The 71,721-nt window shown below is 41.1% G+C and overlaps 3 protein-coding genes across 5 annotated transcripts in view; all 3 read right to left on the bottom strand.

The window, feature by feature from the left end:
* LOC110086551 (cytochrome P450 4A4) overlaps positions 1-9,579 on the bottom strand; it is a 23,075-nt gene extending 13,496 nt beyond the window's left edge. For both annotated transcript variants that reach the window (XR_012086385.2, XM_020807522.3), the window contains exons 1-5: positions 8,811-9,579; positions 7,502-7,643; positions 6,174-6,218; positions 4,966-5,093; positions 1,556-1,686 (exon numbers count right to left, since the gene is read on the bottom strand). Coding sequence is in view for 1 of the 2 variants with exons in the window: in XM_020807522.3 (XP_020663181.3) it covers positions 1,556-1,686; positions 4,966-5,093; positions 6,174-6,218; positions 7,502-7,643; positions 8,811-9,014 (650 nt within the window). In the remaining variant the exon portion in view is untranslated. The remainder of the gene's footprint in view (positions 1-1,555; positions 1,687-4,965; positions 5,094-6,173; positions 6,219-7,501; positions 7,644-8,810) is intronic.
* A 3,038-nt stretch (positions 9,580-12,617) lies between these two features.
* On the bottom strand, positions 12,618-28,199 carry LOC110086552 (cytochrome P450 4B1). The gene is made up of 12 exons (XM_020807523.3): positions 26,896-28,199; positions 26,477-26,618; positions 25,919-25,963; positions 24,978-25,105; positions 22,478-22,602; positions 21,577-21,728; positions 19,085-19,191; positions 18,327-18,517; positions 17,655-17,788; positions 16,531-16,595; positions 13,938-14,017; positions 12,618-13,040 (listed from the first exon to the last, which is right to left on the bottom strand). The coding sequence occupies exons 1-12, from the start codon at positions 27,082-27,084 to the stop codon at positions 12,869-12,871; spliced, it is 1,530 nt and encodes a 509-aa protein (XP_020663182.2). The 5' UTR covers positions 27,085-28,199; the 3' UTR covers positions 12,618-12,868.
* Positions 28,200-37,336: 9,137 nt separating this feature from the next.
* LOC110086555 (cytochrome P450 4B1) lies at positions 37,337-70,399 on the bottom strand. 2 transcript variants are annotated; one of them, XR_013544902.1, is made up of 12 exons: positions 70,100-70,399; positions 58,630-58,774; positions 56,354-56,398; positions 54,658-54,785; positions 52,268-52,392; positions 48,239-48,390; positions 46,761-46,867; positions 43,752-43,942; positions 43,158-43,291; positions 42,447-42,511; positions 39,301-39,578; positions 37,337-37,601 (listed from the first exon to the last, which is right to left on the bottom strand). XR_013544902.1 is itself a non-coding variant. In XM_020807528.3 (12 exons), the coding sequence occupies exons 1-12, from the start codon at positions 70,256-70,258 to the stop codon at positions 37,430-37,432; spliced, it is 1,506 nt and encodes a 501-aa protein (XP_020663187.3). In that variant the 5' UTR covers positions 70,259-70,398; the 3' UTR covers positions 37,337-37,429. The 2 variants fall into 2 exon arrangements, 1 of the variants encoding a protein (XP_020663187.3); XM_020807528.3 differs by having other exon boundaries at positions 39,496-39,578; positions 70,100-70,398.
* Between the last annotated feature and the right edge of the window lie 1,322 nt (positions 70,400-71,721).

Raw genomic sequence — 71,721 nt, 5'->3', positions numbered from 1 at the left:
TCCCATAGGAATGCATTGAAAACCATTTGATCCGTATCTGCTCTTTTCCGTCCATAGAAACTAATGGGAAGCTGCTATTCTGCCTTCGACCACTAGAGGGGTATATTTTGTTTCTTTTTTTCTTAGGTCAAGAAAGGTTCAGGGAAGGCAGGGAAAATACAGTCCAGGCAGTACCAGGCAGTCTGAAGACTCCCAATCCACTCTCTAAACACTGGGAGGAGTGAGGAAGCAGACAGGCACCCCTTTCACTGGCCAACAGTTAACTGAAAGTTCAAATTTTGCACTTTCCCTGCCTCCCACGTGGGTTTTTTTCAGTTCTTAACTCAAATCTAAGTACTTAAGTCAAGTCAATATTTTCCTATGAGAGCGGTTCTTAAGTCAAAATGTTCTTAACTCAAGCCGTTCTTAAGTCAAGACCCCACTGTAACTCTTAAAGCATTGCACAGGTAGAAAGACAGCTTCTAAAAATTCCTCCCATGTAGTCCTTCCCCACAATGGAGTGCAAGAAGATGCAAACATAAATCACAGAAGTTGCTGGGATCTTGTGCTTACATCTCATTCTAGTGTCAATCCTTGGTGTGAGGAAGAAGAGCTAAATCTACCTGTGGGTTTGCAGTGGCACATGTAGAACACCATGTTCAACTCAAGGAGTTAGGTTTGGTATGCCACATTTTTCTCACTCTTGTGCCTGACTGCCTTTGCAGGTCAGGTCTGAATGTTTCTTTTTTTTGTTCATGTATCCATAAGGATACTTCCAGTTCTGCAGTTCTAAGTTTATTTTAAGATTAGTACCATTTCTCTGCTATTTCTTTGATGAGACATATATCATGCATCTGCTGTGGCAGGTTTATTGTGTTTTCAAACCTTTAGTTTAGGTCTAATCTATGCACCTAGCAGAGGGAGGATAGCAAGTCTTCAATGGACTGCCTTGTCACATGCTGTTTGTCAGTTGGCCTTGAATATATAGTTCTTAGGTTGAAAGGCAGGAAATGAGTCACATGTCCTATAAAAGTCCTAAAAGATGTCCTTCCAACTGAACCTCAGCTCATGCTGAACTGTAGAGCAGAACTGTGCAACTGGCCAGATCCAAGGGGCCTGCCTACTATTATTCTTGGAGTTCTCAAGAGGAAAATAAAAGGGGGGGGGGTATGCTGGTTATATACTGCTCCATAGCACTGAAAACTCTTTCTGGGTGGTTTAAAATTTAATTATGCAGGCTACACGTTGTTTCCACCCCCAAGAGAGCTGGATAATTTACTAACCTCAGAAGGACGGAAAGCTGAATGAACCTTGAGCTGGCTACCTGGGATTGAAGCCAGGTCATGAGCACAGTTTTAGCTGCAGTACTGCAGTTTAACCATTATGCCATGAGACTGCAGTATAGGACTGTAAGCATTCTTTTTCTGTATTATTCCCTTCCTGTCTCGTTGGAGGGATTTAATAAGTTTGCTTTCCTTCTACACATGTGTCCTCATAGCCTCCGAATCTAAAAAGCCCTTGCCTCTATAACAAGGCAGACTCCCACTTCATGTGAAGAAAGAATGTTCATACTGACCTGTCTACTTGACAATTGCTTTGGTAGCTGAAGGAACATTTCATGATGGTATCGAGGGACATCAAACTGACATACTGAAACATCTCTACTGATGCTGTGGTGTCTTTGGAGACGACATTTTCCAATATATCCTAATATTTCAGGAAAGGAACAGGAACGAGAATAAGGAAAGGAAAGTCTCCAGCCAGACTGGGTTGTTTATACGAGGTTGCATTTTGCTGGGGTAGTTGAAAGAACACTTACACCAAATTACTAATAAGTTTTGGTTAAAACTCATATGTGTCAGCAAAAATAAAAGATGAAATGAAAGTTCAGATTCAGTTTTCATGATTTTTAGATCATCATATGTGTCAGCATAGTGTTTACACAAGAGTGGGTGATACCTTTATGCAGTATTTTAAGCAGAACACTATATTAGACCACTAAAAAGAAATCAAACACATTGCAAGCTTTCATGGAGGAATTCCACTTCTTCAGGCTTAGCAGCACTACTTTATAGATAGTGCAGAAAAACTGTAGATAAAGGTCCAAAACTAATGTTAAATATCTGTGCCATTTCTGCCTGGAGAGTTGATCTCAGACTCAGGTTTTAGTTTTAAAAGTCGTCTGAGGTGTGTGTGTGCAATCTCATGCACCATTCCTGCAACATGGCTGGAATTTTTACGCCCTATTGTTAAGGCCAGCAGGATTGTCAATTACTCTCTGATTGACACTGCTTCCAGGCACTCGCATTCCCTGCTTCAAAATAGAAAAGTTTCTTGCTGGCTGTGGGTCTGGGTCTGGGGACAAAGCAAGATAGGCAATTATGTTAAGAGCAGGGTGTAAAAATTCCAACCACACTGAACCAAGCAATAACAGAGTACAGTGGTGCCTCGCATAGCGAGGTTAATCCATTCCGGATTAACCTTCGCTATGCTGAAGCATCGTTGAACGGGGCAGGGATTTCAATTGGAACGCATTAAACATGGTTTAATGCGTTCCAAATGAGCCAAATACTCACCGTTCAACGAAGCTTTCTAATGGCCGGCAGCCATTTTCGTGCTCTCGCCTCGCTTAACGAGGGCGCGAAAACGCTGTGCGCGGCCATTTTAGGCCATTTCCCGGCTTCCGGTGGCCATTTTGGCCGCCGAACAGCTGATCGGCGGGGGTCGTTTTGCGAAGATCGGTAAGCGAAACGCTTACCGGTCTTCGCAAAGCGAATTTTTCCCTATAGGAAAAACGTTGTGCGATCGCATTAGCGATCCGAAAAAACGGATCGCTATGCGATTTAATCGTTATACGGTGCGCTCGTTAAGCGAGGCACCACTGTAATTATTTTTAGTGATGCAATAAAAAGTATCACCCACTCTCGCATTTGTGTAATCTTAGATACCACACAGCCTTTTCCCTGTTCCTTCTGAAGCATAGTGTTTTTATTATTCAGTTATGTTTCTATTCACAAGTATTGGATACTCACAGCATACAGTTCCAGCTAATATGGTAATGTCAATCCCTACAAAGCAATGCAATGATAACCAAGGTATACATAATAGAATGAAACACATATGATTGATTGAACTTGTGAAAATGGCCATTTCATTAAGGTAAGAATAATTTCCAATGAGGTTTGAGAAGAAATAGTTTCATATAATATATATCTTTCATGCCAGATATACTTACTGGCTATAATCTGAAGGACAGTGCAACCATTTTTTCACTCTCAAGGACAAATTTATTTTATTTATTCATTCATTTATTAAATTTATACCCCACCCATCTAGACCGAAGTCTACTCTGGGCGGCTAACAATAGAAATAGAATAAAAACAATATAATATAATAAAAACAATAGTAATATAGTTCAAGATGGGAAAAAATATTCAAGTGATGACAGGAGGGAAAACCTGCCTAAAGAGGCAGGTCTTAAGTTGGCTCTTAAAAACACCCAGAGAAGGAGCCAGACAGATCTCTGAGGGGAGATTGCTCCAAAGGCGAGGGGCCACTGCCGAGAAGGCCCAGTTTCTTGTTCTTTCTTTCCGGGCCTCCCTCGGCGTTAGGCCCCCTCAGCCACCCTTCCTGGCTAGAACGAGTGATTCAGGTAGATCTAGGTATGAGGAGGCGTTCCACTACATATCGAGGTCATAAACCATTTAGGGCTTTATATGTCATCATTAACATTTTGAAATCAATGCGGAAATGAATGGGCAGCCAATGCAAGGCAGCCAGAGTAGGGGAAATATGCTGTTATTTTCTTATCCCCTTGAGAAATCTGGCCGCCGCATTCTGCACCATTTGAAGCTTCCACATCAATCTCAAAGGTAGCCCCATGTAAAGCGCATTACAGTGGTCTAATCTTGAGACTACAAGTGCATGGACCAGAGTGGTGAGTGCCACAACATCAAGATAGGGATGCAGCTGGGCAATCCGCCACAGATGGAAATAGGCAGACTGACTCCGCCTGGATTTCCACCTGGATTTCCATGGTGAGAGCCAGATGGACCCCCAAGCTGCAAACCTCACTCTTCGCGGTGAGAGTCACTCCCAAAAAGAGAGGGAGTTTCCCAAAGCATCGATGGAGGGCCATCCACCCTCAGGACCCCTGTCTTGTCCAGGTTCAGCCTCAGTCCATTCTCCTGCATCCATTGCAGTACAGCCTTCAGGCAGTGCTGAAGGGATGGAGCAGTATACACTGTGGTTGGAGAAAAGGAAATGTAGACCTGGGAGTCATCAGCATTCTGGTGGTACGAAGCCCCACACCCCCTGATGACCCCACCCAGCAGCCTCATGTAGATATTAAACAGCATTGGGGAGATAATCGAGCCCTGTGGAACCCCACAATTGAGACTCCATGGGACGAAACACACACCCCAAGCTGTACTCTCTGAGGATGGTCCTCCAGGAAGGATCGGAGCCAGGCAAGCGCCTGACCACCAATTCCCAGCTCAGAGAGCCTCCCCAGGAGGATACCGTGACTGATGGTATCAAAGGCAGCTGAGATATTGAGGAGGACCAAAAAAGACATTTTGCCCCTGTTAGGCTCCCTCCGCAGGTCATCAAACAGAGTGTGCTTTCAACCTGGCTTCACCACCGTAGAGTGCCTAATAACCTCCAAGAGGGTTTCTATAAACAATGGCTACTCTGGTCTACACTGGTGCTGGACTGCATAACTGGGAGGACAGGCAAGAGTCAAGGGAACACCCCCTTCCCCGCACATCCAAGTTTCGGTTATGTGTGCCAGTTCTGCATCCTCCTCCAGAAGAAAGTCTTGGATAATCTGGGATTTGTTGGATACAGACCTGGCATTCAACAGCACCAGATTCAGAGTGGAGGGACAGCTGAAAAGACACGGTATTTAGAGAAATTCACTTCTAAAAGGAGGAAAACTGACTTCATATGAGAAGCAATGGGGTGTTTTGATTTGACTTGTTTTACCAGCATCTGCTTGACTGACTCTACCATAGCCGTCACATAAGGCTTCAGAACATCATAATGGAACCCTGGGGTGAGGAGCTTCCGGTGCTGCTGCCACTTTGGCCCACCCAGAATTAGCAACCCTAGTCCTAATGGGGGGGGGGGGAAGGGGAGAAGAGACAAACAAGACAAAAGTGTTCCATTATTCATTTGCTTGTAAACATAATAAACATTTTTATACCATCTTTAAAAGAGCACAACACCATCTCAGGTCAGCTTATCCTTATGCATTAAAAAACCAAGGTATATATATTCTATTTTGTATAATAAAAGAGTTACATTTGTGAATACCACTAAATGAAAAATATCCAGGGCAGAACATGCCAAATTAATACCACCTCAGAAACTATTAAGTGAAAACTTATCTGAAGAGAAGGTTTATTTTATATATAAACCTAAAATATACATACATTTTATATATAGGTTTAAAAAAGGTTTATATATATAAACCGTCTCTTCAGATATGTTTTCACTTAATAGTTTCTGAGGTGATATTAATTTGGCATTTTCTGCCCTGGGTGTTTGTCATCTCCATATATATATCATTTCTATCAAAGGGAGAAACTGGTTTTATTTAGGCCTTAAGAAAACATCTGAGGTCCTGGATATATATATCCAGGACCTCAGATGTTTTCTTAAGGCCTAAAATAATCAGTTTCTCCCTTTGATAGAAATGGTATAAGCACACTTTCTACTAAGGCCAGGAGCTCATCTTGAGAATAGAAATTTTATTGGTTCAGAGATTAGTAATACACAACCCAAGAGAATCCATCTCTGTGATTTACCTAAATATTTGCTTAAAATATGAGTCTGAAGAATACATATTTCCCATTATTTCTAAAAGGGTGTTTTTAAATATATTTCTCTGATGTAAATATTGTTCTCATAACATATTGTAACAATAAAACACATTCTCAAAATATTCAGAATATTCACCGTGTTCAGATTCAGTACAATACATATACTTATCTGATTCCCTTGTAGCATTGTCCAAAGATGCTAGACAAACAAATAAAGGTAGCATGTAAACCCTCCAGCAGACACTATTTTAGTAAATAGACAAGCAACTTCCTGTAGATTACAGCAGCTTTCGGGTTTTGAAAAACTGTCATACATGGAAATAACTGACACAAATACAATTTGTATCATTAAAGAAACATAACACATACCGATCCATGGAACGAGGAATTTGTATACTGCAAGAGATTTGGGATCTGAATAAATGAGAAAGACATGCTATGAAAAGCTTGTAAAAACAGAAGCTTATTTCCTCAATTGCACTTTCCTAAAATGATCTGTGAAATCATTTCTGTAGGAGATAAGAGTGAAATAAGCAGTTTAACAGCAGATTGATTGTAAATGCCGGGGGGGCATATCAGAGGAAGAGGGGCTTCGAGCACGAATCAAACCAGGCCCAGATAGAGGGGCAGTGTGGACACAGACACCACAACAACCCAGGGTCTTTGTGTGGTCACTTAAACAGAATATAGTCACAAAAGAGACTGTGAATCAAGCCAAGGCCCAGTTGAATAGCTTTGATTCAGCTTGCCAATGTGGTCATACTCTTAGGGAGGTAAAATGAGAATTAGTCTGTGAAAAGTGAATAACAAAAGAAAAGAGCGGAAAGAATTGCTCTCTCCCTTGCTTCTAATCCTTAAGTATTCATCTGCAACTCTTGCAAATAGTTCTTTGCATAATAGCCACAAACCCCTATTTAATTTTGCTCTGAACAGTATTTTTAAATTTTTAAAAATGTTATTACCCAATTTCCCATACAATTACATACTCAGCATTTTATTTATCGGTATATACAGTAGTACCTCAGTTTATGAAATTAATGCATTCTATGGGACATTACGTAAAGTGAAAAATTTGTAAACCAAAACACGGATTGTCGTAGGAACAGGGGCAGCGCTACAAACCTCCAGGCACAATGCATCCTGGGGAAATTTTTTCGCAAACCGAAAAAAACCAAAACAAACCTCCATAAACTGAGGCATTATTTTCAACGGATTTCTGTTTGTAAACTGAAAATTACATTAAACCGAGGCATTCGTAAACTGAGGTGCTATTGTATAGTACAATCCATTCCTATAATCCCTTAAAACAATGATTCTATCAAGCTCAAAAGACAACAGACCAATATCTGTCAACTTCTCAAAATGTCATCCATTATATTTAATTGGAACTTTAAAAATAACAAATATTGCCGTGTTTTAATGAAACTATCTTCTTTTATATTTCTTCTAAGCAATCTAAGACGAGTATCCAGATATATTTTCCATATTCGGACAATTTTAATTCTTGCAGCCCCTAGAAGACTCTTTATCTACTATAGAATAATAGTAAAGTTTCACTAGGAACTATCTCTTGCTAAGTTCACACACACACATGCACACACACACACACACACACACACACACACACACACACACACACACACACACACATTACTGTTACCATTTGATGGGAAGGACATAAGAAACCAATGTCTTACCACCTCTACTGTACACCATCTTCGCATATTCAGGATGATTGATGACTAACACACCCAAGAATGGCCCATACCATAATGAATGACAATGTGGGTATATCTTTGTCCACTCTACTAGATTCTGGAATTCTTCTTCTGGTTTCACCTGTGTTATTTGTTGAAATATTTAATCTGCATTATTTGTATCTGTGTAGTCAGTCAATAATGAAATTAATTTTGGATTATGAGAGAGATGAAGCAGTGGTTAATGAGGCTATGTAAAAAAAAAAAGTTTAACTACCGAATGAGACACTCCTCTGCACAGGTCAACACTATCTTTCATAATCTGTTTGATTTCTCTGTAGTCTGCATGGGCTTCGTTTTACAAGTTTTTGTGCCTCTTGCATGGAGAAGAAAATCTGCAGGTTACACATGAACAAGCCCTAGATTTCTGAATTCAAAAGGAGGGGAGGCAAAACCCATAAAATGTTAACATGAGAAGTAGGAAACAGGAATAAGAATAAAATAAAAAAAATATTTTGCATGCTATCAATACTGTTTCATTACATTTTCAGTGCTGATTGAAAAATCTCCTTCCACCTTTGCATTCCAGTGTAGACTTCTTGAAGTTGCTCACCAGTGGAAGACAACTTCAGTGAGCCTAGGGACAGTCCAAATAATGTGTTACATTGTGCCAAAAATGCACCCTGAACCCTACTAAAAACAAAACCAAACCAGAAGTGTCTTCTCTTTAGTATCATTGCTGGACTGTCCTTTTAATGCAAAAGGAGGAGTAAAAATATTTTGAATAAATAAATAAATAAATAAATTCATTTGAGTCCTTTTAAGGTGAAAGGAGAGATAAAAAAAATTTAAATACATAAATACATTCATTTGAACTATACATTAGTCTGGTTCAATAATACAGAGAGCTAATTATGACTTTTTTTTCCTCACAAATTCATTCTTCTTGCAATTCTAATTACACGTGGCCAACATGCAACAGACTAGACACTCATGGAAATGTTTTAAAAATCTTTTAAGTTCTTATGCTAACTGAAACGGTAGTTGATTTTCATCAAATGACCAAACAATCTGCTTTGTACTTGCAGTTATAGACTTTTTTTTTTCAACCAAAGCAGGCTTAGCTCTTAGATGGCATGACACACTTATTATGACCCTGACAGTAAAAAACCACATACAGAACAGCAATACTTTGCTTTCTTTACAAAATGATGACAGACAGATGCACCCACCCATGGCTCTGTGCATTACATCTATTGTGTACACATTCAAGCACCAGACACAGAGTAAAACTTTAAAGTCATCTTACCATTTCGAGATGGCCATACAGCCAGTGGGCAGGAGGTCCTGGAAAAGAGCTGTAAGCTTTGACTAGCTGCTGGTTCTTCCGATACAGCTGTATGACTTTCAGCACCACATAGGTAAGGCTGGCAAAAACTACCACATGGAGAATCAGAGAGAAATCCTGAGGCAACCAAGAAGTTTGCTTGATGAATTTTGATACAGATTCCATACTTTCACTTTGTATTTCCAGCTAGTTGTCTTCTCTTTGTGGCTGGACTAATAACAGCTAGGCACTGACTCTTAGAAGTTTGTCTTTTGTGTTTTGCCAAGAGAATCGGAGTGATTTCTGTTTCAAAACAAAGTATCTCTTTTTCCCAAGAAATGCACAACAGGAAACTTCACTTCAGGGAGTGTAACATTACCAAAGGGGAATGAACACACTCTCAGCCAATAAAATCTTCCCTTACAACTGCTGTGTTTCTTTGGCTACAGTCAGTGCAGCTGCTGTTATGTCCTGCAGCAAGCTTGAACGGAAACACCCATTTCCCTTTCATCCAGTAAAACACAACCGTCTGTTATGTTGGAAAATGACAACAGTTCAGGAACATGTGAGAGTATATAATTCCCTAAACTGAGATTTGAAATGCAGTCAGAGAGAGGCTGTGATTTTGATTGGAGCTATGAATGGTCATTTTTGCACTCAAAAATCACTCCTGCACTGGGTTGTTGTGTTTCTTTTTTCGGGAAAAGAAAAAGCATAGGAACTCAGCAGTGGTATCTGTTGAGCATTGATTACCAAGTGCGGGTGCCACATTTATGCGGTTGATTGAACATGATTTATTAATGGAGTTGTATAACTTGCTTGGAAGATTCTTAGCATGTCATGATTCAGAGGGACAACCCCCCCTTTTTTTTTGCTACCTGATTAAAACAAAAAGGGTCCTATCCTGTTTTGTGCACAGAAACCAAGCCAGCCATATTTCAACACAGGCGAGGGGACAGCATGCTCCACTGCAAATGAATACAACTTAAAGCACAGGGCATTCTGTATGGTATCGTCATCTAGTTGTTTAGTCGTGTCCGACTCTTTGTGACCCCAGGGACCAGAGCACGCCAGGCCTTCCTGTCCATCACTGCCTCCTGGAATTGGGTCAAATTCATGTTGTTTGCTTCGATGACACTGTCCAACCATCTTGTCCTCTGTCATCCCCTTCTCCTCTTGCCCTCACACTTTCCCAACATCAAGGTCTTTTCCAAGGAGTCTTCTCTTCTCATGAGATGGCCAAAGTATTGGTGTACTCTACCGCCAACTATCCCTAGGCAGCCATTTCATCTTCACTAATGCTAGGACTGGCTTTGTGCAGATTTTCTGTTGACTAAAGAAAATGGGGAAGAAGGAAATCTGATATCTGGTTTGTACTTAAGGGATCGTGCACAGTTTTGCTGCACTCTGCTGTAAAGCATAGTTTCTTCTCCATGTGGCAGAAATGTGGGAGTACACGTACATTTGATTAGAAAAATGGTATATGAAGAACTGTTGAGGTAACTTTTCTTCTGCCACTGATGCAATAAAACAGGCTTCAACCCCTCTACTTCTGCATTTCAGAATACATGGGGTTGCAGCCTAAACAGTGAAAGCAAAGAGACAGAAAGAATAGACTGATGAGCAGTTATTTCTTTTTGAGTTTTATTTTCTGTGAACGTCACTTAAAATTGATGTTATACCACATAAATGCCAAGTCATCATGCTACAGAATTATTAAATGCCATGTTGTAAACTCCCGTGCAAAGGTCATATTTCATTTGCCTTGTGTTTACAGATAGTGGCTTTGTGTTGAAGCTGACTATTGAATCAATATCAAAGAACTGTCTTTTAAATGAAGAGAAGGCTTTCTTAAAGAAGATGCATAACTGATGTTTTCCAAAGAGGTTTCTGTGTTAGTCTCAACAAAAACAAACAAAACACAGTATTTAAAGGCATTTAAGATCAAAAGATTCACTTCTATAAGATAGTTTTTTAAATTATAATCCACTTGTACAAATGCTTGACCAGGATAAAGTTTGCAAAGCAGGAGGGCTGAACAGAAGGGAAATCAAATCTGGTAACATCAATCTATAGTGAAGAAACCAACTGATCAGAAAGGGCAGGACCTAATATACAGAAGATAGTGCTTTTCAATTCTGCTTTGGCCTCCTGTAAGCCCACCCTTGCTTTTACAGATGTGGCCAAACATTTCTTCACTTCCAGCAGAGAGAGCAGTGATGGTTTAAGGCAGTGGTCCCCAGCCTTGGGCCTCCAGATGTTCTTGGGATACAACTCCCAGAAGCCTTCACCACCACCTCTGCTGGCCAGGATTTCTGGGAGCTGAAGTCCAAGAACATCTGGAGGCCCAAGGTTAGGGACCACTGGTTTAAGAAGTAAAGAGAAAATAATGAACATGTATATGGATTACTGTGGTATGGCTTGGTCCAAACCAAATGATTGCGTCCACACATGTTTCTACTTTGAGCAATCCATCCTGCCATTTTAAGACCTGTCACACACCTTTCTTACACAGTGATAGGGCATGTTTTCCTTTTGATACAATTTAGTATGATCTTAATTGGCTTGTTCTTCAGCCTGTGCTGACAACTAGCTCACACCCAAATGGAACCGTGGGTGGTGTTATTTGAGATAACAGTCCTATAATGTAACAGGTGGGTTGTGGCGTTAAAAGGGAAGGTGGAGAAACCCCTTCCTCTATTTTTCATTTATTTTAAAAAATATTCCCCTAATTTACACAGCACAGTTCTAATACCATGCTAGGCTGATGCATTGGTTTTTTGATATGCCATTTATTTTATTCAACACACGCAAGGGAAAGCCACTGCAGCCAGCTGAATGACAGTAGTGAGAAAAGGCAGGGAAGGGGGCAATTTCAATTCCATTGGCTCCACACCCCACAGGCAACACAGTCCCAGCTGAGGAGAAAGGCAGGAAAAGAGAGGAATTACTTCCCTCCTCTTTTCCCAACATTCACCTGAGCGGTTTCCCCCTCAGTGCCTCCTTAGTTGCAAGTAAACCATGTAGACTTGTTCCTAAGTAGACTTGTTTGGCAAGTCTTTGGACCAACAATCCAAAGACTTGTGTGAATACTTTCACAGGATTTCTCAAGTGACAGATTTCACTGAAGATAAACACCTTTTAAGGGCAGGTCAGACAGCTTCAAATTCCCCTGTCTGGATAGGCCCTCAATGAAGTTTGCTCATATTTGTAGTGGAATTCGTAGTGGAAGGTATTTGTAAATTGACCTGTGATCATACTCTGTAATTCGTTCACATTCCCTTCTTTCTACACAATAAGTAATATGGCAAATATTTACATTACCTTTTAATGTAATGAGTTACTTTCAACATTACTTTAAGAGGCATGTCGACTTCCCCCCCACACACATTTTATGCCTTTCTTTATCAAAGGAGCACACTGTATGAAAGGAGCACACAGTTCCATTTCTTGGTTTTATCTTCAGTGTTGTACAAATATTTGCAAGTTTCAGAGAGTATGCAGAGAGCCAGACAGTATTTCCGTGTATATTTCCAGCTTGCTAGTAAGGGCAATGCATCTCATTAATTAATATGCAACACAATATGTTTCTTATGTGACTGGAGGAATAATAACAATAACATCAACCTGGTTGCTGAAATATAACACAAAATGTCTCTTTAAAAATGTTCCAAGCTCAGGATAGAATCCCTCCATATACCAGATAATGGGAGAGATGATGGGGAAGGTCCTACCATATTCCAATCTTAATGCCATTGAACTCAGAATGATGGAACTGCCAGAAACCAAAAAATAAAATAAAATAAAGTTTATTCTGATAGGGTGTTGGTGTGTAATGATTAATTTTATTGCTGCTAGTTTTGCCTGGCTTGTGTTTTCCTTCCTTTTGAACTATTCATTATAGTTAATTATTACTTTTTAGAACGTTTTTTCATAGTTGTGTTCTCATTGATTATACATGGTATGCAGCTGTTAACACTTCTCATAGAGGAACAGAATATAAAAGAATATCAAAGTCACACACTGCAGAAAGATACAAATTATTGCTTATGTTTCTTTAAATACAAATGAAACCCATTCCAGGAGCGCATGATAAGCTGAGGCTTTTCAAGGGGAAGATTAGCAGGATCTGGAGAGATGTGGAAACGCAACAGAGTCAGGGCAACAACCAGCTTCAGCTCCATCATGGCAAACTGTTGCCCAATGCAATTTCTGAGGAAGATAAAAATCTGCACTGAAACCTGAAATGATGCTCACAAGGTACATTTTGAGTTGATTTTTTAATCTGCAGTGACATTTCATTAACGTAGCTGAATGAAGATCTCTGTAGTTAAACTACTGCCTTTAATCCATGGATTCTCTGGATCTGTAAGCCATTGGGCAATGCTTTGCTAAAGCAGTATTTGCTTCACCAAATATATAGCTGGTTTCTAATGGATGAGGGGAGTTCTCATTGTGTCAGCATGAATACGTCTTGTAGCCTTCATCAATAGTACACCCACACAGAACACACCCTCTTCCAAACCTTAACTCTGAAATGAAAGGACTTTGGTTGTTACTCTAAAAGAATACTCTAAACATTCCTTCCCTTGGCAGAAGGCTGCTCAAATCTCTTTCTCATAAATGCTCAATATCAAAGTACACAGAACAGAGGCAGTTGATAACACGGAGGTTAGATTTCACTCACGTATAGTGAGGCCAGAATTTGAGAGACTATGGCTTGAGAAATTCCCATTCAAGTCCCTCACAGCCATGGAAATTCACTGGGTGGTCTTGGGCCAGTCACTCTCTCCCTCAGTCTGACCTGCCTCACAGGGTTTTTGTGAAATTAAAATGGCTTCCCTAGAGCAGTGGTTTCCAACCCAGATGTTCTTGGACTGCAACTCACAGAAACAATGGCCAGCACAGCTGGGGATGAGGCTTCTGGGAATTGCAGTCCAAGAACACCTGGGTTGCCCAAAGTTGGGAACTACTGACATAGAGGAGAGGCAGGGTATCAGTGTAATCAATAATAGAGAAATCAATCAAATTTTACTTTGTGTTCAATCTCTTTCGTATTTGTCTATTGTTTCCCTATTGTGGACTTACTTATGTAATCAGCTCTCTTACCTGGGTCCAGCAGCAAAAGGTAAATATGCATAGGGATGCCGAGAGGAATTCTCTGGTGAAAACCTGAAAGGATCAAACACCTGAAAGAGATGAAGTTTACTTTGCCACACACAGCACTGAAAGCTGATGAATCTCAGAAGCTTCCTTTAAAACTTGATGAAAACAACAAGATACTCATTCTTGGAACCAGTTCATTCATGCGGGGTCATCAAGTGATTATTGCAATATCAAGTGATAGCTTGCATGCCCAAACAAGCCTTTGCAATAGCATACCAAAAAGGACTTCAGACATCTTGCATGATCTTACGTACAGTGCTGTTCATGGAAATTAACCCCTGTATTCAACTGCAAGACATTATATGCAGAGAATCCTGTGTGGACAGGCTTTGCTCTTGGCAAAATGGATGTGTGTTCCCATGCCAGTATTCTGTAGTAACAAAAGTATACATATGTCTCTCTATATAGAGAGTCCCATCCTCCACTGGTCTCTCTAATCTCTTTGAGCTTAACTACAATCCTTCGAGTAGCTGGAGGAGAAACTGTTTTTTCCCAGGTACAGTATATTGTTTGATGTTATCTCTGTTGTAGTGCAAAGTATTTGAGGGTAGTTTCGACTCAACTACATGATTAGTTTTACAAAAGACCTACACCCTACTTATTGGATTACACCAGTGGTTCTTAACCTTGGGTTACTCAGGTATTTTTGAACTGGAACTCCCAGAAACCCCAGCCAGCACAGCTGGTGGTGAAAGCTTCTGGGAGTTGCAGTCCAAAAACACCTGAGTAACCCAAGGTTAAGAACCACTGGATTAGACCAATCTACCCTGGCTGCCCCCTTCATGGTTTGCTGCCTTGTCGTGGCAAAGGGGCTTGACTAATTCAGAGAAGCTATAGGCTATGTCATGCAGGGAAACCCAAGACGGGCAGATCATAGCGGAGAGTTCTGACTAAACATGATCCACCTGGAGGAGGAGGAACTGGCAAGCCACTCCGGTATCTTTGCCAAGAAAACTCAATGAACAGAAACAAAAGGCTAAAAGATACAAAACTGGAAGATGAGCCCCTCAAGTCAGAAGGCATCCAACATGCTACTGAGGAAGAGCGGAGGACAAGTACAAGTAGCTCCAGAGCTAATGAAGTGGTTGGGCCAAAGCCGAAAGGACGCTCAGCTGCGGACGTGTGTGAAAGTGAAAGGAAAGTCCGATGCTGCAAGGAAAAATGCTGCATAGGACTCTGGAATGTAAGATCTATCAACCTTGGTAAGCTCAATGTGGTCAAACAGGAGATGGTAAGAATCAACATTGACATCCTGGGTGCCCGTGAATTAAAATGGACAAGAATGGGAGAATTCAGTTCAGACTATTACCATATCTACTATTGTGGGCAAGAATTCCCTAGAAGAAATAGAGTAGCCCTCATAGACAACAAAAGAATGGGAAAAGCTGTACTTGGATACAATCTCAAAAATGATAGAATGATTTCAATACAAATCCAAGGCAGACCTTTCAACATCACAGTAATCCAAGTTTATGCACCAACCACCAATGCTGATGAGGCTGAAACTGACCAATTCTGTGAAGACTTACAACACCTTCGAGAACTGACACCAAAGAAATATGTTCTTCTCATTATAGGGGACTGGAAACTCCCCCCCCCCCGCAGCACTTCCTTTTGATTTGTCAAAATGGAATACCTGCTCACTATCTTCCCGCTGCCCCGTGGCCTCCCTGACTGGTCCTGCTGTTGCCGCCATCCTCAGAGGCAGTGGGCCCAGCTTCCCTGCCAGGAGCCAGGCCCACTGCCTCTGAGCATGAGCTTGCCAGTCAGCTTTCTTTCCTTCACGAAGCTACACAATATTATTTTCTCTGGGCATGCATCTATGCTACATCTAGCCAGTACTGTACTGTATTATCTATGTATTGCTCCAAGGGGCCCCATGGGTATGGGGTGCATGGTAGTTTAGATTGAACAGTAAGTATTTTGAATTTTTGTATTTGGTTTTGTTCTGAAAAAATGAAAAAAAATTAAAATCTGGTTTTAAAGGAATACGATACCAGAGGCCACAGTTTGAAGCATTTGAATTCCTCTCATAGTCTCCACAACACGGGTAAATAATCCCCCTATAGCAGGGATGGTGAACCTATGGCACGTGTGCCACGGCTGGCACGCAGAGCCCTTTCTGCCGGCACGTGAGCCATAAGTCACCAGATCGCTACTCCGCCCCCCCCCCCCACAGCCAATCCTGAGAAGGCAGCTGCAGCCACGGTGCTGGCGCTTCAGTAGGCCGATCCAGAGCAGCTGGTGCTGGCAGTGGATCCGAAGTGGTGTCTCGAGGCACCTCCGTGTCCGGGATTCCCCCTTCCATCGCCACTTCTGGATCCACCACTGCCACTTCTGGTTCCACTGCCACGGCACACAGCCCACTGTCCCCCCCCCCCCGCCCGTTTGGGCACACGAGCCCAAAAAGGCTCGCCACCACTGCCCTATAGCGAACTTATCTCATTTTGCATAAAACAATGTTCCACAGAGTAAGCTCATATGCAACATGACTATGATAAACCCAGAGATCTCACAACATCAGAGAAGAAAATACCTCAGGATCTTTCCACACGTTAGAATTTTTATGAAGTGCATAAATATTCAGGGATATTAAACCACCTGTCAAGAAGCAGAAGGGAGAGATTTCATTACTAAGTAAAAACATCCAAAAAGGTACGTTTCCAGTGCTATATTAAAAATCATATGAAACTGCTGTTGTTGGAGTGCCACAATGCACTTTGTGACTTTTTTTAAAAGTACATTGTCATACATTATTGTGGGACACATTAGCTAATTACATTAGATTTGTATTTGATTTCATGAAGATGGTGGTGAACCTTGGGTGATAAATACTGAATCAGTCTGTTCATCCATCTAGTTTGAGATTGGCCCAAATCCTGTGGCGTAAATACACCTGCAAAAGGCTAATGATAAATGTTCCAGCAGGGGGAGATTTGGCAGTTAAAGTATTCCTCTTTCTGTCCTGAGGCTCCCACAACTCCCATACAAAAGTTGAAATCCAACTGCAACTAAAGTAAGCCCATTGAATTGGTGGGGATTTGGTGAATCAGGTCCATAAATTCCACTGATGGGCCTCCCCTAACTGCTACTTACTAATATATTTCAGTCACTGAGGCTGATTGCACATGAGTCAGATAAGCTGCAGGACATAGATAGGATATATTTAATTAATAAAAATATCTGCTTACTAGTGACAGAATCTCCCTTCCGTAGGTGTAACATGTCATGTTTACTCTATCTGATAGCACCTTGACAGAGTCTTTCCCTGCTGTATCTGAGATCAAATTGGGTTGATTTATATGGAAAGTAGAAGCTCATGCACTGTCATGCACTCCCAACATATTGAGTTATATACAGTGACAAAGTAGAAAGAACTATTTCTATTTCAAATAGGGACAGTATTCCATGAGCTAAAACCGAACATGGGCAGCATATTACTTTTCCAATATCTTTCTAAACTATACAAGTTTCTCACACCAAAGATCAATAGACTATTATGCACTATAAGTGTACCAAGTATGTCAACTTATCATTCCACTGTGCCAAATTATTGTTAAAAAAATTGTGTTCAGAATAACACTGCCATTCTTTGAGTTTTCATCTGTTAGCCATGAATCTAAAAGACATTGAAATATAGTCAACTGCAATAAATCAGACCTTTAGGAAATGTTTTTCCATCAGGAAATGTCACAGGCTTGCTCAGCTCTCGATACACCTGAGGGACCGGAGGATAAACACGGAGACATTCCTTAATGCACATTGTGGTGTAAGTCATCTTTCCAAGGTCATTCCTGAGAATAGAAGGAGAGTCAAAAACCAAGGCATGTAAGTTGAGCAAGTGACATTAAGACAGGAAATACTCTGAACAAAATCAGATTCATAAAGTCCAAGAATGGCAATAAAAGTAATTTCACATTCTCTATATGTATTCTGACTAACATAACTGAAGAGGAGTCACACATTGGGAGGGACATAGAAGTTCCATAGGTGTAGGGATTGGGGATTTTTAGTTTCTGAAAAACCATAGTGGCTGATGACATCATCAGCTTTATAAGGCATAAATTAAAGCAACAGGATTTTGGCCACTGTGAGTTTTAAAATGCAGAAACACAAGACACTCATGCAAAACTAGTTAGCATTGCTTGTACCACCTGGAGCAGATGTAAGCCTACATCCCATCTTACCTCTCTAATGGCTGAACAAAGGTTAGCACCCCAAATTTTTCTACACAGTCTTTAGATTGAAGATCTGAAAGTGCAGACAGTAATTTATTTGGAATCTACTAGTGCTAGGAAGGAAGAAGAAATACTGAAGAAAGGACATTCTCACCAGTTTATGGTGTCTCGTTCCCCGACAATTTCTTTTATCTCCTCCCTACACCTTTCCTGGTGCTCAGGGTTTTGGGCCATTGCATGTAAGATCCAGGAAATCCCACTAGCTGTGGTGTCATGGCCCTCAAAGAGAAAAGTGTCCACTTCACAACGTATGTCTTCATCAGCTAATCCAACACCATTTTCATCCTGACAAACAGAAAATGATTATGATCAAAAGTGACTGAAGACTTCATTTGTCTCTGTCCATTTAGGATTTCTCTCACAGGAAACAGACCCTCTGGTTAGACTGATTTCTTTATAGACATATAATAAGACAATTCAGTTTTTGTTCCATGGTTTTGTTTTGGCATCTCCAGAATTATTGGACTTCGTGCCCTACTATACCCTACCAGCACAAGCTCGATTATTTTGTTAATGAGAGGAGGAATCCAACATATCTGGAACACACCATGTTGGGAATGGCTCGAACAGAATTAAGCTAAAACAGGAAGAAAAAAAGAAGAAGAGGAAGAAGAGGAAGAGGAAGAGGAAGAAGAAGAAGAGGAAGAAGAAGAGGAACAGGAACAGGAAGAGGAAGAAGAAGAAGAGGAGGAGGAGGAGGAAGAGGAGGAAGAAGAAGAAGAAGAAGAAGAAGAAGAAGAAGAAGAAGAAGAAGAAGAAGAAGAAGAAGAAGAAGAAGAAGAAGAAGATTATTTGTACTGGTTGCATGAACACATCATTTTCTTAGAATTAAGTCAGATGGATTCTACTTACCTTGGCACAGAGAAGAATATCCAGAAAATCGATATACCTTCTTTTTTTAATATTTTCAAGTTCTCTTTCATCTTTGAGGAGTGCCTTCCTCTGCTGAATCACTTTTTCTATGTGAAAAGGGGGATATGCACGATGATCTTCCCAAACAAGTCTCACAGCATTGCTGCTTCATATGAAAAGCTAGCTAATATTTCAATGATATTTTTCAAAGTGCAAAATTTTTAAGGAAGCCTTTCTTCCCAGGCTAGGTTCTCCAGGCTTCATTTGGTCCTTATATGCTATTCAACAAGCATCCCCACACGTCTGTGGTTTGCTAAGTTTTCAAACAAGGCAATTCAATTTTGCATGTGAAATTTTGAATTTGAAATGTAAAATCGTGGAAATTCATATGCTTTTAGCATGTTTTTATTTTCGCTTATTTTGATTTTGGCAGAAATTAGGTAGGATGTTTCATCTACTGTTAATTATTTTTTTAAAAAAATCTCAATATTAACATTTTAAAAACCAATTCATTCTATGTATCAATTTAAAGATCTCTTGGGTGATGTTGAATTGCTTAGGAATGTTTTCTAAGGATGGTCCCAAATTCCTGTGAGGCCTCTCAAGAGCTGGACAAAATAATTCAGTTGTCAGAGTCCACCAAAGAAAGCAAAGAAGAGGAGGAAAGATGGGGGAGGAAATACCTTTAAATGGTATGGTAAATGTATTTTTATAAAATATTGAACAAAAAGTCCTAACATAATGTCATGCCCAACAAGACAACACTTTCCCAAAACTTTCTATATAACTTGCACTTTACTGCAAACACGTTCATAGTTGGAGGACAGTTTTGAAGTACTTTCTCTTTTCTTTTCCATTGTGTTGGGAGGTGTCCCCTCTTTTGCTTTGTTTACATCTGGGTACATATTAAAACAAGCTGGGTACTTGCCCTTCATTCTTTATAGCGTTCCAGGACAATTATAATGCCAAGTTGTAGTGTTTATAAAATGGGCAAGAGCCTCCTGCATTGACACTACTGCTCTTCTGCAGCATTTGCTGATCTCAGAAATCTTCTCTCTCAGTAGTTCAGAAGCTCTGTACTATGCTAGGACAAATATTTGCTGAGAGAGAGAGAGAGCAGGGAGCAGAGAAGGGGCAAAGGATACAGCTAAATGGTTACATTGAATCTTGCTGGATGGGGCTAGATGGGATCCCTTGAGGACAACTAGAGGTCATAAAATCATATGATTCTATGCAGCATGCCATTTGGGACAATTTTTGTTTCCACATGTAAGGATCGGGTGGTTTCAGGGCAGGAAACCACACTACACCTCAAACAACCTTATTTAGCCCATTCTTCCCTTTAATAAAGGGAAAGAAAAGAAGAAGAAAAATAACAGCATGAAGAAAACATTTGCTTTGCTTTTTGCCTACTGCCTCCCCCTCTATGAGGCAGGTGCAGTAAGCTTTCAATAAAAAAATTTTTCAAGTGATGTGGTGCTGAATTGGCTTGCTGAATAACCAGTTTGGTGTTGGATTCAAAGGGCTTTTTTTAAAAAAAATTGCATCCCCTTCTGTTTCCCCCATGAGGGATAGAGAAAGAAACTTTCAATTTATTGATAAGTACAGTAGTTTGAACCTGCAATGTGGGTTTAAGGAGTTGTTGGTTCTCACTCTTCCCAATGAAGTAGGTAATCAATCCACTTCAGTTCAGTCACAGCGATCACATACGCCAGAGCTGAACCAAAGTGGAGTGATCATACACATACGCATAGATACACGGTCCCTGACAGGGACCCCCAAAAAATGCAGGCAGGCAAAAATAAGAGACAGGCTGGTTGACAATTGCCCATGTCATGTGTTTGCCAGGAAAAGGAGCGAACCAGCTTATCCCCAAACTGGACCAAACCATAGGGCAAATGCACTTTTGATCACACCCAAAGTGAAGGTGAAGCCAGGTTACACTCAATCCAAACCTCCTTTCTGCCCAGGGGTACAACTACTATGCCAGCACAATGTTAGGGGGAACTGAAAACATTCACCAGAACAAATCATTAGAAAGAGCATGTTTTAAAATGTAGCCTAGCAGTTTCCACAATCCCTAGGCTTTGGGGTGGGGTGGCAGCTTTGGATTCAACCAAGAATAACTAATAGCCTGTCTCAAGGGGAGGGGGGAACTTTGAGCTGAGGTCACCCCTGGCCCCATTCTGGTACACACCACTTCTGAATTTAGCACAAGTTTGACTGGCCAAGTGTCAGCTCAGTTGGGCCTCAGCCATCTTGGTTTGCTTGAATTCTGCCCTCTTTCTTCCTCAGGGTACTAGCTCTATGAGGAAAGGGTAACAACAACAATGTCGATTCAAGTCAATTCAAGTCAATTCTGACTTATGGTAATCCTTTTTGAGGGCTGATGCACAGTGGGGAATTAACCTCTCAAGCTCTGGCTGCACAGTCAGATACCTAAACCACTGAACTATCAAGTCAAAATGATAGATAATAGGGAAATGGAATACCTGTGTGGCGCTTAGCTAGTTTACAAGCACGAAAGAAATTGTATCCATGAGGAGAGAGGTGATAGATAAGGTCATTGTGATAGAGAAATTTCTGTATTCTTTCTTGCATCAAGCAACTGAGGACAGTAACCATTTGAACATATGGATTCTTACTGGAAAGGAATGAAATAGAAAATTTAAATGATTATTTTTTTTCAAAAGTACAATATAAGGCAATGTAATTATTTACATTGTGCTTTCTTGCCTGTCCTGTCAAGAAGTTCAGGGTGGAGTACACATGGCTTCCTCCTTCATTTTATGGCCATGTGAAAGATTGTGTTATGTAAAAATGCTATAAAATTGTTGTGAAAATTAGAGGCAATGTCACCCAGCTGTTGGGGCATGTGAATATCTGAACATGGCTAGGAAATATCACACAGGACTTTCATCTGTTTGGTTCCTGAAGGCCAAGATATATATTATACATAAGTTGTCATTATAACTGAAATCATGTTATTGTACACTCTACAGGAAAGATGACTGAGACCATCTTTCCTACCTGAGAAATCAGGTTCACTAGAGAAACATTATGATCCTGTGACAATCATATACACTAAAAGAATTGCATCTTTGAGTGATAGGGTATCTGTAACATGCAGTTGGGTGTCGATGGTCCTCATTGCTGTGGGTCCTGATGATGGCTATTTTAATTGTATTTTAATCATTTTATTTTTATTGTATTGAATTTTAATTATTGTAAGCCGCCCAGAGACCTATGGGTAGAGTGGGAGGCATATAAATTCAATAAATAAATAAATAAATTGCATCCCAGCTGGTACTAGAACTGTTCCCTGCCACCCTTTCTTGAGCAGTTTTGCTTCATTCTCTCAAGGTTCATAAGACTTTTCTTAAAAGTGATGACCTGTCATTCTGGCAGTTGCTCTCATAACTGAAGATACACTTCAACAAACTATCCAGTGTCATGGGGCCAACATGCTGGAAAATATCCAGGGATTTATCTTCTGAAATCTGCTTTTCCCATTTATCCTGAGGAAAGTGAGGAAACACATTTTACATATTAAAATAGCATTTACCCATTGCTTAAATTCATGGCTTGCATATTTTAGCCAGTTAGTCATATTGCTGCAGTTTCCATTTTGCTGTATGTACTCAATAGTAGTAGCAGAGGTAGTAGAAATAGTAGCTGTCATTATTCTTCCAATGTCTGGGGTCATTGAAAAATGGCTGGAGTGATTACTCTTACCACCCTTACTACTGCAAGATCCCAGATTGTTTTACAATGCAGGCAGAGAGCCATTTCCTTCTTGGTCTAGGACACTTTGTTGATGCTTCCTCAATGAGAGCTAATGGTCAGGATTTTTATAACCTCTGAACATACAGTACTTGAATGAAATACCTTTCAGAAAACATGAAAGGTGAGGCTTGCCTGCTAGCTAAAGGAAGGGGAGGGGAGGAAAAGTGAGGAGTGGCTGTGGTTGTAAAGTCAAGGCTAAGAAAAGTAAGACATGGAAAGCAAGTGGGCTGTAATAAAGCCTGTCAACTTGAATGGCCTTAATGGAGGACTAGACAAAATCATGATTAGGACCATTAGTGCCCATTATTGAGGATGAGCATATATCACCTCCAGTATGAGAGGCAATGTGCTTCTTTATGTCTGTTGCTAGGAAACATGGCATGGGATAATGGGGCAACTGCACTCACTCATGTCTTGTTTAGCAAGCAAAGCAATATGAAGTCTGTGGTGGAGACCCTTTATTTCCTCACCAGGAAAGTATAGGGTAAATTCCAGAAAGGCTAAGAAAGCTGCAGGATATGCCAGTGTTCATGCGATTAGTAAGTTTGCTAGGCTTCTTTTTCTGGCAGTGTCACGAAAGAGAATCAATAAATCTTGATGTAAATAGCAGGTACATTTGTTTTTCAGACAGACAGACAGAAAAAATAGAAAGAAAGGAAAAAAAGGACAGAAACATTTTCTGGAAAATGGAGTCATTTTGGGCAGGCGTAGTTAAAATGCTGAGGTGAAAAAAGGGGGCTGTTTGTCACTGGACTCTTCAGGAAGGCCTGTGTGGAAGATTTTGAAAAGAAATTGCACCATGCCTTTAACAACCTTCAGACAGGCAGAAATCCAGTGAGTGAAATTTTCCTGTTCTGATAGGAATGCATAAACATTTGTATTGATTAATTCTTCAGCTATCAAAGCTGCAAAGGCCTTAACAGGAAATGGGAAAAGGCCAAAGAGCTTTCACCACAGTGCAGGGTGAATCTACAGTGGTGCCTCGCTAGACGATGATAATCCATTCCATTGAAATCGCTGTTTAGCGAAATCATTGTCTAGAGAAAAGCATTTCCCCATTTGAATGCATTGAAACCTGTTTAATGCATTCCAATGGGGAAGAATTGTCGTTGTCTAGCGAGAATCGGCCATAGGAAAGCCGCTTTACAAACCACCAATCAGCTGTCTTTCGAAGCTTAGGTCCCAAAAACACCTGTTTTGCGAGCGCAGAGGGAGCTGTCAAAAGTCATCTAGCAAAAATCGGTTTGTGAAGCAGGGACCAAACATTGTCCAGCGAAATTCCCCCGTAGGAATCACTGTTTTGCGAATTGCTATAGCGATCACAAAAAGTCAATGTCCAGTGAAAAAACTGTCATGCGGGGTAAGTGTCTAGCGTGGCACCACTGTACTTGCTTCAGACAATACTCGGACAGGGTGGATAGAGGGCAGCGGGAGCTGGTGCTGGAGTGATGCAGCCGGACGTTTTGAAGTTCAGGGCCCTCAGTGTGATGTTAAACATCATTTGGCAGTGTGCATTCCCACAGTATAACATGCTGGGTCAGCTGTAGGAGTATGTTATAACAGTATAGAATTTTTTTCAGAAAGAAATAGTCATCAGAACATGAGAAAAGCTCTGCTAATTGTTCAAATGAACCTTTCAATTTGGTATTATGTTTCCTTTCAAAACCAAATAAAATAGAGGTGGTGAGTTTAATTTCCTATTTAGAAAACTGAACAAAACTAAAAAAAAGCTGACATGGCTGAACACACGCCTGTACTGATGGATGCTTCCTGGCATCACACATTTTCCCTGTCCAGTTGCTTCCAGTACAGAACTTTGGAGGATATATTTATCCGTTTGTTACATTTCTAGGTTGCCCTTTTTTCAGGCAAGGGGACTCAAGGCAGCACACAATGAGTAAAACACATTAGGCTGAAACCAAAATAAATTAGAGTTTAAAACAATTAAACATATAGTAATTGAAAAGACTGTCTGAACATTTAAAAACATTTGAAACACATTTAAGAAGAACAATTTATTTGTCATATTTAGAAGCTAAGCGTGAGTGTTAGCTGATGTTCAATCAGAAACAAAGGAACTCAAAATTAGTTTAATTAGTTTATTTACCAGCATCACATTGGTGGAATCAGCAATCAGTGGCACATATGACTTCAAAATATCACTGTGGAATGCTGGTGTCAAAAGTCGTCGGTGCTGAAACCATTTGGGCCCATCTAAAACCAGTAGCCCTTTTCCTAGTAATTCAAGAAAAATTAGTCAGTCCCTTTTCTGTTATTAACGTCTGTAGAGCACTTATGTACACTCACATTTAAAGCCACTTGAACCGAAGTTTTAAAATTCCATGGACCCCACCATACTGTGGAATCACTGTTTCCTCATTTTATAATAAATGACAAGTTCCATTAATGCCATTCATTCCTGTCACCACTTGTATTACAAAATTATTTTAATAGTGGCCATTTCTGGGCTATATCAGGAAGGATGCGTGTCAGTACTGTTAGGGGCATAATACTGCATTTTAAAAATGACTCGAAACAATAAATTTAAAAAGAACTAATTGCCTTACTCATCACTTCTTATCACCCTTTATTGTTATTCTTCTTCTGATCCTGCCTATAACTCATCACCTTGTGCTTTAGCACTATGCATTACTAGCCAGGCACAGAAATACAGGGATGCTGTATGCATTGAAAGGTTCCAAAGATTATCAGCTGATGTTTTTGTTATGTACAGTTGAGTTACAACAGTGTGATCAAAGGTCAGTTCCTAGCTGGGTAAATGTATTTGATTAATTTAACTGTGAGTAGCAGTGTAGCATTTTGTTATTGTTATAACTTACTATATTCTTTAGACTTTTGTGTTCCATTTTTAAGATACAGTCTCATACAATGCCATGAGCAGAGTTACTGTTCCCTTCTTTCTCAGAATTAAAACAAACACAGCACATGAGAAAATGTCCATGTCCATGTCTGTTCAGGTACGGCTTTCCCATACATGGGACCAAGATCATTTATATAAAAACAGTAACAAAACACAATAGAACTCACCAATCCATGGAAGAAAAAATCGGTAGAAATCAAGAGCCTTTGGATCTGCAACATCCAAAATAAATGAAAATAGGTTTTTAATACTGCACATTTTGCATGTGTTTGTGTGTGTGTGTGTGTGTGTGTGTGTGCGCGCACACGCATGCATGCACGCTCAAATGCACACACAATTTCACAGGCTAAATCCAACTGTTAGCTCAACTGTAATAGACGGCTAAATATATAAGACTTGTTAAGTCAACATTTCTCCAAGAGCTGTTGAATTCATGCTTCTACTCTTTTGAGTAAGTTGGGACTAACAAATTGGAACTAAAATGTGGAATTAGTCTTGTGTCTATTGTGTGAGGCTTGTTTCCCTCTTCAAAGGTAGTATAAATTGAAAAATACAACAATAGTACCACTCGGAAATAAGCCTGTTGTGCTTAACAGCACTTATTCCTGGAAAAGGAAGTTTAAAATTGCAACCCTGAGCACACAGGACATATAGACAAAGAGTAGAAAGCTGTTGCTAACATTTCATTAAAGCAGACCTTTTTATTTTATTTTTATTTTATTTACCTCCTCTGCTGTAAACAGCCTTGGCATACTCTGGATCATAAATATTCAGAAATCCCAAGAAAGCTCCATACCACAAGGAGTGAGCATGGGGATATTTCTCCGCCCAGGACACCATTGTGCCTAGTTCTCCAATTCGACCCAGCTGTAATAAAACAAATCTTATTACATTCCTTCTAGATGTGGACTTTCAGTGCCAAGCCCATCTGACAACCTCAGGTCATGCTGATAATAGACACTACAAAGGAAAAAATGGTATCAGAAGCTATAATAAACTAGACCTGTGATCAAGAAAAATATCACAACATAGCAAACAAGCTTCTGAGTTCTCTGGAACCATTTACCAGGCACGGAGGCCTTCTAAGCTGCTTCTAGGCTAAGGGCTTCTATGGCTCACAATTAAATATAATCTGTTTTCCTACCTCATTGGTGTGGCCATAAAACCAGTGCTTTGGAGGACATGGGAAGCTCTCTAGAGCTCTACGTAGCTTCTGTCTCCTTTGAAAAAGCTGGACAATTTTCAGGAGTCCGATGGCCACACAGAAGGAAATGGCAGCAAAAAAAATCAGGTGAAAGTTGGTACTCCCCAATCCAGGCAAGACAAGGTACATTTTGCTGAGCACTGGTATGGCTTCTCCAGCAACAGCGTTTGTTTTTCTGCTTAAATATGGTTCTAGGTGAGATGCAATCCTGTTAAAGTATGTTAAATAAAACCGATTGGTGGTGATACCACGGGTATCATATTTCAGCAGCCTGGAATTCTTGCCACACTCATTTCAGGGTAAACAAACAAAAGGGAAAAAAAATTAAAAGCTCGCTGTTCCTTTAGTGCATTTCAGGCAGAAGCTTGAGTTAACTGGCAAGTTTTTGCCTGCCCAGCCCAGAATAATGAGATGAGACACAAAAAAAGAGGATTAAACTAGGGCCAAAAGTTTATTAATTTATTAATGCTTTAGTTTCCCCTATTTTAAGGGGGCCTGCCATAGTGCAAAACAGGTCGGAGACCATTGTCCGTCTTATTTGACCGGTCTAGACCTTTCCCCAGCAGAATCCTGCACAGAAAGGAGGCACTGTTCTCCACCCCAGCACCCTCTTGGCCATACGCACCAGAGGCCAGCCTAAAGCCTAGCCTCAGGACCCCAGGTGAACTGCACCCCCTGGGGTACTCTGTTTTCCCCTTCCCTCAGCAGAACCTCTCTTGCCGCAATTCTGAGAGGAGGGGTCTCTCGCCCCCGGTGGGGGTATTCCCTGTAAATTCCCTGCTCCTATCCTGCTTTACACTACCCACCATTGCAACCTATTTAACAGTGGCATTCTATTATTAAATGACCCAAAATGCCCAGTGTAACTAAGAATGGGATGGGTGAAAAAAACACCTGCACCCAAAGGCCAATGTAGGTGCAGATCAAAAATTCCCATCCAGCCGCAAAGCGACCAGTTAGTCTCATTCTTACTACATGGGTGGGCAGGTGGGAAGCAGCTGAAGGCAGGGAAGGAGGACTGCGCAGGCAAAGGCAGCCTTCTTAAAGGCTTGCCCTTAGCCCTGCCTGCTCTCCTCCCAGGATTCTCTGCTGCATCTCTCTGGACGGATGGGCAAGGAAGCCCCATCCTGGAGGCTGTGCGACGTCCGGAGGGACCTTTTGTGTGCATAGGGTGGCTGAGGCAGTCTTTTGGGGTAATGGAATTGCAAAGTTATAGGTAAAGGCAAAATAGAAATAAAAAATTTAAAAAATGTTGTGGCACTTTAAAGACTAATTTTATACATTTTTTTAATGTGAGCTTTCATGGGTAAGTCCACTTCATCAGACATAAGATATTGCAGATGTAATGGGCAGTGCTTGTGACACCACATAAGCAGAGCTGTGCCACTTTGTTACAAGAATGTTGTGGTTTTTGTCATTTGAGTTAGAAGCAAGAGGGGTTGTGTAGGATGAGCCTTGGATGGATGGATGGATGGATGGATGGATGGATGGATGGATGGATGGATGGATGGATGGATGGATGGATGGATGGATGGATGGATGGATGGATGGATGGATGGACCTGACAAAAAGTTTCACAATCTGAGAATGGGAATACATGATAACATCCATGTCATGCTTGATCCCCTCCCCTACCAAAGAGCATCATACAACCAATTCTTGCAAATCATTTGGAAAGCCAAGATGCCTCTGTTCTGTGCTGTCTCTAACATTATAACCCAAGTACAATTGGGGTTGTGACTGGTGGCCTATTACCCAACAGTAAACACTGTGAAAACAGTAGCAGTTGTTTTCCTGTTATGGCTAGGCAGTCAAGGGTGAGCAGAGGCAGGGGAGACAGACATAGTTGGGTGAAAGTGAATATCCATACAGAGAGAAAGAGAGATCCATTCTGACTCATACAGACCCATTGGTCAGAACTAGACACTCTGGGAAAACTGGATGGCATCTGCAGCAACTCCTGGAGCTGCACAGAATGCCACGTCCACAGTTTAAACATGATGCCCAAACCACACTTCTCTGCTCCAGCTTTTACATATACCTTTCAACATGTTTGAAGAAAGGACTCCAAAGTAGGGTGGTATGGGGTGGAAGGTGTGAAACAGAGAGGTGATGGCAGTAAAGGGAGCAGGCTGGTTCCAGCAGGCACAAAAACTGGCACAGAATGGAATGGCTTATATTAAAAACAGGGTGTGTGTTGCATGCAGGTTTGTGCCTGCTTGCATGTAACCCACAGTATGTACCTTTGCTTTGGATTATTACCAAGGCATAGTTCCGCCTATTGACACACAGAGAAGTGGGCAGACAAAGACTCAGGTACTCCCTCATTCCATACCATGCATTTGTTCAACAACCATGGCACAAAATTGGAAATATATATGCTTGTTGTTGCTCCCCTCTGTGCCTGGTTTCAGAGCCACATGGTTGGCTTAGTGATGCGCAGTCACTCTCACAACCCTACACCCTTACACACATTCATGCACAAAGAATATGAGGCTTCCTTAATAAACCAGGTTTCAGTGCTCCTTGCTGCACCTAATTGGATCATTAAGAGAAGTGTTCACTCCTCTGTCAAGAAAGAAAAAAGGGAGAGGGGGAAAAACTCTGGAAAAGGAATAGAGCCTTATAGACTTATATAAACATTTGCACAACATTTTAAGTTCACTTCAGAAAGAGTCCAGAGGAAGATTATGAGCCAAAAGTTTGAAATACTTCTGATAAAACCACTTCTTACATTTCTAACATACCTTGAAAATCCTTTGAAGGACAAATAAAGTGGATGTGACTTAACAACACATCACACACATAAACCATCCTACATATGTTTTCCTCCCGTTGAACATCAAGAAGTGGGACTTACTTCTAATAGGCATAAGATAGTTTTAAAAAGAGAGAGATTTTCTTAAAAATATACCTATGATTCAAAAAGCCAGGAAACGGCCCAATATTGCTACAAAATACTGCACCTGCACTGCCAGTAGGACAAAGGAAGCCAAGCTTTATATAGCAAAGGGCAGCCTGAATGTTGACACCACCAATGGCAGCTGTCAAGATGGTCTACAGGACACCCTCTTTTGCTCACTATCATTCACATGTGTTGAAAAACAGGCCTGACAATTGATTTGTGTTTGGGTAAGAAGTGGTTAACTAATGAAAAAAGGAGTCAGCTTCTGACATTTTATCTTGTGTAGTATCACCTATTATACTTTCTATTTCATATTGATTTTTATTTCTCTCCCTCTATTTGTGGGAGGTGTATGTTTTGTTTGTTTGTTTGTTTGTCTTCTCTTCTCAGGAGATGGCCAAAGTATTGGAACCTCAGCTTCAGGATCTGTTCTTCCAGTGAGCACTCAGGGTTGATTTCCTTCAAAATTGATAGGTTTGATCTCCTTGCTGTCCAGGGGACTCTCAAGAGTCTCCTCCAGCACAATTCAAAAGCATCAATTCTTCGGCGGTCAGCCTTATTTATGGTCCAGCTCTCACTTCCATACATCGCTACTGGAAAAACCATAGCTTTGACTCTGCAGACCTTTGTCAGCAAGGTAATGTCTCTGATTTTTAAGATGCTGTCTAGCTTTGTCATTGCTTTCTGCTCAAGATGGAGGCATCTTTTAATTTCGAGGCTGCTGTCACCATCTGCAATGATCATGGAGCCCAAGAAAGTAAAATCTGTCACTGCCTCCATATCTTCCACTTCTATTTGCCTAGAGGTGACCAGTGGCCATGGTCTTTGTTTTTTTGCTGTTGAGCTTCAGACAATTTTTTGCACTCTCCTCTTTCACCCTTTAATTCCTCCTCACTTTCTGCCATCAGAGTAGTATCATCTGCATATCGGAGGTTGTTGATATTTCTTCTGGCAACCTTAATTCTGGCTTGGGATTCCTCCAGTCCTGCCTTTCGCATGATGTATTCTGCATATAAGTTAAATAAGCAGGGAGACAATATACAGCCTTGTCGTACTCCTTTCCCAATTTTGAACCAATCAGTTGTTCCATATCCAGTTCTAATGGTTGTTTCCTGTCCCACATATAATTTCTCAGGAGATAGATAAGGTGGTCAGGCACTCCTATTTTTTTAAGAACATGCCATAGTTTGTTGTGGTCCACATAGTCAGAGGCTTTTGTGTAGTCAATGAAGCAGAAGTAGATGTTTTCTGAAACTCTCTGGCTTTCTCCATAATCCAGCAAATGTTAGCAATTTGATCTCTACTTCCTCTGCTCCTTCGAAATCCAGCTTGTACTTCTGGGAGTTCTTGGTCCACCTACTGCTAAATCCTACCTTGTAGGATTTTGAGCATAACCTTGCTAGTGTGTGAAATGAGAGCAATTGTATGGTAGTTGGAGCATTCTTTGGCACTGCTCTTCTTTGGGATTGGGATATAGACTGATCTTTTCCAATCTTCTGGCCACTGCTGAGTTTTGCAAACTTGCTGGCCTATTGAGTATAGCACCTTAACAGTGTCATCTTTTAAGATTTTAAGTAGTTCCACTGGAGTGCTGTCATCTCCACTGGCCTTGTTGTTAGCCATGCTTTCTAAGGCTCACTTGACTTTACTCTCCTGAATGTCTGACTCAAGGTCAGCACCCACACTATCTGGGTTGCCCGGGACATCCAGATCTTTCTGGTATAATTCCTCTGCATATTCTTGCCACCTCTTCTTCATGTCTTCTGCTTCTGTGAGGTCCCTACCAGTTTTGTCCTTTATCATGTCCATCTTTGCACAAAAGTGTCCTTTAATATCTCCAATTTTCTTGAACAAATCTCTGGTTTTTCCCTTTCTATTCTTTTCCTCTATTTCTTTAAGAAGGCCCTCTTGTCTCTCCTTGCTATTCTTTGGAAGTCTGCATTCCATTTTCTGTAACTTTCCCTATCTCCCTTGCATTTTATTTCCCTTCTCTTCTCTGCTATTTGTAAGGCCTCGCTGGACAGCCACTTTGCTTTCTTGCATTTCCTGTTCTTTGGGATGTTTTTTGTTGCTGCCTCCTGTACAATGTTATGAGCTTCTATTCATAGTTCTTCAGGCACTCTGTCCACCAAATCGAGTTCCTTAAATCTGTTCTTCACTTCCACTGTGTATTCAGAAGGGATTTGGTTTAGATTATATCTAACTAGCCCAGTGGTTTTTCCTACTTTCTTGAGTTTAAGCTTGAGTTTTGCTATAAGAAGCTGATGATCAGAGCCACAATCAGCTCCAGGTCTTGTTTTTGCTGACTGTATAGAGATTCTCCATCTTTGGCTGCAGAGAACATAATCAATCTGATTTCAGCATTGCCCATCTGGTGATCTCCATGTTTAGACTCACCTCTTGTGTTGTTGGAAAAGAGTGTTTGTGATGACCAGCTTGTTTTCTTGTTTTCTATTAGCCTTTGCCCTGCTTTGTTTTGAACTCCAAGGCCAAACATCCCTGTTATTCCTTTTATCTCTTGACTCCCTACTTTAGCATTCCAGTCCTCTATTATGAGAAGAACATCCTTGACTTAAGAACAAAAAATAGCAGATACACATTAAATGGTTTTCAATGCATTCCTATGGGAAATGGTGCTTCGATTTAAGAACGTTTCAACTTAAGAACCCATTCTCAATACGGATTAAGTTCTTAAATCGAGGTACCACTGTACTGGATTAATAGGAATTTGGTATATTAACAGAAGTGTAAGAGTTGATTCAATGGATCAGCGTTAATTAAGTTGTAAGCCAGCACAGTTTATTGAAAATGCCTTCTCTATTTGCATATTAGATAGCAAAAGAGTGTTTCACTATTCTAATTTAATGAAACTGTTATCTCATGGTCTGAGAGGGATTCAAAGACATTCCATTCCAGACTTTTGTTTGGAACATTGTGAAAGAAGGAATATAGAAGACAAAGTGACTCATACTCTCTTTCACCTGTGGCCAAGGATAGTTTCAGAAGATGAAAACAGACAAGAAGTTGCAAAAAAGGAGGATTAACAGCTTAAAAAAAATCTTCCCCCAGATATTCTTCAAAGCTGCTGTGTCTGCAGAATCAGCATGCAAATTGAATCTCACTGTGTGCTTCCAATGAGAAACCACTAAACAAAAGCAAGTTAATTTGCAACTTGTGAAAGTCTGAAAGAATGCTGGAAGGTCACCACACATCTTTTACTTTACAGATGAGTTCTGCTTCAAATTGCAAAGCTGCCATTTACATGTGTCTTAGGGTGCAATTAGACATGCATTTGTCCTGCTGTTTGGTTTACGCTGGGGATGGGCTGGTTTGCTCCTATACATTGTGACAACACATTGTAAGTGGTGGTGTTCAACCTTGGCCCTCCAGATGTTCTTAGACTACAGCTCCCAGAAGCCTTCACCACCACCTCTGCTGGCCAGGATTTCTGGGAGTTGAAGTCCAAGAACATCTGGAGGTCCAAGGTTGGACACCACTGTATTCCTAGCAGCACCTTTTGTCTCCCTTTCAGAGACTTTTCTCTTTTAGGTGCAGGTAGGGTTGCTCCATTTTGTGCAGTCGTGAGGATCAGATCACATAGGAGCTTGTTGCTTTCAATTTCCCATCCACTTTCAATTTCTCAATATTAAGTGTCTTAAGCAGGCAGCTTAGCTATTTAATGATATTGGGAGGTTTAAAAATTTCTCTGATCATCTGTGGAGGGGGACAGGGAGGAATTGAAGGTTGTTTTTTGTTTGTTTGTTTGTTTGAAAGCCTATTAGGACTGTGCTGATGTATTGTACCTTTAAGAAAGGGAGAAAAAAATGAAAGATTTTTCCCAAAGAAGGAAGAAACAGGAGGAGGCAAGGAGGGTTTTTTCCCTTTCTTTACCTTTCAAGAGCGGGCCAAACAAGGTTGCTTGAGGTGCATATGCCATGTGGAGTAAGGATCACACCAAATGTCATGTCACACCTTTATGTGGTCTTAAGTGATCCTAGCTAACCCGATCCAGCCTGCTAGCTATCTACCCAAGTCCATAAAATATGTAGAATTGTAGAAGAGTCCACCACCTACCAAGATAGTCCATTCCACAGTCAAACAGTTCTTTCAAGAAGTTGTTACAGTTCAGGTGAAATCTCCTTTCTCATAATTTAAATCAATGATGTTGAGTCAGACTATCTGGAACTACAGAAAATTAGCTTGTTGCATCTCCCAGATGACAGTCCTTTGGGAAGTTCAAGATGGCTATCATATTGTCTCTCAGTCTTCTGTTCTCTATGTTGAACATATCTTGCTCTCTCAACCATTCCTTGCAGGGCCTGGTTTTCATCCTTTTTACCATCTTGGTTGCCCTCCTCTGGACACATTCCAACTTGTCAATATACAGTACAATATACATCTTAAACTGTAATGTCCAGAACTGGATGCAATATTTCAGGTGAGATTTGATCAAACCAAGATAGAATGATATGACTTCCCTTGACCTGAACACTATGTTTCTGTTGATGCAGCCTAGGATTGCATATGCTTTTTTTGCTCCACATCGTACTGTTGACTCATGCTTCATTTGCAGTCTCTTAAGATTTAGTTTGACTCATAGTCAAACGGCTTGAGCCCTGGATACCTGAAGGACCACCTCCTTCCATATGAACCTACTCGACAGTTAAGATCTAGCCAGGGGGCCCTTTTGAAAGAGCCATCCCTCAAGGAGGTAAAAGGGATGGCTTATAGACAAAGGACCTTTTCGGCAGCTGCCCCCCAGACTATGGAATGCCATCCTGACTGAGATTCGTCTGGTGCCGATACTGATGGCATTTCGGTGCCACGTCAAAACCTTCCTGTTCCAGAAGGCTTTTAATTGAAATAATATCAACTGTGGATCCTGACAGCAATTTTTAGAGTATATATTTTAATTGTCCTATCTTTATTGCATTTTAATTGTTGTAAGCCACCCAGAAACCTTTGGGTAATGTGGGCGGCATATTAGTTAGTTAGTTGGTTGGTTGGTTAGTTAGTTAGTTAGTTAGTTAGTTAGTTAGTTAGTTAGTTAGTTAGTTAGTTAGTTAGTTAGTTAGTTAGTTAGTTAGTTAGTTAGTTAGTTAGTTAGTTAGTTAGTTAGTTAAATAAGTAGTAGTAGTAGTAGTAGTGCTAAATCAGCTGCTTTCCATCTTATGTCTGTGCATCTATTTCTTCCTGACTGATTGTAGAACTTAATGTTTCCCCTCTTGAAACTCACTGTGGTTTGCTTGCTTTTGCATTTGCTTTTCCTTTGGTTGTGTTTGTGTGTCCATGTTATTTTATTTTTTTGGCTGAGTTTTCTAATCTATGTATGTCATCTTGAATTCTGATTCTTATTTTTGAAGTACTAGTTACCTCTCCCAGTTTAATCTGCATATTTGATGAGTTCCCCAGTCTCATCCAAGTCATTTTAATAGATGTTGAACAACACTGGGCCAGGACAAAACTCTATGGCGCCCCACTAATCCTTTCTCTTCAGGATGACAAGGAACCATCGGCTTGCACTCCTTGGGTGCAGCCCGTCAACCATTCCTCAAACCAGTTGTGAATAAGCAACCAAAACAAAGAGGAGGGGTACACAGAAAGGCAAACAGAGCTACAATTCACCGGTGATATAATATGATGTAGTGGGTACCCACCGCACTAAATACACTAAGAAGTATTTATAGGATCAGCATCTGACTCCCTCTCAACCAATGTTCAATTGAGGCAAATATAGATTAATAGTAAACTATGTGCCAAAGATTAAAACATTATCCATAGTGTATGCTTCCATTCTATTGTGGTTTTTGATCCACATTTACAAGTATTTGCATGCACTACAAGCACAAGATCACACACTATGGATAACGTGGTATCTTACCTTCTAGTTTTGCCTGTCAGCAGCTATAGTACCCAACTATTAACCGAACCCTTTTGTTGCATCCACATCTCCTTCTTGAAGTGTTTTAGGCACACAAGCAGTGTGGTATTATCATTCAGAAGGAGAGAAAAGGAACAGACTGAGTTTCAAGGTACACTACACACACCGCTCCATTGCAGAAGTCGATATCCAGCAAAGGAAGGATGGTCTTCATTCTTTTGTACCTGGTGATTTCTACACTAAAATTACCACTTTAATTTCTTTTTTCCACAGAGGGGGAAATACTCTTGCATTGTTGGTTGCAAATACAGCCTTTGTAATTGTATCTTAAGCATTAGAAAAGAGCATGTTTGAGCATCATCTGGCAGCTTTACTGATACTAGGATGCCATGTTCCCCAGTGTTTCTGCCCAAGCCAACACAGAGGCCACGTGCTTCAAATAAAGGCAACAAGCTGTTTTCTCTGTGTTTGCAAGTCCTTTCTCACAGAGATGGAGAAAGACAACTGATTCTTCAAACTTGCAGCCTCTGGAATTCAGTCTAATTTCATATTCTACACTTACCATGTTGTTGTTGTTTGTTTGTTTATTTACTACTTTCTTCCACTCTACTCCACTTCATCCCACATTTTCTAATGCTGAAGCTGTATAAGAATCCTGGAGGACTTGAAAGCTGGTCACCCAATTCAACCTCTTTAAGGAGCACGCAAAGATGGAATGACTGCAGAGTCCCCCTGAGTAAACAATGCTTGAAGAGGTGCCAGAGTTTTCACACTCAGGAAAGGTCCCCATCTGCCCCCCCAAAAAAACCCACATGCATAAAGGGCTTTTCAGGTATAGCCATTTTCTTCACAAAGAGGACTTCTGCCAGAATACTTCCGTGAGCTGCAACTGACTCTTCATTGGGGTGATGCCATGTTGCTTAATTTTGAGGCTGGAAGAGCTGCTGGAACAACATCTCTAGTTAGCTTTTGACTCAACATATCTTGCCTATCTAGCTTTCCTTTGGATCAAGCTTCTCTAAGAAACCTCCTAGGAGTATCTTTGACCACTCCTTTTTCTGAAACCTAGTATTGCATGCTGAAAACTTTGGTGGTCTTGGTCCTTAACTGCCTGGACCTTTGGACTTCTTTGCTTCTCTATTGCATTGGACTCTAAAGCTTCTCTTGGCCTTGCCTTCAGGCTACTACTTAGTACCCCAGCAGGTCTATCAACCTGTTCAGTGGACAGATCTCTGCTTCAATGCTCTGCATCTGCTACCTTAGGTGGTAACCTCAATCTGCCTCATGGGAGGGTCACTTCTGGCTGAAGCTTGGCACTTAGCTACCTATTCCACAGTCATGCCAGTTAGAATTACATTTCTGTACAAATGTACCTACTTGTGGGTACCTTGTTCCTGTATCAGAAACTATGAAAGGAATGTTGAGATAAATGAAAAACACAGAAAAAACAAGGGTAAACAGAGGAAAGAGAGCATAGAGGTCTTGATTTCAGATTGTTTGATTGTTCAGCTGTCCTCCCCCACTTCATTTTAAATGCTCCAACAAAGCTACTCCCAAAGCATTCCTTGCATACTATCATTCTATAACAAAAAATATTTGTTCTCAGATCATTTTATTGAGGAACCAAACCAATCACATCACACAGTACAGTATATGAAGTTCTTCCTTTTTCCATCAGACAGTTTGATTCACATCAGTTTCTTCAAACAAAGGTATATCCCATTCTCAGAACGCATGACAATCTGTGGGATGGGAATGGGTGGGGGCTTTGAAGAATCAGGCAAAAGTTCAAATCGAAATAAGGTCAAGGCAAGGGCCACTTTCATCTCATTCATGGCAAACTGCTGCCCGATGCAGTTCCTGAAAGAACAAAAAGATGGGCAACAAAAACTTAGTTTCTCGATCTTTTAAACTTTCTGAACATCTCTTAAGAACAGCAACAGAAACTGTAACATGCCATTACCCCTCGGCAATTCTTCAGGGGTAATTCTTCAGGCAAGCTTTCCCTCAGTGACCAGCTGCCAGAGTGGATTTTTAAATAGACTGTCATGCCTTTCTGATTTGAATGTGTTTTTACTATTGCTTGTGCTTACCATTTCTCAGAGTAGTATTTGTCTGATGCTTGTTAGTATTTGTATATTTATTGTTTTTAGCTTTAAATATTTTATTTTAATCCAGCAGTTTTGTCTTTTAATGATGTAAGCCCCCTCGGGTCCTTTTAAAGGGGTAAGGTGGGGTAACAATAAATAAATAAATATAAACAAATAAACAAACTTTTTATACTTTTAGCACAATATTGTTGATGCTGTTTAGGAACATTATCCTGATCTCTAAATCAGCTGCCATGTAGTATTTAAAGTATCTTCAAAACATGATAATTTACTGACACTAATTTTTATTTTGCCATAGATATTTCCACAATTAATGTCTCCCATTGAACTTCCCAAGGGCAGAACTTTCTGCCAGCATAGTCATATGTGATTTGTGTCACTTTGTGCATGCAATGATCTCCATAATGAAAACCCATCTTTGACTTGCCCAATAGCAACGTTTGTATAAGTGGCACAACCTGTCATTAATATGATGATGAGACCTTCCATTCAGCAAAAGTTCAATGAGATACTGACCACTGTTTTTATTCTTAAAAGAATAATATATTTAGTATTTCCTCATGTGAATGATAACACCGTAGAGTTATTTATCTCCTGGTTAGAAATTCCTTTTCTAAATCCTGAACTGTTCTTAATAGAGATTTATGAGACTTCCAATATTTTGCCTAACATTAATATTTATTTATTTTATTTATTTTATTTATTTTATTTATATCCTGCCCATCTGGTCTGGTCAACCACAGAATATTATTGAACTAGGAATTTATTTTTGGCAGAATGATCAGTGAATTAGTATTTGATTATTTTGTGCCAAAAGTCAGACTACATGGAAATATGTGGAAACATAAATATTTAGAGTTTGACTTGCTCTTGTTCAAAACATAGAACAATCCCACAACTCTCACTCCTTTTGTCATGCTGGTATGAGTCTGATTCTTATACAGCTTTGCATACAGACACTCCTGCTTTTTAGATTACCCCTCTTCTGCTCCCAGAAGATGCTTCTATCATTCTCCAACATTTCTTTCCAAAGCAGAAAGCTTGAAAACCATTCTTAAACATACTTTTTGGGGGGAGGGGCAGGGGCAGAACTTGACCAAATGTTTCATTCTCTTAAGTACATTTGGAATTCTTAAAATGCATTCCACTAAGGTATCCTACAAACAAGAGAAGGGAGAGTGTGTTTTTAATATTGGATGTAAATACTCTGGCATTTTTGCCATTGCAGCGATAGGCAGAGATGGAAAGAGGCACATTCTGACACTTTTTCAAAGGGACTGCAATTTTCCCCCCAGTTTTTAGAAAAGGGAAAGGGTGGGTGGGGTTCTGTTGTTATCACCAAGATAAATTAGGGTCCAAAATCTTCAGGAAATTTTGCCCCCCTCATATAACACCACAAGCTTTGAGAGATCACTGTTCATCTGAAAGAACTATCGGCTCATCATTACCTGTTTTGGCTTGTGTCGATATTTGAGACAAATATGAAGAGGAGATCTGACTTCATCAGTTTCAGAAAAATGTCCACACACATCAGCCATGCCTTAGTTTTGCCTTGGAATGAGCTGCGCATGATAGCTAGATTTCATAGCTAGACAAAGAAATCCTGGAGCAATCAAAATTCTAGTTTGCATTCTAAATCTCACCTTGGGCCAGCAGAGAAAGGCAGGAATGCATGTGAGTTTTTGTTGGATATATTCTCTGGAGAAAACCTCTGAGGGTCAAACACCTAGGACAAAAGGATTCCATTTTGTTATTTTTAACAAACCTATTTGGCAACTGCTACTGAAGTGTGTATAGCTGTATGTAGACATAAATATATATATTTGTGCTACTTTTGTGGGGCCAGTTATTTAAGAAGGTGGTACAAAATCTTTGAAAGCTGATTAGGGCTTTCTTTGGGTACATGGAAAAAAGAAGGGCAAAAACAAAACAGAACATCCACCCCTACAGACCACCAGTGGCCATTCCCTCTTCTTTCCTGCCTATCCCATTCATTCTATAGCCTGGTCTTGTCGTTGTATTTCTCTGTTCACAGGAAGCAGGTTGGATAACTAAAAACTCAGAAATATTCATAGAAACTCAGAAAAGAATCAGGGTGGAGCATCTCCAAAAGGGCTCAGGCTGTACTAGCATCAATCTGTCTGCCTTTATTCAAACATGAACCGGATCTGAGAACCATTGGGTATCCCTATTAGATGCCAAGCACAACAAAGTAACACTTCCAAGCAACGGAGTCAACCAAAATATTATATACCATTTTTTTTTCAGCAAGACTATGGTTTCCGGCACAAATCTTAACAACTAACGTAGCGGGGGCTTAACCTGTTAATTTTACCCCCCCTCCTAACGTTAACATCAATGGATTAGAAGTTTGAGCTGATAAATGCTAAATGAAATTACCTAGTAGGGAAAACTACTAAGGTTCCAATCTCAGGTCTTTAAACTCTTGTGGTGATATGTGACCCTTGGGTGCATATCTGAGCCTTTATGCACCACCAGAGAGGGGACACATTAGCCAGCTCCTTTTGTCCCCTAGTGCAGCATTCTCCTTTTTCACTGTTTGCCAAATTCTGCCACCAGTCCCCTGGATTATATGCTTTAATTACTTGGATGTAAATCCCCAGCAGTTTGTACATTCGCGAAGGAATCAGTTTACACCGGTAGGGTAGTCGAATGGCTTGGCTTGGCTGGACTAAATTAAACCGTGTAGCTTCTGCAAGAATAGATTCCTCACACCAGGGATCTTTTTCTAAAAGCAAAAGCTTCATTAAAAAGTGAAAGCAAAGACAAAAGGGTAAATGGGTAGTTACGCTTCAAAGGGTATGGTTTAAGGTTTTAGGCAAGACATAAAAATCAGGTTACAGACAATCTATGGGCTAAGCAATGCTGCTATTCTGCTAAGGTCTTAACAGGCACAAATCCATTCATGCCAGGCACTGCGCTTATGTGTGAGAGTCAAGAGTTGGTTCCACTCCATTTCCTGGGTACCTTTCTCTCTCTCTCTCTTAAAGAGGAGTGAGATCACCTCTTTCCTTTGTCTCCATCCCTCAAATTCCTTCTTCTTCTTCTCTCTCAGCTGGTTACTTCAGAGGTCTCTGTCATGGGGGCTTGCTTCTCCCTTCTGCAGGAGTTTCATTTGGTGTCAGAACTTGGCAACACGCATAGCTTCAAGGAAGAGCTTTGAAGTACACGGCCCTGACTGTTGACTGGAAAAGCCGCCTTGAAGGTGCAAAAAAAGTGGCTTGGCATTTTCACACTTCAAGGGAGCTTCTTTTCCTTTGATATGGCACACAGAGCTGTTTTTCCGGTTTTCCGGTTTCTTATAATATCTCTGTGTAACTTGTGTAACTTTTACAGCTGATCTAGCTCGGGTGCCCTCCTCTCAGGGTGCCCCAAGATCCATTTTTCCACAAATATCTCTCACATGTCACATGGTTAAATAGAACTGAGGGTGCAATTACACTATGAAAATGAATGAGGATTGGGACTGGGAATATTGAAATCAGTTTAAAGTCATGTGGCAGTCATGTGGTTTTTGGGTCAGTGTATGCATCCTTTTGGGAAGACATTTAATTAGTTTTTTAAACTGTGTTATATATCAGTCAAGGGGACTATACAGATTTGTAGACTTGTTGCATTAGAGGCTTTGTCTTGCACCTGCCTGCCATTGCACTGGCTGTCTCTCACAGCCATTCAGCGCTGCTGTGGTAGTGTTATTTTAAATATAGTTTAGTTTTTTTTTCTTTCAAAGAAGGATACTGCTAAATCAGTATTACAGATGGAAAAAAATATATAACAGATTGTACTGCAAGGTTTCCCCATGGCCTGAAGCCCATGATATTGGCATCCATTACCTGACAAATTCTACAGACACAATTTACACCAACAGGAATGTTCAAATATGTTCAAATGATTCAAAATAAAGTGATTTCAAAAGCAATTTAAAATAAACAGCCCTCTCACAGCTGAATAAAATACCTCACTTTCCAACAAAAACACACACACTTCCGTGTGCATTGTGTAATTGGAATTTTTTTTTAAATTGATTTCAATTTCATGCTAAACTCAATTCAAAACAGATGGGCTTTTTAAGTGTAACTGTGCCCTGAGTTAGGGGGTGTCTACATTATGATTTTTCCCCTTATGTTTTCCCTCTGTTGGGAGGTCGAGGGTGATCTATTTTGTGGCAGCTACACAATGTACAGCTGATAGCATATAGATTTCCCAGAATCCAGCACCATGGTAATGCTGGCTGAAGAATTCTAAGAATTGTGGTTTGAAAAGATCTCGGTTGTGCTGAAGCTGGTGCCTTCAATAAGCTAGATGGCATTTAAAGATAACCTCACAGCTGTGTAGCCCAGAAGGCTATTTTTGCAGAGGAAATGGTGACCAGCAAGGACTTTGCCAAGAGAGAAGATCATTGCCTTAAGACAGTGATTCTCAACCACGAGTAACCTGGGTATTCTTGGACTGCAGTTCCCAGAAGCCTTCCCCATCAGCAGTGCTGGCTGAGGTTTCTGGGTGCTGCAGTCCAAGAATACATGGGTTACTCAAGGTTGGGAACCACTGTCTTAAGAAAGAGCAGAAAACATACCTCTGGATCATTCCAGATGCTGGGGTTCTTATGTACGTTACGAATGCTTATCCCAACCCAAGAACCTGGGAAGCAATCAAAATGGAAGAAGAGTTAGGTTGTGCAGAGATGCCCTGGGATGTTGACAACAACCATGACAGAATTTAAACTGGTTACCAAGTGCAAATTGTTTTAGGTGCTGATGGTTTAAAATATTGTTAGTAAGCTATACCTGGGTATTGTAGAACTGATTGGTAAGACACCATAATCATTTTTTAAAAAATTAAATATATTAACCAGCTGATAAACCAAATAAGGGACGTGGTGGCGCTGTGGGCTAAACCGCAGAAGCCTGTGCTGCAGGGTCAGAAGACCAAGCAGTCGTAAGATCGAATCCACGCGACGGAGTGAGTGCCCATCGTTTGTCCCAGCTCCTGCCAACCTAGCGGTTCGAAAGCATGCAAATGCGAGTAGATAAATAGGGACCACTTTGGTGGGAAGGTAACAGCATTCTGTGTCTAAGTCGCACTGGCCATGTGACCACGGAAGATTGTCTTCGGACAAAACGCTGGCTCTATGGCTTGGAAACGGGGATGAGCACCGCCCGCTAGAGTCGAACACGACTGGACAAAAATTGTCAAGGGGAACCTTTACCTTTACCTTTTTAAACCAAATAAAATTCCTTTTTAAGAGCAACATCTGACTGTTGGAACAGAATGAAATGATGCAAACCTTCAGGTAAAGTCCGTCCATCAAAAAATGTAATAGGTTTGCTAAGTTCTCGAGAAATTCCCGGAACTGGAGGGTAGAGGCGGAGACTCTCTTTAATGCATAATGTGCAATAGGTCATGTTGCTAAGATCATCCCTGAGGAAATAATAAGGAAATAAGTAACTGTTTCATTCAGTTCTATGCTTACTGGTGACTAAACAATTAATAAAATTTGTGCAGATATCATGCTGCAGGCTCCTCAGACAGCTCAATCCTAAGGCCTCCTGGTGCTCTTGGAACTCCAAAAACATTCCCTCTTGCACCCTGTTTTTCCTTTTCTTTTTTTAAACTATGTCCACTAGAGGGCAAAAGGAGGCTTTCTCTAGTTTAAAAACTCACGTTTTTCAGTGATTGAAAACCCTTTCTGGCAATCTTTACATTACACAGAACCGTATGTTAAAATGTTTTTAAAAATGAAAAATTACATATGAAAACTAGCCCATTAGCGCAGACCTCAAGGAGAAACCTGGAAGGTATAAAGGAAGACTTCCTTAGAAACACTGACGCCCTCGGGTACCGTGCTGTAGACCCTGAACAATGAAACGTAAAAGCTCACCAGTGAATCGTGTCACGGTCCCCCAGAATGGACCTTATCTCCTCCCTACATTTCTGCTGATGTTCTGGGTTCTGTGCAAGGCAATAGAACAGCCAGGAGATCCCACTGGCTGTGGTATCGTGGCCTTCAAACATGAAAGTGTCTACCTCAGCACGTACATCTTCATCTGACAGTCTGACACCATTTTCATCCTAAACAAAGAAAAACTTCACTAGTTGTTGGATTTTATTTAAAAATGTGTGTTTCTCTCTTTTTTTAAATGACATGATTGTGATGAAGCAAGTGACCGCAGCATTTCATGAACCACACTAGTGATTTCCACAAAATGTGGGTTTCCTTGGCACTGAATATGACATTGATATTTACGGTGAAGGTTCCCCCATGTTTGGCATGCAGAGATAAGAGAGCATTGATTCTTCCTGTTGAATGGCAGGCAGGGAGCATATGTCTTTGTATTTTGCACAATCTATCCTCTTGCAGGCTGCTCTTCCTCAGTGTCATTTCATGGCTAAGCACATAGTCGAAAGACACTAACGTGCTTAGGAAATAATAGGACTGATCAAGAGTTCGGACCAGAGGAAAGAGGCAGGGGCAAATATCTTAACTCCACAGATGTATCAGTAGTGAAGCTAGCCACTTTTCTAGAGGAACTGGACATCTCTGAGTGCCAAATAAGAAAAAAAAATCTTCTGCTCCTGGCAGAAGAGAAAGCAAAGAGGAAAGAAGATCACCAAAAAGATGGAGTAAAAGGCAAGGTAATTTGCCTGGCTGCTTTGCATTGGTTGCCCATCCATTTCCGCATTGACTTCAAAGTGCTAATGATCACTTATAAAGCCCTAAACGGTTTGGGACCTCAGATTTGGCAGATCGTCTTCTCCCACCCAGATCTACCCAGATCACCCAATATAGCCAGCAGGGGCGGCTGAGGGGTCTGACGCCGAGAGAGGCCCGGAAGGAAAACACAAGAAACCGGGCCTTCTCAGCGGTGGCCCCTCGGCTGTGGAATGCCCTCCCAACAGAAATTCGGCTGGCACCCTCGCTGGGTGTTTTTAAAAGCCAGTTAAAAACTTGGTTATTCAAGAAGGCCTTCCCTCCAGTCAATTAAGTCTTTCTCTCTCTTTCTCTCTCTTTTTTTTTGGGCTATTCCATCTTGGTAATCCTCTCTTTAAATTAATTGTTTTAAATTGAAATATGTAATTTTATGATTTTATATATTTTTATACTGTTTTGTTTTATTTTGTAAGCCGCCCCGAGTAGACATGGTCTAGAGGGGCAGGGTAAAAATCAAATAAATAAATAAATAAATAAATAAATAAATAAATAAATAAATAAATAAATAAATAAATAAATATTTTTTAAGGTAAAAAGATAAAATGAAAAGAAGGATAGTTAGTCTCACAGGTAAAAAGTACAAGCTTGAGAGACAATAGGAGGGTCTGAGCCAAAGAGGAAAAAAAGGAGAAGTAAAACTGTCTCCCTGGCCAAGTAAAGAAGAGTAGATTGAAGAGAAGGAGCTTACACGAAGATGGAGCAAAAAGTACAATTACATAATTCCTTTCCCACTTTCCAAACAATGGAAAGAAATGACCCACTGTGAGGATATGGGTTTTGTAGTACTTATTTCCCAGACTTGCAGGTGTTTCATCTTGGCCAGAAGCCTATATGTTGTTGTGGAAGAGCATCAAGGCCATATCATAAAATATAACATTCCTTGCTTAATGGCCTACCAGCCTGGGAACGAGAGGACGGGAGCTGTGGAAAGTTACAAGATGGGCATGGACTTACAAATAAAGGACTGTGTGCTGATTGGATACCATCACGAAGCAGAGACTTTGATTTAAGTTATAGAAAAGAGGGTTAAGAAAAGTGCATGTGTGTGTGTACCCCTGTAATTTGAAGGAGGAGAGAAGATGGATGACAGGTTTACAGCCTTTATTGATTGATTGGGAAGCTTAGCCAGGGTGACTTAGAATAGCCTATTCACTAAGTAGTAAAATCATTAGCTAGTTAATTATTTTATTGTTTTATGGGGAAGTCTTGCAGGAGCCTTTTTAATACTCAGATGCTTGCCATTTAACCAGTACAATTTGTATCTTTTTGTATTTCTTTGGTTTTATAACTTTTTACTCATTTTGAATAAATATTATATATTTTACTCAAGTGTGATTCTTGGGGGCAAGGGTGAGAGTGCCTAAAGAAAGTGCCTTGGCCGCAATGGCTTCCCATCTGAAATAACTTTTGGTTATTTGGGTGTCCTACTTGGTCAGGCTGGTGTGCAAGGTTTAAAGTACACAGCTAAAGAGTTTTAAGCTCAAATAAGGGAGTGATTCAAAATCTAGGGACAGAAGATTGCCCTTAATTGTCCACTCATGCATCTCCTAGGTCTCGGTAATGGAAATTGGGAACTACAGTTTGGCTCCTTCCCCTTGTGGAATGGCTTCTCTAAGGAGATGCATCCCTGACACCCACTGTTGGATGCCTCTTGTGCCCAACAGAAGGATGTTAAATCTTGAACAGGAAGAAACTTAAATTAAACAACAATAATTAATCAGTCATCATTTTTCCTTACAGCTGAAAGGAAATCAGCATAGATTCTGGAGCCCTGACGTAATGTTTTCATGCCATTATATTTTGTTCTTTTCCTTCCCAAAGAAACAGAGAACAGCTGGTCTACATATCTCTGTATCACCTTGAGCTTCCAAACATACAGAAAAAACCTGACTCAAAGTGGCCCAAATCCTATTGGCAGCATGGTGCAAATGGTGTAACCTTTGGCGCAGCTTTTGCTAGCAGGCACTCTCTGTTGTGTAGCAATAATGCAATTCTGTTTACACTGATGGTACTTTCCAGCTACTCACTTTAACCTACACAGCAATAGGATTTTAGGCAGTTTTTCTTTTTATTCGATTTTTTAAAAGGACTACTACAGTAACATGTTGTTTAGAAATCAGTCCCATCTGATGTAATAGATTTGACAGTGGGATTATCATTTTCCCTTCCAGTACTCACTTTGGCACAGAGAAGGATGTCAAGAAAGTCCAAGTGCCTCTTCTGCTGGATCTTCTGGAGTTCCTCCTCATCTCCCAGTGACTCCTTTCTCTCCTTAATTATCTTATCTGTGTTGAAAAGTGATGATTGCAACAGCTTATCACAAGTTGTCACTTTGTGAATGAGAGATGCTCAGGATAGAGGCTCAGCCCAATGCCGAAACCATAACCGAATCTGGGCTCTTGGTTCATTTCCAGGGTGGTCCAGGGGTGGAACAGAGTCCAGGGATCCTTGTGGGGCACTGTGGCAAACCCCATGTGCCCATTGTATTAAGTCTGGCATTCATGGGGTTTACAAATATAGATGTGGCAGCTTTTTTCAAAGCAGAGTCAGAGGAACGGAAACGATCCATACCTTATAAGGAACACATCTAGGCAGTGCCAATGGAGATGGAAAGCATTTCTTGTATCCTCTTCACCTCAGAAATGAACCTCCCCTTGCTTTTCCTGCTGCAAAGCTGCTGCAAAGCTGGTGGCAAATTGCCACACGTTAATTAGGTATCATTAATGTTATTGGGCTCAGAAACCTTATTTTATATGGAATTGGTTTTCTGAAAAGACGAGATGTGTACTCATTCATCAGACACATTCGTGTATAAAATACATAAGGCTTGGAGAAGGAATAAGGCAACTGCTACAAAATGCTTTGATGTCTCTGCTTCTCAGCCCTGGCAGAAACACATATTGCCCCAGCTGTCCTCCACCACAGCCTGCCGAAAGTCCTCTTTCTCACGTTTGTTCTGCTGGTGCTCAATATGGTGCTCCTCTGCTACCATCTTGCCTGTCAGCAAAGCAAGTGGGACTGGAAAGCGAAGTGGTAGTGACTGGGAAGGAAGAGCAATGTAGGCCATAGATAATACAGGGAAGGCAAAAGATTCCTTTGAATGAGGCTCTGGTGGTACCAGACTATAGAATAGGGTTACACCTTATATTATTGTTACATCAAGAACCACAAACTTGATTTAAGCATGTGTTTCATGCTGCTTGACCTGGGTGTCAAAATTACTACTTACAACTCAGTGACTAGCCTCTTTTTTAAAAAATCTAAAATGCATATAGGCACCACTTTGAAGCTGAGAGCAATCTAGCATCCCTTATAGCAGTGGTTCTCAACCTTTTTTGAACTGCAGACTGGTTGGGGGGGGTCTGTGCATGGGGGCAGGGGCACCCCCTGTGCTTGTGGGTGGGTGGGGCGCACATGTACGGATGGGCGGGGTGCACTCACAGGTGGGTGGGGCACGCTCAAGGGTGGACAAGGCGTGCTTGTGAGCATGGGCAGGACATCCATATGTGCAGGTGGGTGGGTATGCATGGGCGGAGTGTGTGCAGGGGGCTGGAGATCTGTCTCTGCGGCCTGATCTTGCCAGGCACTGGGCCACAGACTGGGGGTTGGGGACCCCTGCCTTATAGTAACTCCTGCTGCCCAAGAAAGCAAAATACCTGTATGAAGATGGGCCACTTGGCAAGCCTTTCGAAAACGATATGCATCAGGAGTGAACCAATACGTCAGATCACTCTGGCCCAGGATGGAATGCATTCTGGAAAATGCTAAGGAGCAAAGTTCAAAGACAGCTTGGATGTAGGAATTTTCCCTGAGGATAAAACAAAGGACATCAGATGATTTTAGCCATGATTGTTATCTCTATTATCAAGTCTCTTCTTTTAAATTATTTTTTTAATTTCCAAAACAAGTACAACAATACAAAATCCTTACTAATACAATCTAAAACACAGTGCAGCCCTATACCCACGGGACCCTTTGGAGCAATTCTTTTATTACAAACCTCCTTTCCAAAATTGTATTGATTGTTCCTTAGAGGCTTTCCCCTTTCCTTTCACTAATACGAATTCAATAAATCTACCCCAAATAGCATAAAAAAATATTTAAACTTATTTCACCTCTTTTCATCCTAAGTTCAATAGTCAATTTGTCATTTAACGCAATGTCCCATACTTCGTTATACCAATCTTCTAATTTAATATCGTGTTTGTCTTTGCAGTATCTAGCTATTAATATTCTAGCACTTGTCATAAAAATATCAAATTGTCAAAAAATCAATTCCTTTCAGCAATAATCAAGTTCTACCTTATCAAAAATTGACAGCAAAGCAATTTTAGAATTACATTCAACATCTTTTCCAAATATTATTTATTATTATATATTATTTTATTTATTTTATTTATACCCCGCCCATCTGGTCTTGCGACCACTCTAGGTGGCATATTTCCTTAAAAATCAATTTCCAAATTTCTGAATTAATGTACGCTCCCACCACATATGATGTAAGCCACCCCGAGTAGATAAATAAATAAATAAATAAATAAATAAATAAATAAATAAATAAATAAATAAATAAATAAATAAATAAATAAATAAATAAATAAATAATACGTCCCAATTTCTTCATAACATTTCCAACAGGCCTTAGAACAGTCTGAATTTATTATGTTCAATTTCACTGGAGTCATGTACTACCTTAAACTATTTTTTTTAAATTCTCCTTTATTCTTGCTGACATTAATCTTAAAAATCATAAGGAAAGGTGGGAAAGGAGATGAAAAAGAGGGTGGAATTTGAGGCAGGAATGGGGGAGGTAAAAAGGAGGGAAGAGCAGTGGAGAACAGAGATCCCACCCAGATCCTCTTATTGGGGAGAAGCTGAGATGAGAGTAGAGGAGGAGACTGAGAGAGCATCGCTTCCTCCAGCACTCCCTTTGGGTAGGGGACAAGGTGGTGACAACATAAGCTGGAGGTGAGCCCCAGCAGTCACAATGGAGGAGGTGATCAGGCAACAGAGGCGGCAGCAGCAGCAGATGGAAGTGGAGGAGCAGTTGCCCATTAACTGCTCCTCCGCCTCTGGCAAGGGTCAAAATTAGGGGGCCATCTTATACATTGGGGGGTCGTATACACAGAAAAATACGGTACACTGCACAAAACTTGTTGGCCTTTAAAGATTAAAAGATTCTTGTTTGTGCTACGACAAGCCAGCATGACAACCCCTTTGAGAGGAACTGGTGAATTCTTCAAAATACTTTTAAAAAGGAATTTTAATGTTTTTAAAGGAATTGCCTGTTAATATTATAAATGCAGAGAGGTTTCACCATCATTCTGCCACCTTCTCTTAACACGTAAACAAAGGTTTAGTTTAAGTTTTTTGAAGAAGAAAAATTACTATATCAATTTAATAAGTCTCCAAATGTTGGCTTAAATTGGTGTGTGGTGTTTACAAGTAATGAGGTAAATTTTTATTATTTTTGGCACCTCTTGCAGTTCTCTTCTGACTCTGTAAGACGGACCAGTCAGGGCCTGTCAGAAGACAGGAAAGACCTTCCCTGATCATCACCAACTGCTTATGCAAATTGTATGCACAATGTTATACTCCTCATACTGATGCTACCTATAGAAGATGTGCAAGTTGGGATGTGTCACCTACACATTGAAAGCATTGAAATGTTACCATATGTAGAAAATATATACAGTACTTGGTGGGTCTTTGTCATGTGAACTGTTGCAATGTAGAACAATGTATTAAATGCCCACTAGATGGCATTCTGCTTACATAGCAAAGCACTCTTAGAACACGATGCTGTTGTTACATTAAACTGGTAAAGTACCAGTTTAGAGTTTTAGCAAAGTCTTAACCAAGGAGATTACTATGGAAGCAGTTTGCTCTCAAAGCAGTTTGCTCCATGGGCAGGTGTGCATGGGAAGAAATCAGACCATAAACAATGACTTGCTTTCTTAGGCGTCTGCAGGGGACAAAAGCAATGCAGTTTCCTGTAGAAAATATAAGTAAGAGTTTTCCTGTTACATGAAATTGCCCTGACAGTGAACTGCAAGCATATGAGAAGTGTGCCAGGTAAGAGTGGAAATATAAGCAAATGAATATAAAATATAAATGTAGGGAAGCAAGACACAGAAGCACAGATCCCAGGCATAAGACACCAAGGACCATTAATAGCCCAGAAACCATCAGGCAACATGCTGCAACAGAGAGGCAGAACAGATGGATTTCCCTTCATAAATTCAAACTGGCATATGGCTGGATGAGCAATTAGGGAACTAACTTTTTTCATGGGGGTAATAGGCTAAAAGGCTACGTGAGATATTTTACTTAGACATTTACTGTTAAGCACTTTGATACTTTAAGAGAAGTACCCTCTGCTTTTTGACTGTGCCTTTTTAAGGCTATAAACCCCTGCATTTTAGAATGTAATTAATACATTTTCCTTGCTCTTTTTGATTCTTAAAATATATTTTTATATACGTTTATGCTCCTTCATTTTTAAAGTATGACTTAAATAAATTGTCTGCAACTTAAGTTTAGTCTTCCTATATTTTTAAGAAGTTGAGCCTAAAGTTTTTTTCTTAGATGTAACTACAATTTTTGGATGATTTGTATATGATTTAAACTATTGTAACTGTAGCCTTCCGTAGCTGCAAGAATGGGTTTCTGATTAAGCCTTTATACTGAGATTTCTCATACATGATTACATGACCATATTTCTGAGTAACTGAAGAAACGTGCCTGTAACTTCTAGATTACAGTCGTGCCCCGCATAACGATTACCCTGCATTATGACAAATCCACTTTATGACGATCTTTTTGCAATCACAATTGCGTTCGCAAAACGATAGTCTAAATGGAGGAATTTCGCTTAGCGATGATTGGTTCCCTGCTTTGGGAACCGATTTTTGCTTTACGACGATCAAAAACAGCTGATCGTCGGGTTTTCAAAATGGCTGCCGGGTTTTTAAAATGGCTCCCCGCTGTGCTTAGGGATGAATTCCTTGCTATACAAACAGCGAAAATGGCTGCCATATGGAGGATCTTCGCTGGACGGTGAGTTTTTACCCCATTGGAACTCATTGAACGGGTTTCAATGCATTTCAATGGTGTTTTTAATTTCGCTTTACGATTTTTCACTTAACGGTGATTTTCCTGGAACAGATTATTGTCATTAAGCGAGGCACCACTGTACATGTTTTCAATGATTTAAATGCATATTTTCCTTCTTCACATAGAATATTGGAGCAATGTAAATGAGTAACACTTGCAGAATTAGGCAAGCTGATGCTGCCCGGAATTACTTTTCTACCTGGAAGAACAGAATGAACAACAAGGAGATCACAAAAGGTTTATTTCACCATAAGTGAAATAATGGTTTGTTTGAATTCTCTGATAAGCACCTAAACAATGAAACAAACACCTTGATACCCAGAAGAACATTGATATGACTGAAGGTTATCTGATCTCACACTGAAATTAACCCTTTTAGGTATAACTTTAAGCAGTGACAGAATACAGGCCCAAACTTCCAAAGAGTGTTATGAAGTTGTACAGTGCTCTGAGGTCATTGGCTGTCCTACATTTGACCTTGACAGCCAGCTGGATCCTTTTCTATTCCTGCCCAGTATATTCCCAGCCAAATGAACTTCTCACAGAGTTGAGCATTTACCAATACTCACCTGCCCATTTGGCAATTGCTGTTATAACTGAAGGCACATTTCATGATGTTGTCAAGTGTCATCAAGCTCACATGTTCAAAGAGCTCCACTGATTTCTCCTGTGTGATCAGCTGTTCCCATTTATCCTAAGTCAAAGGATGGAAAATAAGCTGAGGTGTTAAAGATTCAGCAAGTGAAACCTCACTACCAAACTGCTCATTATAGTAGCCACTTACACGTCACCAAAAGGAAAGAAAATAGAACAAAAAAAGACACCAATTGGCATACAATTGATATCATTCCACAGCTGTCTGGATAGCTCAGTGAGTTAGGTATCTGACTGTGGAATGAGAGGCTGGAAGTTCAATTCCCCAGCCTGTGCAGCCTTGGGCAAGCTGCACAGCTCCAGGTTACCCCCCAGAAGAAGGGAAGGGTAAATCACTTCTGAGTCTTCTCTACCTAAAAAAACCCTGAAAAGTCACCATAAGTCAGAATTGACGTGATAGCATGTGATTATGATGATGATTCTAAATTATTCTAGCTCACAGGTATAGAATTTTAGAACTCTTTTTGTCCCTAAGCACAGGGAAAGACATTTTTAGGATCCAACAGTCTGCAGCTGTTTGCACTGGACTGCCCATGTCGTTTCCTTCTTGAAGATGTTCTAATAGTGGGTCATTGCTTTCTTTAATCATAAAGGTATTTAGAAATACAGTACTTTATAGTTATAGGTTAAGATAAATAAAGTTAAATCTTAATTGGTGCAGTAATTATATTGCAGCACTGCAGTCAATGACCTAATCCCAATATGCTCAGGTAGCTGGCTTGAGATTGACTCAGCCTTCCATCCTTCCACAGTTAGCAAACTGAGTACCCAGCTCACTGGGCGGGAGGCCGGGCAAAGCTTAGCCTGCCTTATTAAATTGCAAACCACCCAGAGAGTGCTTTAAGTACTATGGACTGTATATAAGCAGCACAATTAGCTTTGCTTTGCTCACATGTCATGATTACTGTGGTCCTATAGACCAGATGGGCAGGATACAAATCAATCAATCAATCAATCAATCAATCAATCAATCAATCAAATAAATAAATAAATAAATAAATAAATAAATAAATAACAGTATTTTTTCTATCTATAAGATGATACTTTTTCCTAAAATAGTTAGAACAAAAATTGAGGGTCATCTTATACACGGAAGTAAGCTGAACTGCTGGCATGCAGAGCCCTCTCTGTGGGCACCTGAGCCAAACTGATGCCAGCCCAGTGCAGGGAATGGTGCCGCTTGATGCTGGGGCTCAGCTCAAGCTCACACCAGAACCTTGTCCCCTGCCTGAAGGGAGCTGTGGCGTCCACCCTCATGCTCCTTTGCTTGACCTTCAAGCCTCAGAGCACACAAAGGCAAACACTCTCTTCTTTTACACTTGCTGCCACCAGGTGATCTCTAAATCACCATTTACTTCAGAAAGATTCAGGTCCTCACTTCAAGTTCTTTTAAATAAAACTTTGGTTTATTGATTACCGAGATTCATAAATATCTTCAGTAGCTAATCACACCTAAATTTCCCAGACTACACACTCTATTACTCTCCCTCTTTCTCTCTACACACTGACTCTTACATTTTTCTAACTGACTTAAACTAACTCTGACTCTCTGACTCCGCCTCTTACAGCATCTCTCTTGACTCCACCTCTCAGCAACATGAATATTCATAAACCATCACATAATATAACACGAACCATAGATCTAATAAATGGAGAACGCTACAGGAGCCTGCGATTGGCGTTGGAGGAGGCGATTGGGCAGCGGCGGCAGCAGCAGCAGGAGGCAGAGGCAAAGGAGGAGCCGTGCTTGGCCGCCCCTCAGCATGCATCGTGGCTGCCCATTGACTGCAACTCTGACGCCACAGGAGAGGGAGTGGAGTGGAGCGCAACACAGAAAGCCCAAACGAAGGCCCTGCCTATATTTGGGGCCCAGAGGGTGCCCGCTGATTTGGGCACTCAGGCTCAAAAGGATCAAAATTGGGGGGAGGTCTTATACATGGGGCATCTTATACATGGGAAATACAGTAAATATGATTTGTGCTAACCATGGTTTGTTAACTGAGCTATGAATTGTACAACAGATGGCCAAATAAACCATGTGTCTTCCCCATTTTTGTTTGTCTCTGCTTTGTTCCTCTGAAATGTCTTTGTCAACTAAAATTCGTGAACCAAGAACCAACGACACATGCATATGTGCAGCTTATGGCTAGCTAGCAAGGCATGGTTTGTTCCCAGAGGTCAGGATGCATGTCAAAACAAGCCAGATTTCCACAAAATACCTCATGGCTTGTGAGAACATGTAGATGTAGTCACCAAAATGCTTTTAACAACAATTGTTTAAAAATGCAAATCAGAAAACACTTACCAACATCACTTTTGTAGACTCTGCCATCAGTGCCACGTATGGTTTCAAAATATTATAATGGAAACCTGGAGTCAGCAGCTTTCGGTGCTTTGACCATTTTGGTCCATGTGAGACCAGCAAGCCTTTTCCTGGAGGAACACAGGCATTTCCCAACACATAAACCTCTATAAACATAGTTTTGACATAGAAAGAACCATTTCCCCTACTACAGAGAATATTAAGCAGCAATATAATTTTTATGCCATATTTATCTAATTTTCCCTAGCATGTGGAGCCGTAATAAACAAAAACCTGGAAGTGAGATGTCTTTGAAACTTTCCATCATAGCTGCTCAGGCTTAGAGTCTAAGCGGCAGCTCTTACATCAGCCAGCTGCCCAAATTCAGACACACCAAGTAATAGGCCACCTCAACCAAAATTTTTGATTCAGTAGCATCATCAACTCTTCTTCCATTTCATGTTTGAGCTATTACTCACTTGAGTTATTACTAATGGAGCAATTTTAATACATATCTTCCAGATTTCCTCTAAAGATATTTTCAGGTTTTTTTTCTTCCTTTCTTCTCCCTAGCTCATGAAAATGGCCAAGGAGGTTGAGGCTGAACTCACATTGGAAACACAATGTGTTGATTTAAAAAAAAGTAAACCGAATTTCATATGTCCCAGTGTTCATATGAAATGGGTCTACTCTAGTTGAGACTAACCATTAGATTTATGCCTTTAAATGTAATGTTTTCTTCCCTTCCTTGAAAATGGACTTGAAATGAAGATTGTAATGCATCAAGATACAAACTAGAAATGTAAGAACAATGCCTTGTCTCCATGAGTAGGTCTGCGCGAACACATGCAGGCTAAATTTTATTTCAGTACTAATTATAAAGAAATGAAATGCCTAATAGGCAAGTTAATACAAAAACTGCATTCTACCTAGCTATTCATAGCTTTTGAATAATATCTTATAGCAAATGCACTGAAAATGCCAGAGTTAAATAATTCATCCGCATTTCCTTTCTTTTAATAAACCAAAATTTTGTCAAATATGAAATTTCTATGGAGAATGTAAATTCTACTGAAGCATTTAAATATATACCTGCAGAACCTGTCTTTACTTTTATTCTTCTATAATATGTATTCAATTGTATTACTGTATGTGGAAGCATATTCCATCATAACAGATAAGCATGCCTTTATCTGCATTTCTATATTGCCTTTCAAGGGAAATTTCCAAGACAATGTCCGTAAAATGAAGACTGTCCTCATCACAAATTTTCAGACAAAGGATGCTCTAGTTTTAGTATAGCTGACCACATAAGGGGTATCTATACCAGTCGATGAAGAAGGTAGATCTATATACAGTGGTGCCTCACAAGACGAATGTAATTCATTCCACAAGAACTGCTGTCTTGTGAAAAAAATCACCTTGTGAGGTTCGCTATGGGAACCTCGCAAGACAAATGAAATTAATTTGTCTTGCGAGGCATCAGTCTCGGGGTGGGGGGGGAAACAATCCATCTTGCAAAGCATGGCCATAGAAGAAACCGTCTTGTGAGGCACCATAGCGATCACACAAACCAATCGTCTTGCAGGTTTTTCATCCCATGAGGCATTCGTCTTGCGAGGCACCACTGTAATTCTAGTCAAACTACTTATTGATGGTCTGTCCCTAATCTTCACTTTACAGGACTAAATATACATACCAATCCATGGGATAATATTCCGATAGGTTATACTGTCCTTTGGATCTAAAATAAAGTGAACAAGAAATTAAAAAGAAATCCTAAACAAAAGGAAAGAAACAAAAACCCACTCCATTTTATGCTTTCATAATTTTTTGGATGTCTGTGTAATTTTCCAACAGATTGCGGGCAAGGCAGCACATGAAACATTGTTTAAAAAATAAAGAAGGAAATATAACATAATAAGAAAAATAAAACAGCAAAGTATGAGACATCGCAAGTATTAATTAGGAAACAAATGAACTAAATTTCAAATGACTAGGCAAAAAAAAAAAAATACCCACCCCCAAATTAAAATGCTGTAAAAACATTTTGATTTAGCACCATATCAAAAGCAAGATCAACACCAATCATATGCTCCTTAGAAAGCTATTTAACAATCAGGACACCACCAGAGATAATCCTGCAACTGTACAACTCATTTCCCCCATTAAGAAAAAGCTGCTTGATAAGCTTAATGCATTATATCCGGTAGCATGATACAGAAAATGCATTTCACTTCAAACTTTAAAGATGATAATCAGCGCATTGAATTGAGTTTAGTGTAAATGGGAAGGCTGAATTCATTCCTATAAGGGTGTGCTACAACAGTAAAATGAATCAGTCCAGACAATGTGGAAAAAGCATATACTACAATTATGTCTCACACTAGTTTCATCCCTCTCACAATCCATAAGAGCTAAACAACAGGTTAAGTTGGATATATGGGATTAAATAATTCTTTTCTTGAAAGAAAAAAAACCTCTGAAATAGTCACGTGTTCCAATGGTTTTCTTTTCTTATTTTTTTCTTTTTCTTTTTTCCTTTTTTATCCCTCCGTGCCCATGTTGGCTGAAAGAAAAACTTCCAGGGTAGGGAAAAGTTTAAACCACCCAGAATCATCCTATCTAGACTGGAGCAGTGCATGGGGGGGGTCTCTAAACAGCACAGTGCATATTTAAGTTGGGATGCAGTTGCACCCAGGTGGCAACACAGGTATAGGGAGAACCCAGGATTAAGCTCTTCCTACATGACCAGAATGTCCCATTATAAATGTAGCACAGAGGAAGAGTTGCACTGCTGTGCCTCCATTACAGAGAATGGGAAAATTACTCTCTTTTTTTGGGGGGGGGGGTGGCAGCTCTCACCGTCTCCCTACCATCAGGGCCAATAACCATGCTATTGTGATACTGGGAGTTGTCTTTTAAAGTAATTAAAAAAAAAAAAACCTTTCCTTGTCTCTGCTCTAGGACAATTTAAGAAAGGAATCTAAAAGAGACATCTCCAGGGGGGAAAAGCAAAGCAAAGTGTGCTGCTTGTATATTGCCCAACAGCACTTAAAGCATACAGAGAAAAAGAGAAAGAGAGAGAGAGTTGGGTACTCATTTTATCAACCTCAGAAGAACGCAAGGCTGAGTGAACCTCGAGACAACTACCTGGGATTGAACCCAGGTTGTGAGAAGAGTTTTGGCTGCAGTACTGCAGTTTAACCACTGCACCATGAAATGTCTTGTGGGCTTATTGCTAAGCAATCCTGGTCCTTCTCCCTGACAATAAACATACCGTACACACAACTGGAGGTTAAAAGACCACAAGTTTATTAATTACAGCTCAGTTCCCCAGCTGAGCATCGGGGTGGGATCCAGTTCCATCGGGAGAACTAAGTGCCACCTGATGTAGCTGTTAATTCCCAGATCCCTCTGAGTGGTGAACTGGAATGGCAGATAGAGCCAACTATATCGGATTGAACTCGGGTTGTGAGCAGAGTTGTGGCTGCAGTATTGCAGTTTAACCACTGAGCCATGAAAGCAGGGTTTATTATAGTAATGTGAATTGCCCAGTGTCCTAGCCTCTAATAAGCCAGTAATGTTTCAAGGCCATTGTTCCTAGCTATGGCATCACTGCAACATTGTTTGAAACACAGCAGCAATTGCTGACCACATACATACAAATTTGATTATTGGCATCTACTGATTGCACATTTCAGTTGTGTCTCAGAATGTAACATTCTATAAGAAGAAACCATAGGTCATACTCATTGTATTCACAGATTGCCGTGGATATTTATGAGTCATATGGAACTTATAGATGGCTTTCCATTTTATGATGGGTTGAGTTTGGTATTTGGTTTTACCAGTTGTGCCAGTATCTCTAGGATATCAATTTCCATCCTGCTCTCTGTCTTACATACACGCACATACCTACATACATACAAACAGATGCTAATAGTGGTTAATTAAGATGATTTTGTCTCTTACCTGTTCTAGCAAGCAAGGTTTTTGCATATTCTGGGTGTGTGACTATCAAACATGCAGAGTACCTCCCATACCATAGTGGGAAGGCAAATGGATATTGACGAGTCCAGATCTCTGTCTTCTTGAACACCTCAGAAAAGGGTAAAAGCTACAATGATGCAAGATAATAAAGGATGAGGATTACAATTAATAACCAATCAATCAATTCCTGAAATGATAAAAACATTGTTTTAGACTAACTAATTAAAAGAAACCAACAAACTAGAACTATCTGATTTAATCCAAGAAAAAAGAAAGACAAAATCTCAAAATGAGGGGAGGTGGGAATCTGTTTTATTCCCATTTCCATAAAGTGATGGCCGGGGTGTGGGGGTGGGGAACTCCTAATGCTTCAATCCTGATATTACCAAGGTGTTTACCTATATTGTTGATGCACAGGAGTGCAGCAGAGGACATTGAGCAGCACAGCAAATCAACATTCAACAAGGCACTTCTAAAAATGGAGTGCCCCAAATAAAAAAGTATAACTTTGCACTTTGGCTCAGCATCAAATTTGGCACAGATATAGCAGATCATATGCTCTTGCTCCGTGCCAAACTTGGAGATGTTTGGGCAAAGGATTTTCAAGTAATGATTTTTTTTTAAGGGTAAAACTGTCCCCCATGCAGAAACAAGCCACCATCTTTGTCAGCAGATTTAAAACAGATGAAGTAAATTAAAAAAGACCAACCTTGCTTGTCTTGAAAGAAAATGGTTAGTCCCAGTTGCTTTTTTTTAAATTTGGAAGGAATCCAGGCTTCAGGGGTGTTAAATATTAAAGCTTTAAAAAGAGCTTTCAATAGAGAAAAACAGTGACTGTTCTAAACTCACTGGAACAGGCTTACCAGCAGGAAAAAAATGTTCCAAATTAGATGCATTGTTGCAGCTTTGGTGAGCTCTCTGCAATCCAAAATTTTGATCCCACCAGACTCTCAGCAACTGACTCTTAGCAGAGCATTGGTGCCTGTTCCAACCATTTTGTCACTATACCATTGTTTGGTAATTAAGAAAAAAGCCTCCAAAGATGCTATGTTGCATCAAGTCACTTCTGATGTGTGGTTACTGTACGAGTTAATGGCTTCTAAAATGTCTTATCATTAACAGCTCTGCTCAGATCTTACAAAGTCACTGCATCTCATATTAGATTGTTCTCTCTTTCTGCTGCCCTCTTTTCCTAGCAATATTGTCTTTTGAAGTAATTTCTGCTCAGGTCTTGCAAACTAGCAGTTGTGGGCTCCATTACTGAGTCAACCCATCTCAAGTTAGGTCTTTCTCTTTTCCTACTGCTCCTCCCATATTTTTCTCAGTAATATTTTATTTGGCTGTTGTGGGTTTTTCGGGCTCTTTGGACGTGTTCTGAAGGTTGTTCTTCCTAACGTTTCGCCAGTCTCTGTGGCCGGCATCATCAGAGGACAGTACTCTGTCCTCTGAAGATGCCCAGAGTGCTGTCCTCTGAAAATGCCAGCCACAGAGACTGGTGAAACGTTAGGAAGAACAACCTTCAGAACATGGCCAAAGAGCCCAAAAAACCCACAACAACCATTAGATCCTGGCCGTGAAAGCCTTCACGAATATATTTTATTTGTTTATTTTTAAATTTTTGATCCCACCGATCTAGTGGCTATACCATTACTGAGTGGCTTACAACTAAAACCACTGACATAGGCATAAAATAAAATTCAATAATGGGTATCAATTAAGAAGAAGAGAAGCCCTCCTGAAAACTAAATATTTCTAAAAATCCAAGGTAACACAAAAGATGGTGGCAAAACAAAGACAATAAACCCACAAGGAGCCGGTGATCAGTAATTAAAGAAAACAAAAATATAATCTATTCTTGTCACTTCTCTATTTCCATTATATCTGCATGGTAGGACAGGCTCAGTTGGGTCATTTTTGCTCAAGTGAGAGTTCATGCTTGACTTGACTGAGCATCCATTTTTCTGATTTCCTGGTTGTCTTCCATATCTGTATGGCTCTTCTACAATACCAAATTTTAAATGAGTTGATTTATGTCCCTATCTTTCTTCACTCTCTTCATTTCACACAGCATGGATGATTTAGACCTCGGTTTCCAGTGCCATTCTTTGCAAACTTCAACTTCTTTTTTTTTAAAATTTCAAACAGTAAAGGGACATATTTTGGAAAACATGAACACAACATGTTGATAGAGGTTTTGGTCTGATATAGCTTTTCTTCTTCAGTTTGCTTAAATCAAAGAAAGGGCTTGGGAATTGGAGCATAACTTTCTAGTTCCAATTTTCCTTCTGCAGATCAGGTGTGGCAACATCAGTTGACCTGAGGTTAAAGGGTGTGTACGTTTCTCCATTGTATGTGTTGCACATTCTCACACCCTTGCTTCTCCGTTTCATTAAGTCCACAAACAGCCCTTCAAAATATTTTGGCATTTAGGGATAATAGTCCCATATGAGCTGTTTTTGCTTCTGTCCTCTTGCAGCAACCATAGTACAAATCATGTGTTCATGTTCTGGGATCCTCTCATACTGGATAATTTTACATGAGGAAAGCTTCTGTTGGAATTTGTGTACAGTGTACATATACTGTACATACATTTCTGTTTTAAAAAGCCAAGAACTGCCATTCTTAAAAACAAACCACCTCCAGTTATCAATGTGGAATATTGTGCTTCTGAATACACAATTCAAAAACCCACGTTGCCAGCAGGATAAAGGATGACAACACCAGAGGCAGCAGCCAAGATGCTCTACAGGATGCCCTCTTGTACTCATTACCATTCACTCAGCAAAACAAAAATCCCAGAAGCTGACTCCGTTTTTCTCATCAGTTAACCACTTCTCACCCAAATATAAAGCAATGGTCATGGAGGTTTTTCAACAGGCATGAATGTTTTTTGACAAACTGTTTTTCAACAAGAAAAAAAATGCTTCAGGTGGTAAAATGTCTCACAGTGCATTGTTTCAGATTCTTCTGGTCTAGAAAGTTGGACACTATGTATTGGCATTATCAGATATTTGGGTCCTTTTAAAGGAAATGACAGGTTTCACTTAACAGCTATCATACTTCTCCAAATACATCATTTTTTCTTAATGATACCTTGCAACCTGTTGGTTTATAGGGCTGAAAGTCAAATTGTACAGCTTTCAGTTCTTTTGTCAGATTTATGGAGTACCAACACTCTTTGAAAAATGTTATGTCTTGGGACAATGGGCGCAGCATTGTTGTGGTTGTACCTATGGTGGTGGCTGTGGTGGTGATGGTTGTATTTTATTTTATTTTAATGTTGAAAATAGAAATGGATTGGATACTGAGATTAGGAGCACTGGCTCCTCAAGGACAGCATTTGGAATTATAGTTTGTTCTTCTTTACAGTAATTTGTAAATACTCCCTAAAGATATCAAGTTACTGTATCCCTGGATGAGTCATGTGTTGTTAAGTGTCATCAAGCTTCTTCTGACTTATGGTGATCCCATGCCCTGGAGACCTCCAAAAAGTCCTGTCATTAGTACCTCTGCTCAGGTCTTGTAAAATAAAGGATATAGCTTCCTTATTGAGTCAATCCATCTCATTTTCAGCATTCTTATTCTGTTGCTAAGAAGAATCTTTAGGAAACTGAAAATGTCTGCTGCTCTCAGACAAAGAGAGAGAGAGAAGTCATTGTTTGTTTGTTATCCCACCTTTCTTCCTAAAAAGAACCCAAGGAGGTTTAAAATCTGACACTTAATTGCAACTAGAATAGGCCCATTGAATCAGTGAGAACTGGGTGAATCAACTACGCACATTCCATTGATTCAATGGCCCAGCTCTAGTTGTGTGATTTACTACTGGATTTCAACCACTGTAAAAAATAGCCGAGAATCTTGGTTAAATTTCAAAGGAAGCACTGTTGCTGGAGAAATCAAAGGACTGACATCTCACAGGATACCATTACTTTGTAACATTTACACAAATGATCAACCAACATTCCCATATTCCAGGAGTTTCATTTATGCTGAAGATCATGCTTTGACAGTCCAGTGGGAAGCCTTTGAGGCCACTGAGCACCAGCTAACCTCTGTATTAGAAGGTATTTCCTTATACAGTATTATAAAAATAACCAGTTGAAACCAAATATTTTAATAATATTAAGTCTGTACCTTCCAATTAAACAACAGAGAAGCAAAGAGAAAGCTCTGAATTAGCTGGGAAAGCAAGATTTCAGAACATTGCCCTACCCCAAAATATTTGGACATCACTCTGGATTGAACTTGTGGTGCTGGAGGCAGAGAGTGCAAAGTGAACAAACCTATCCATTTTGAGGGAAATCAACTCTGGGTGCTCACTGGAAGGACAGATCCTGGAGCTGAGGCTGCAATACTTTGGCCATCTCATGAGAAGGGAAGACTCTCTGGAAAAGGCCCTGATGTTGGGAAAGTGTGAGGGCAAGAGGAGAAGGGAACGACAGAGGACAAGATGGTTGGACAGTGTCATCGAAGCTACCAGCATGAATTTGACCCAACTCCGGGAGGCAGTGGAGGACAGGAGGGCCTGGTGTGCTTTGGTCCATGGGGTCATGAAGAGTCAGACATGACTTAACGACTAAACAACAACTGGATTGAACCCTGACCTACAAAGAACATTGTCTAAATACCAAACAGAAAGTTGCCGCCAGAATTAACATACTTAAGAAAATGGCTGGGTCAGACTGGATTGCACACTCACAAGCAATAACAACAGCTTAGTCCCTGTGTTATCTCACAATAGAATATTCTAGTGCTGTATGGTAGAAATCAGCACATGCCAAACAACTGAATGTAGCTCTTAGTAAGTCGTGCAGGATTATTATTCATTGCATGAAAACCATCCCTATTGAAAAAGTCTATTATTTGGCTAGCATTACCCTCCAGAAGCATGTTGAGAGGTGCTATCAAATAATCAATGAAATAAGATAATACAGCACCAAACCTGTCCATTTCATCAACATGGCTCCCAATATTGGACTCCCAGACATTCTTAGACTACAACTCCCAGAAGCTTCACCATTAGCTGTGCTGGCAAGGGCTTCTTGGAGCTGCAGTCCAAAAATGTCTGGGGACTCGAGATTGGGAACCCTTACCCTAGATCAGTGGTCCCCAACTTTTTCCCAACTGCAGACTGGTTGGGGGGGCAGGGTCCCTGTGCACAGGGGCATGGCATGCTCACACGGGGGCATGGTGCACTCACCGGGGGCGTGTTGCACTTGCGAGGGATGTGGCATGCTCGTGGGTGGGTGCGGTGTGCTCATACACATGCGCGCAGGGTGGGGCATGCTCACATGCATCCGTGGGGTGCGCTCATGGGGAGGGGCACATGTGGGGGGCAGGAGACCTGGGTTGATGGACCAGTCCTGCCTAGGCCACGGACCAGTGCCGGGTCACGGACCAGGGGTTGGGGACCCCTGCCCTAGATGACAACTACAATTGAGGAAAGGTTTTCTCTACACCTCTCAAGCTCTAAATATTAAACCAAAAGAGCAAGGTGAAACCTATGAAGAACAAAACCAACACATCCTGCTGAATGGATGAATGCTGATTAGTGTCTCCCAGTAGGACATGACCCTAGCTGGACCATCTAGAAGTCATTTAATACACTTCAAAGTGAAGTAGGAAGATCAAAGAATGATCAGTTAAAATAGGGCTGTATGGATACAGGACAAATTTTCTGTGGCTGTAGAGAAGTCCAATCAATGCAGTACATATGTACAGTGGTGCCTTGCTATGCGAAAACATCGCTGTACGGATCAAAAAAAGCCAAATTGGCAGAAAACTCACCGTACAGTGATGTTTTCCGGGTCCGGCAGCCATTTTCGCGCCCTCAGTAAGTGAGGGAAGGGCGCAAAAACGCCGCGCACGGCCATTTCGGCCGCAGCGAGACCGCGGATCAGCTGTTCGGCGGGTCCAAAATGGCCACCAGAACACCCGAAATGGCCGCGCACAGCGTTTTCGCACCCTCCCCTTGCTTACCAAGGGCGCGAAAACGCTGCCCCCGGCCATTTCAGGTGTTCCAGCGGGCATTTTGGACCCACTGAACAGCTGATCCATGGGTTGCAAAGCGAAGGTCGGTAAACGAAACGCTTACCGATCTTCACTATGCGAATTTCGCCCATTGGGGCCGACGCGATGCCTTCGCATTAGCGATCCTGGAAAAGGGATCGCTATGCGAATTCATCGCTGTACGGGGCGCTCATTAAGCGAGGCACCACTGTACATGCAATTTATGCCATACTATGTGTAACAAAAGAAGTAGGAAAATACCAAAAAGTAGCCCACTTCTGGTCAAAAATAATCTCATTACCTTACTATTTCAATTTGTTTTAAATATACCTATATTTCATATATGTCCATCATTTTAAATTGTACAATGCGCCAAGATGAATAAAGAAAAGAAAGCATATAATTTTTAGACTTTCCTCTCAGCATGTCACCAGTTGCCACTTATTGAAGTTAGGAAACAAATTATAAGAGATGTCCATGTATATTGTTATATTGTTACAGAATGTAATGCATACAATAGTTGTGACTGTGCATGTGAATTAAATAATTTTAACTCATTGTCACATGACTATGTTATGACTACTCTATTGTCCTTTAATATCACTTGAAGGCCATCAATAAATTGGCCAAAATACATTAAGTGGGTTTCTTCAATGAACGAAAGCCATTTCCCCATATTTTGAGACTTTGACTCTCCTTATTGGGTTTTGATCAAATTTATGACTGATAATGTCAGAGGTAACAACATATTTGGAGCAAACCAAGAAAAAAAATATTTTGAATTACTCATCTATTTATTAAATTTATACCCTGCCCATCTAGACACATGTCTACTCTGGGCGGCTAACAATAAAAATAGAATAAAAACAGTATAATAAAATTAAAAGCAACAGTAATAATATAGTTCAAGATGGGGAAAAAATAAAATAATCAAGTGATGACAGGAGGGAAAGCCTGCCTAAAGAGCCAGGTCTTAAATTGGCTCTTAAAAACACCCAGCGAGGGAGGCAGACAGATCTCTGAGGAGAGACTGTTCCAAAGGCAAGGGGCCACTGCCAAGAAGGCCCGATTTCTTGTTATTTCTCTCAGGCTTTCCTCGGCGTTAGGCCCCCTCAGCCACCCTTCCTGGCTAGAATGAGTGATTCAGGTAGATCTAGGTATGAGGAGGCGTTCCACTACATATCGAGGTCATAAACCATTTAGGGCTTTATATGTCATCATTAACACTTTGAAATCAATGCAGAAATGAATGGCAGCCAATGCAAGGCAGCCAGAGTAGGGGAAATATGCTGATATTTTCTCAGCCCCCTGAGAAGTCTGGCCACCACATTCTGCACCATCAATTTCAAAGGTGGCCCCACGTAGAGTGCATTACAGTAATCTAATCTCGAGATTACAAGCGCCCCAACATCAAGATAGGGATGTAGCTGGGCAATCCGCCACGGATGAAAATAGACAGAGCAGACCACTGACGCCACCTGAGTTTCTATAGTGAGTGCCAGATCCAGATGGACCCCAAGCTGTGAACTTCAACCTTTGCAGTGAGAGTCACTCCCCCAAAAGACAGGGAGTTTCCCAAACCACCAACGGAGGGGCCACCCACCCTCAGGACCTCCGTCTTCTCCAGGTTCAGCCTCAGTCCATTCTCCTGCATCCATTGCAGTACAGACTCCAGGCAGCACTGAAGGGACGGAATAGCATTCACTATGGTTGGAGAAAAGGAGATGTAGAGGTGGGTGTCATCAGCGTACAAATGGCACGAAGCCCCACACCCCCTGATGACCCCAACCAGCGGCCTCATATAGATATTACAGCATTGGGGAGATAATCAAGCCCTGCAGAACCCTACAATTGAGGCTCCACGGGCCCGAAAAACTCTCCCCAAGCTGTACTCTCTGAGGATGGTCCTCCAAGAAGAATTGGAGCCAGGCAAGCGCCAGACCACTGATTCCCAGCTCGGAGAGCCTCTCCAGGAGGATACCATGGTTGGGGTATCAAAGGCCGCCGAAATATCGAGGAGGACCAACAAAGACATTTTGGCCCTGTCAGCCTCCCTCAGCAAGTCATCAAACAGGGTGGCCAATGCCATTTCCCTACCATGGCATGGCCTGAAGCCCCACTGGAATGGATCCAGGGCATTGGTTTTATCCAAAAGAGCCTGTAGCTGGTCAGCCACCACCCTCTCTACTACTTTGCTAAGGAAAGAAACATTGGCAACTGGCCTAGAATTGCCAATGTTGTCTGCCACCAAGCTTGGTTTCTTCCTTATGGGCCTAATGAGTGTCTCCTTGAGGGCAAGGTCTTGCCCTCCTGGAGAGACCCATTAATTATTGCTGTGGCCCATTCAGTTGTTGTAAGCCCGGCTGCTTAGATTAGCCAGGCTGGGCAAGGGTATAGGGAGGAGGTGGTGGCATGACAGTGGTCAAGTGCTTTGTCCACCATATCTGGCATCACAGGCTGAAAGAGATCAAATCTCACTGGGCAAGGTGGAGCACTGGATGTCTCTGCTTGATCTACTGTATTCAAAGAGCCTTGTGGTGCAGTGGTTAAACCGCTCACAAAGAGAGTATGGCTCAGTAAGAAGCTGATGGCATATACCAAGATCCAGGTCTATAGAGCCTGTGTCCTGAGCACACTCATGTACTGCAGTGAGTCCTGCAGCCTTTGTGAATGGCAGGAGAGGAAGCTGAACACCTTCCATATGCGTTATCTCTGTATGCAATTTGAAGAGACCCTTGTCCAGCATTTTTGGTATCACCTGGCAGGACAACGTTCCAAATAGAGTAGTCCTAGATCAAGCTGGAATTTTCAGCATGTATACATTACTGAAACAGTGACATCTACATTGGCTTGGGCATGTTGTGAGAATGGCTGATGGTCAGATTCCAAAAGATCTCCTGTATGGAGAATTAGTGCAGGGAAATCGCCCCAGAGGGAGACCACAGCTGCGATACAAAAACATCTGCAAGTGGGATCTGAAGGCCTTAGGAATGGACCTCAACAGATGGGAAACCTTGACGTCTGAGCGTTCAGCCTAGAGGCAGGCGGTGCAGCATGGCCTCTCCCAAAGAGACATCTAGCATGCCAAGGCAAAGAGGCAGTCCCGAAAGCAGCAAAATCAGGGAGCTGGACTGGGGACAGACTGTATTTGTGTTCAGTGTGGAAGGGATGGTCATTCTCAAATTGGCCTTCTCAGCCACACTAGACGCTGTTCCAAGACCTCCATACAGAGCATGTTACCATAGTCTCTCAAGATTGAAGGATGCCTAATTAATCAAGTCAATTCTGCAACTTCTTTTCAAGCTACAGGTGATTTTTAAAAAAAACACACACATCCCTTTGTCTTAAAAGCTCAGCATCATCTTTGCCTCTCTTCAGTCTCTGGTCTGCAAGATATTTTTTGACGAGCTTGGAAATTACAAATCAGTGTGTTATCTGTAATGCAGAGGTGGGCAAAGCACATAGACATGGATGAGTAATCCAGTAACATCCAGGGGGCTGCAGTTTGCTCACCACTGCTATAATGTGTGAAGTAGCTGGCTGGATAGCTCAGTGTATTTGGCTGCAGATCCAGAGCTTGAGACTCCCCACTGTGCCTGCTGTGAGTACAGCCAGCCTGTGTGGTATTGGGCAAGCTGCACAGTCCCAGGGCACCTCCGGAAGAAGAAAATTGTTTTTTCTGTATATTATCTACCTAGAAACCTGGAAAGTGTATCAGAAAGGCTTATTTGTCATTTTTGCTTGTTACTCTAGGGAAGATATTTTGAAGGGGTTTCTCCCCATATTTTAAGCCATTTTCTCACTGCTCAAAATTGTTTATTTTTTTTTAAAAAAAAGGCAAATGAAAAGTAAAGAGTAATTTAATGAGTTGCCTTTCTTAATTGAAACCGCTGGAGGTAAGGAACCATTTTCTATAGCCAACAAATTATGCCAGTTATGCCTTTTAAAATGTAGCTTTCCTACACTGTGTTTAGAAGGTAGGTTGCTGATAGTAGACGCAATATCACTCACTGAGCTTCATGACTCACAAGGAATCTGAAACCTGGTCTCCCTGACTGGACATGGCACAATGGGAGAACTTTTCTCAGTAAAACAGCGTAGCAGGGTAAACCTGTGTTTCAGACTGTGTAATTATAATGGAACAGAAACCAGATGGAAAGCAGGTTCATCCTATTTCCCGGGAAGAGTGAACAAAACAGGAAGGAAAGAGCAACACCACCTACAAAAAGCACCCACAGCTGCTCTGTAAAATCTTAAGATTTCTCTCCTCAGGTGCTTTCCCCTCTTATTATGGTTTAGCAGGGTATACTGGTACTTGGTCACCCATTGTCTAAGTGGTGGTAGTGGGAACTCATCCTGCTTTTGCCTCCCTCTTTTTATTATTATGTTTCTGGCTGCAGAGTCAGAGGTTGGGAGTTCGATTCCCCATTGTGCCTGCCAGGGAGATGAGCCAGACTGTGCAAGCTTGGGCAAACTGCACAGGCCCAAGGTCCCCCCCCCCCGACGAAAGGAACGGTAAACCACTTCTGAGTATTCTGTAACTAGAAAACTCTCAAAAGGGTTGCCAAAAGTCAAAATTTCTTGACAGGACATAGTTAATTATGAAATGCAAAGGGACAGTGGTTTTGAAGGAGTGGTCAGGCTGGAGAGACGCGAGCTGGTGGCTACCTGAGGGAACGATACAACTTTCACCATTTATTGCACAACTATATTATTTCTATGTAAGCTGAACTTTATCCCCAAATCCAGACATTCAGGTTTGTAAATATGCCCAGTCACCTAGGTTAAACATAATTAACAGGTCAAAGGACATGATCAAACACCAACGTCTCTTGCAGGTTCTTTTGAGAGAGATTATTTAACCTCATTGAGAAATCATAGATTGTGAATTAATTTTAAAAAGATATTGAATCTGACCCCATGCCTGGTCTTGCCAGCACTTGTGAGATATGATGATAATAATTATGTGTTATCAACTTGATTCTGTATGGCAAGTGCAACCCTTTCCAGGTTTGTCTTGGTATCAGAGAGAGAGAGAGAGAGTGTGTTAATGGGCCCAATCTAGTTACAACTTGCCACTCTAGTTCAGTCAATGAATCGGTTGCTGAATCTGTGGACAATTTTATAAATCCCATTCATTCAACAGGTTCTCCCCAGTAGAACTATCAACTAGATCCATCCCTGCCAGATGCATTTGCTACCGCGTTTCTGAAGGGTTTCCTGAATGTAATTAATCAGGACAGGCTGTGCTCCCATTTCTTGAATCTTCGTTTAGCAAAGCAGCGGCAATAACAGCCTAGCTAGACAATGCCTCTTTTGTACATTTCGGGACCAGCTCTAGACAGCAACAAGAGCGATGCTGCTTCCTATGGGCGAGGGGAGGAGGGGATCTGAAACCCTGTACAGTACAGATGATCCCAGCTTTTGGCTGCTTGCCTCCTACCTGAAAGATGTGGCCATACAGCCAGTGAGCCGGGGGGCCCGGGAAGCTGCTCAGCGTTTTCAGGAGCTCCTGTCTCCGGCGACGCAGCTGGATGGCTTTGATCAGAAGGCAGGTCAGGCAGAAGACGCCAGCCAGATGCCAAAGGCGGGACAGATCCATGGTGGGCACGGCAAGGAGGAGCAAGGAAAGGGGTTCCGAGGAGGCGGCGGCGGCGGCGGCTGCCTTCCCGGCGACCGGCAGGGTTCTCCCGCGGAGAGGAAGCGCCGGGGCTCAGTCTATACAGCAGGCAGCTCCCTCGGGGGGCGGAGGAAGGCTTGCAGAAAAGGCCCTCGGCCAACGCCGCCGGGGAAAGCCCCCGATGGCTGTCTTTCCAAAAGGAAAGGAAGAGCACGGGAGGCAGCGGGACCGGGGAGGCACCCACGACTAACGGAGGGAGGGAGGGAGATGCTTTTCAGCAGGGAACGGGTTAAATAAATAAATAAACAAACAAACCCCAAAGTCTTCAGCTGCCCCACCTTGCGCGGAGAGATCGGTCTCCCCGCGCCTGACGTGGAGAGGCAAGAAAGAAAACGGTCCGATTGCATCGCGTGGATTTCGGTCCTCCCCGGCTAGGAAGGAAACCATCCAGAACCTCGCTGGCCTTGGCTTGTGCCCGATTTCTCAGACCAAAGGACGGCCGAATCCTGCATCTTGTTTTCCGTTACAGAGGAAAGGCAGAGGGGAGGGCTCATGGCCGGGGTCCTCTTTCTTTCACCCGCTGGAACCAGCCCTCGCCCTTGGCTCAGTCATAACGAGGCATCTCCCACCAAAGTCAGTTGCACCACCGGGCCTACCGACAAGACCTGGTGCTGTAACTTGACGGGTTTCAAGATGCATCAGGCCTTTGGACTTGGAGGTTCCATAGAACCACCAGTCAGCAGTCATGGATGGGCCGCACTCTCCTGAATGTGGCTAAGCATCCTTTAAAGGAGGGGTGGCTAATGGTCCAGAGGTATAAGGGCCACCCTTGTATCTTGGAGGTCCACACCTGCTCTTGCGACTTCCAACGTTTGGACCCATTTGAAACAATGCCCATCCTATGACAGCACATTCCATAAATGAATTACACACTGAAGTGAGAAATACTGGGCCCACAAACAAATTTTCTGGATTATACCAAAAAATTATAGGGTTATTGGCGGGGAGGATGTTATTCACTTTCTTCAAGCCATGCATAATTTTAAAAACAAGTTTTCTGAAAATCATTCTCACAGGGAAAGTAGGGCAGCCTTCATTTCATCATTTTTGCTCTCATTTCAGTCTTGAAATTTCATCTAAGATCCACTTGTTCATTTTTCTGGTGGTGTTTTTCTGCAAAACTCTTTTCCAGCACCACATTTCAAACAATATTTTTCTTGTGAGCTTTCTTCATTGTCCCACTTTCACACCCATACATAGTGATCAGAAGTATCAGAGTGTGGATAATCTTAGTTTTTGTCTCCAGTGACACATTCTTACACTTGATTTATTTATTTATTATATTTAATTTAAAATATTTTTATAATTTCATTAAGCTAGTTCAATGACAGGCGTGCTGAGACATCTAAAAGAGAAGATTGGTGTCTTTTTCTTCTTTTAAAAAA

Source organism: Pogona vitticeps, chromosome 4, assembly GCF_051106095.1.
Source record: "Pogona vitticeps strain Pit_001003342236 chromosome 4, PviZW2.1, whole genome shotgun sequence".
Classification (NCBI taxonomy): Eukaryota; Metazoa; Chordata; class Lepidosauria; order Squamata; family Agamidae; genus Pogona; species Pogona vitticeps.
Note: the sequence above shows the minus strand (reverse complement) of the source record. Positions and strands in the feature narration are given on the sequence as shown.

Excerpts from the sequence above, each read along its gene's own strand:
- LOC110086552 (XM_020807523.3), bottom strand. The coding sequence starts at position 27,084 with ATGTACCTTGTCTTGCCTGGATTGGGGAGTACCAACTTTCACCTGATT. Across the intron at positions 25,106-25,918 it reads ATTTTTTCTTCCATGGATTG|GAAAAGGGCTACTGGTTTTA; the intron begins GTGAGTTCTATT and ends TTGAATTACTAG. Across the intron at positions 17,789-18,326 it reads GAACGAGACACCATAAACTG|GAATGACCTTGGAAAGATGA; the intron begins GTGAGAATGTCC and ends TTCTATTCTCAG.
- LOC110086555 (XM_020807528.3), bottom strand. The coding sequence starts at position 70,258 with ATGGATCTGTCCCGCCTTTGGCATCTGGCTGGCGTCTTCTGCCTGACC. Across the intron at positions 56,399-58,629 it reads AACCTTGCTTGCTAGAACAG|ATCCAAAGGACAGTATAACC; the intron begins GTAAGAGACAAA and ends ACTTTATTTTAG. Across the intron at positions 43,292-43,751 it reads GACCGTGACACGATTCACTG|GGATGATCTTAGCAACATGA; the intron begins GTGAGCTTTTAC and ends TTATTTCCTCAG.